General features: G+C 39.0%; 2 protein-coding genes across 3 annotated transcripts; one reads left to right on the plus strand and one right to left on the minus strand.

Annotated features, from left to right (window-relative positions):
• Nucleotides 1–18,172: 18,172 nt before the first annotated feature.
• LOC115620675 (sodium-independent sulfate anion transporter) lies at nt 18,173–30,514 on the minus strand. Of its 2 annotated transcripts, none has more exons than XM_030514040.1 (7): nt 30,335–30,514; nt 20,268–20,723; nt 20,006–20,208; nt 19,604–19,940; nt 19,277–19,539; nt 18,978–19,163; nt 18,173–18,919 (listed from the first exon to the last, which is right to left on the minus strand). In XM_030514040.1, exons 1-7 carry the CDS (start codon nt 30,363–30,365, stop codon nt 18,584–18,586), a joined length of 1,812 nt encoding a protein of 603 aa, XP_030369900.1. In that variant the 5' UTR covers nt 30,366–30,514; the 3' UTR covers nt 18,173–18,583. The 2 variants fall into 2 exon arrangements, with proteins under 2 accessions (XP_030369900.1, XP_030369899.1); XM_030514039.1 differs by lacking the exon at nt 30,335–30,514 and adding an exon at nt 20,795–20,964.
• Nucleotides 30,515–32,167: 1,653 nt separating this feature from the next.
• Nucleotides 32,168–43,590, plus strand: LOC115620508 (ataxin-2 homolog). Its single transcript, XM_030513767.1, has 6 exons — nt 32,168–33,166; nt 35,926–36,290; nt 36,552–37,695; nt 39,986–41,427; nt 42,606–42,751; nt 42,817–43,590. Exons 1-6 carry the CDS (start codon nt 33,078–33,080, stop codon nt 43,111–43,113), a joined length of 3,483 nt encoding a protein of 1,160 aa, XP_030369627.1. The 5' UTR covers nt 32,168–33,077; the 3' UTR covers nt 43,114–43,590.
• The last annotated feature ends 14,277 nt before the right edge of the window (nt 43,591–57,867 follow it).

Raw genomic sequence — 57,867 nt, forward strand, 5'->3', positions numbered from 1 at the left:
AAATTTCATTATGATAGGTCAATTGTGAAGAAAGTTATAGTCATAAATAAAATCGCTGCTCATGCGCTGCCTGCAGTTCTGCCGGCAGCGCTGCCTGCAGCTGTTGTTGTTGCTGCTGCTTGGGTTCAACTTTGTACTGCATACATACACGCATATAAATACGCGATTCTGATGTAAATGTATGCTGTTGAAACTGTACATGAACATGTCTTTAATTAAATTAAATAATTTAATTAATATACTTTTTTAAAAATTTTTTTTTTTCATTTTTTCCTTTTTTGTGGAAGGTACAGGATATTTAAGAGTCGAGCTTGCTCGACTTTAGCATTCTTTTCTTGTTATTCTTGCGTTGCCGTTCCAGCTGCTAAGAGAATGTGTTAAAGATTGGTGGTCGGTATATATTTTTACTTTGGCCCAAATTATTGCCAACATTTCCCTTTTGTTGGTGGCGTAATTCTCTTCTGTTTTAGAGAGTGTTCTAGAAAGAAAACAAATGGGTCTCTTGTTCTGGGATAAAACAGCGCCAACGGCAAAGTTGGATGCATCAGTTGTCAGATGAAATTCTTTGCTGAAGTCTGGATAGTGGAGGATTACTTCGTTCGAAACCAATGCGTTTTTAACTTTGTTAAATGCCTCAATTGCCTCTTCATTCAGGTTAATAAGTATTTTTGCCGATTGGTATTTGGACACACGTCCATCTTCCCCTCTTAAAAGAGAGGTAAGGGGCTTTGCCAACTTAGCGAAGTCTTTTATAAATCGTCTATAATAGCTGGCGAGTCCAATGAATCTTAGGCCTTTGAGCGTTTTCGGGTGTGGGTATTTTCCTATTGTCTCTATCTTGTTGGGATTGGTTTCTATACCCTTGTCTGAAATAACAAATCCCAAAAATTCTACTTTATTTTTGAAGAACTCGCATTTGTCCAACTGACATTTCATGTTGGCTTCTTGTAGAGTTCTGAATATTGCATCGAGGTGTCGTGCATGAGATTCATTATCTTTGCTAAAGATAATAATATCGTCGATGTAAATAAAGCATATTTTTCCGCTATGCTCACGGAGTATATCGTCAAGAGCCCTCTGAAAATTGACGGCGCATTCTTGAGACCGAAAGTGAGTCGTGTAAACTCATATTTTCCGTTGTTAACGAAGAAAGCTGTCTTCTCTATATCTGATTATACTCTGTACATGAAATGTACAAGAGTATATTAGGTTTGCGGGAGCTGAAAAATGTAACAGGCAGAAGGAGGCGTGGCAGACCCCACAAAGTATATATATTCTTGATCAGCATGACGAGACGAGTCGATCTAGCCCTGTCTGTCTGTCTGTCCGTCTGTCCGTCCGTATGAACACCTGGATCTCAGAGACTATAAGAGATAGAGACACCAAATTTTGCACAAAGATGCGTTATGTGTGTATTCTATACGAGTTTGTTTTATTTTTTTGATTTTCCCCCCCACTTCTCCCCTATGGGGGTTTTCCCGATTTTCCATTCGTATAATCGCCTATATCTCGGAGACTATAACACCTAGGCACACCAAATTTTAGTCCAAGATGCCTTGTGTGAATACGCAGAAAATGTATATTTTGGAATTCCCCTCCCTCCCCCCTCTACCAAGTAAATGCGATTTTCTCTAACTCCCGTAATTCTTGGAATTTCGAACTAAAATTTTGCAAATACCCCCAGTTAGTAATTATGTGTCCGTATGCCAATTTCACTATGATAGACCGATTTACCAAGAAGTTATAGCCATAAATATATTTGCTGCTGCAGCGCTGCTCAAGCGCTGCCCGCGGCTTTTGTTGATGTTGCTGTTTGGTTGACTGCGAAAATGCTTACACAGACACGAATAGATGCGCATAGGCATACATACACTCACACAGACGCAATTGCTATGTAAATGTGCAATTATAAACCCTTTACGTGAGTTCGAATACCAAGAGAGGTAAAATCGATCAAATTTTTTTTTTATTTTCTTAATTTTTTATACCCTGTACCCAAAGGGTACAAGGGTATATTAGTTTTGTGCGAGTGCACATGGAACACACAGAAGGAGGCTTGGTAGACCCCACAAAGTATATATATTTTTGATCAGCATGTCAAGCCGAATCGATATAGCCATGTCCGTCTGTCCGTCTGTCTGTCCGTCTGTCTGTCCGCCTGTCTGTCTGTATGAACGCAAGGATCTCCGAAAGTATAAGAGCTAGAATAACCAAACGAGGACGAGTTTGTTCATTTTTACTGATCCACCCCCGCAATCCCCCCCTATTCACGATTTTCTATAACTCCCATAATTCTTGGAATCTTAAACTAAAATTTGGTAGACACATCCAGTTAATTATATATCCGTATACCAAGTTTCATTATGGTAGGTTGATCAGAAAAAAAGTTATAGCCATATAACCAGGCTCAATGCACACATACATACATATGTACAAGTACACAAACACGCATAAGGCACGATTCTGATGTAAATGTATGTATGCATGCATGGAATATTTTGTATTTAAATTAGTTAATTAATTAAATTAATTTAGTTAATTAATTTAATTAATTAATTAATTAATTTAATTTCTTTTTTGTGGGGTGGTACAGGGTATTTGAGAGTTGAGCCTGCTCGACTTTAGCATTCCTTTCTTGTTTTATTTTCTATAATTATTGTAAACATATGTACAGAGTATTTCAAAGTCGGGACACCCGACTTTAGCTTTTTTATTTGTTTTTTTTTTATTTCCTTAATTTTTTTAAATTGTAAACATATGTACAGAGTATTTTAAAGTCGGGACACCCGACTTTAGCTTTTTTACTTGTTTTAGAGTGATTTGGTGAAGTCCACTTTTCAAATCTAAGCCAGAGAATACTTCGTTAATTTCGGGAATAGGATATTTGTCTGCAATTGTTTCTTGGTTTAATTTTCTGTAATCTATGACCATGCGATATTTCTTTTGCGCAGAAGAGTCTAATTTTTTTGGAACAATCCACACAGGTAAATTGTATGGAGATCGGGAGGGTCGGATTATTCCGTTCTCCAAAAGTTCCTTAATTTGTTTATGTACTTCGCCCTTTAATGACATTGGAAATTGGTAAAATTTGGAGTATATTGGAGAATCTGTCTTAGTTCGGATTTCTGCCCTTACGTTAGTCGTATATGTCAGTTTTTCATCGGGATTGGCAAAAAGACTGGGATATGATTTAACTAATTGACTTAATTTGTTTTTTTGTTCATTTGTCATGTGGTCTGTTCGTGGTATTACTGTATTGACTGCTTCTGTTTAATGGGTATGCGAATGTTGTCTTTCAATATTAATATATTCTTTCTGCTTTGAATTACAGCATCTAATTCTTTAAGACTATCGTTGCCTAATATGGCATCAAATGTTTTTAGCGTGGGTAAGAGAAAGAATTTTACTTTAATATCCTTTCTATTAAAAAGGTTAGCGAACTTGTGGTGTGTGATTTTAATATTTCCGCCGACTGTGACGGCTTCAAAACACTTTTCATTTGGAATAGGCTCGGACACAAATTTGGGTTGGACATAATTCCTATTCGATCCCGTATCTATCAATATTTTAAGTAATTTTCCGCTCCCCATCTTGCATTCTATATAAGGAAGAGAAGAGCTATTTATCCTAAAAAATTGATATCTGAATGTTCGTATTGGCCGTACAGTTCGTCATCTGCTTCTTCTATTTATTGGGCGAACTCATTCAGCGTCTGTTCGCATTCGATTTGTTATTCGGAATCTAAAATTGCCTGAGTGTAGTCTTCCATGGTCACGTAGTTTTCACTGTCTTTGGTCTCAGTGTGTTCTTCTATTGAATGTTAAAGTTCCTTTGTCTTTTGTCAGGAGCGTTCTCTAGTGGTGGAGGTCTTTTCCCTACTTCGAAATTGGGTCTACTCATGTAATTGACCATCCTTGTGCGGATGCTCGTGTCAACGTCCATTGGTTTAGGCCGTGGTTGGGGTTTTGGTGCCCAAGGGCGAGGAGGTACTTGCGTTTGTTGTGGTTGTGTCTGAAAAGTTCGTTGGTTGGGGTAGTGTGTAATCGGTCCCGTATTGTTGTATGTATTCGGTCGGTAGTTTTTAGTGTTCGGCCAAGGTGTTCGAACTGGTAATTGATGTCTGAAACCTATGGGTGGTGTTTTGTTAAAGCCTGCTGTACTTGAGGGTTGAGCCCTTCGAGGTGGCAATACTGGTGGTGGTATGTGCCTATTGGAATTTCTGAAGTTTGTCTGTTGGTTCTTGTTCCACGCTATGTTAGTCCGATAGTTTTGGTTCTCTAACTTCAGGCAGTAATGAAGAGCCGACTGGTTCCTTAATTCCTAGGATCCGTGGTAAATCTCCTCTCGATCCTCTAACGAATGTATCTAGTGCCTTGTCGCGATAAATTTTGGTCATAAGAGTTTCAGATTCCCTGTTTAGTTCCATACAGCCTACTTTGTTTAGGATCAAGGACATGTGGTTATAAACAACCTGATAAAATTCTTCTACTGATTGGTTGCTACTTTGTACCAACATTGTCAATTGATATTCCAATGTTCCTATGTCCCTTTTATCTGCGTAGTGCAGTGTAAGGCACTTGGAGATGGCACTCCAATTTAAAGGAACATTGTACGACTCGAGTGCCGTATCAGCATTACCTGTGATTTTGTTTCTCACGGTATGCAATATGCCAAAGTATTTTGGCGAACCAGCCTCGGCTGCGTAGACTGACAGTATACGATCTACACTCTTCTTCCATGAACTAAACTCTGCCGAGTTACCGGAAAATTCTCGGAGGCTTTTAACGATGTCGGGTACCCTGTCCAAATCGTTCAAATTCTGATTGGCAGCTATTCCTTGTTCTTCTACATCATTAAATTCACTGGAAGGGTTAACTAACTGCCTCACTAATGCTGGCAATTGTTGCGCTAAAATTTGGCTAACCGTGGCTGCTATTACCTGTTCCGCGTTATTTGCCATGCCTCTATTCTGTAAATGTTCGTTCTGTCTGTAAAGCTGTCTTTGTTGTTGTCTGTTTATGATGTGCCCGCCTACCTGTGGTTGATCTGCTATTATTGGGGGCCTAATCAAATTTTCTTCGCTTGTCATAAATTTCACTCCAACCAAATGATATTAGAAAGCAATTTTCAAATAAGTTTTATATATATGAGAGATGTTAGAATATAATTTTTGATAAGTTTTATGAATGTGAGAAATATTAAAATATAATTTTCAAATATGTTTTTATATGTGGGAAATATTCAAATATCTTTTGTATATGTGTGAAATAATAAAGTGTAGTTATCAAATGTGTTTTATATATGTGGGAAATATTCAAATATAATTTTCGAATTTCTTATTCTTATTTGATATAACTTGTTTTAAATCGAATGGTGCAAGCCAGAAATTATTATTATTATTTTTTTTTTTTTTTGGTCTTTCTGTAATTTTATAAATTTTATTTTATATATAAATATATATTTTTTTATTTATTTATTTCTTATTTACTTTTATTGAATTATATTCTTAAAACCAGTGGCTGGTTTTGCCCTTCTACCCTAGAGGGTCCCTTTTTAAAGATTCGCAGGATTGGGTTATATTATACTGCTCTAAGGAAATAAATTTCCTTTGTCAACGCAGCTTAGACGTAGTAATTTATCGTTTTATTGTTTTTTATACCGACACTTTTGGTTGCACCATTCACTTGTAACTTCTAAAGCAATTTTTGATATATTTCTTCTTTAAAATTTTCAATTCGATTTCCTTTTGTTTTTTTTTAAATTTTCTTTGCAATATATTTGATTTTAACTTTTGCTTTAATTTCAATTTAGTTTTCTTTGTTTCGATTTGTCACTTAATATTAACTTACATAGCTATCATTGTTGTGGCAACCTCTCCAGCTGGCCCGGATTTTGTCCTGTTTGAAATTCTGGTCACCGATGAGAGTATCCTGCGGACGGACCGTTCAGGATATGTTGTCCACCGATGGGCAATTAAACAATTTAGTTCTAACTGCCTTCAGCAAACTAAACCGATCGTTGAATTTTACTTCGACGAGAGTCGCGGTGGTTTTTGTTCACTATTAGCCGGTATGTTGCAAACTCGCGAAACTTAGAAGCGCGTTGTTCTGTCGATCCGCGTACCGGTTCCTGCTGAAAAAAACAAATCCAAAGAATACTTTAGAGTAGTAGTTCTTTATTTGGCTGTAAATTTGCGACTGACTTTACTTAAATCAAATCTATCCCTAACAAGCTGTGGCTTAGCGGCAGCGGCGTTGGCAGCGTCGTTCCTGGTAGTGTTGGCCGGCGCGTGCAGGAAATACGGCAGACGCAGAGTCAGCAGTTTGTTGCACTTGTTATGTTGTGTTGCAATGTTCTTCTGGTTTACTTTGGATAAATTATTTATAATAAATTTGCAAGTTTGTTTAATCTCGACATGCAAATTTATTTGGTGTTAACTTGTATGTTTCCTTTTCATTCTGTACATTTTTATTTAAAATACATACATACATATACACATGTTTCCGCATAATTGCAAACAACACATGCACGCACAAATACATAAATATGTACATATGTATGTACATGCATATTTTATACGGTCATACTCGGGTAAAACCCGAGCAATACTCGAAACATACTCGGTTAAGCCTGCGCAATACTCGAGTAATACCCGATTATAGCTCGCGCAATACCCAAACAATACTCGAGCAATAACGACACTATACTCGTTCGATCAAACGCTCATTCTGCAAAGTCTGGTTTGCTTCGATCAGGACCCAGTCATCTTAAACGAAGTGACCGAGCCTGAAGTGTTTAAAAGCAAACCAATCAAGGCTGGTACCCGTTCGCAACGAACAGAATACTCGAAGTGACCGAGCCTGAACTGTTTGAATGCAAACCAATGAAGACCGGTGCTTGTTCGTAAAAATAGAAAGATTGGTCATGCAAGTTCGATCATAAGAAAAATGCTGAGAGTACTCAACTCGTTCGAGCTCGTTTGCAGCCAAGCAAAGATCTGATTTGATTGAATTTTCATCAAGGCTGGTCGAACATACTTGTTGCAGTTCTCTGATACAGACAGACAGACTCGACTCGACTCGTCTTATCATCCTGATCAAAAATATATATACTTTGTAGGGTCACGCATCCTTCTGTGTATTACATAAAATAAAGTTATTATGCCGTCTATATTCTTACTTAATGCGCAGTTGACAACTATAAGGGATGATCGCTCAAGTGAACTAGTGACGATTAAGAAACTAATTGGTATTTTTAAGACTTAGCATATTCGTGACTTTAACACTTTCCCTTGTTAATCTTAAAAATAATACATAGTTGAATAATAGTGTAATGACCATATACTTGTATGAATAAATATTTGTGGAGAGTCCCATCTCACGGCAGAGTAACTAAAGGCGGGATATCGGCAGTAGCTTCGTCATCACATCGGTAACATGTTTTTCCGTCGCGATCTGCTGAACTTGAAGCATTCCTTCTGTTACCTTCTGTCGTATGAAGAAATGCATGTTCATCATATGTTTGGTGCGGCGATTAAACGCGGCGAGTGAGTCTCACTGCAGCTGAAGTGTTGCTCCAACTGTAAAGGATGCCTTTCCTGCGATGTATCGAAGTGCTCGTTTGAGCTGGATAACATTCTCTGGTGTTGAATTCTCTAGATTCCTTGGTAGAAATCCAACGGTGAATGCTAGATCCGGTCTGGTCCCCAACATAAGGTACATTAGGGCTCCAACTGCTTGGCAATATGGAAATCTGCTTTTTTGTGTGTCTTCTTTCTCTGATTCAAGCGCTTCTGTATGTTTTATGATCGGTGTTAAAACTGGCTTGTACTTAGCAAATCCAAAACGATCTAAAATATCTCTGGCGTATGCTGCTTGACCAATCTTGATGAACTTGCGTTGCTCGATATCTAATCCAAGGAAAAATGTGGCGTCATTTGAGATAATCTTGAACTTCTTTCTCAACTCGCCTGTCAAACTTTTTAGATCTTGTAAATTCGTTGCTGCAACCAAACCATCATCTACGTAGATTACAAGTATTATTTTCTTGCCGTTACGCTCTTTCATATATAAACATGAATCTGCTTCATTGACTTTGAATCCAAATTTTGTCAGAAAAACTCCGAAACGTTTATTCCAGCGTCTCTGTGCCCGCTTTAGCCCGTATAAACTGTTTTTCAATAGGCACACTCCGTTTGTGCCATCTTCGAATCCTTCTGGCTGGCTCACATTGTGACAGATGCATGCCTTCGCTTGCTGCAATGCTCAAAACTGAGCCAATCGTATTCATCCTTGCAACTGGACTAAAGTTTTGGGTGTAGTCGATGCCTGGCCTCTGTGCAAATCCTTTAATGACAAGTCTGCATCCGTCTGCATTCTCCTTTTTACGAAACACCCATCTGTAGAGCAATGCTTTCCCACCGAGCGGTAGAGAAACAAGCTTCCATTTTTTGATTTTCTAATGAATTTTCGCTACTCATAGACTTTTACCAATCAAGTTTTTCTGTGCTAATGACGACTTCTGCAACCGACTCTGGGTTGGTTTCTAAATTGTACTCTTGTGGTTCCATGACAAAAACATTGAACTGTTTTGGCTTAACAAGCATTGATCTATCTCGTAACGTTCTTAGAGCGTCGTCGCTTTAATCTTTTCCAGTATCGTAATGTTTCTTCGCTTTCAATCTCATCTGAGTTTTGTTCAAACTTCTTCTGACTTCTTGCTCTGGAGCTTCTCTTTGGGTGCGTCCTTAAATTGCAAACCCACTTTTTGCTCACAGTTACCAATCCTTTCAATAAAATTGACATCTCTAGATAATTCGACTCATTTCCACAACTGTTCTATTGTCTAGTTCTGTGCTGCCATTCTGCTGTGGCGTATGAGGATTTGTAAGTCTTTGAACAATGGCATGTTTCTGTAGAATCTCTCTCTCTCTTACCTCCATTGTCACTTAGCATCTCCTGAATCTTATGCCCGTATGTAGTACTATATGCGATCATGTTGCCTAACATGGCTTTCGCATCTGATTTCTGCTTTACTATAAAGCCGATCCGAAACTTGGTATAACTATCTTTGAACAGAATCAAATATCGTTTTTTCTGTAACGATTCGTGAAATGGACCACAAATATCCGTTGTAAACAACTCTCCAGGTCTTGTTGCTTTCTGTGTGGTTCCAAAGGGTAGGCGATGACTTTTACCATATATACAAGGCTCGCAGATACTACTCAAACTTAACTTTAATGCCGAAAATCCTATCAAGAATATTCTTACCGTGTCTTTTTTCTTGAATACCCCATCTTGCATGGTAAAGGTCGAACATTGAAGAGTGCTTCGTACTTCTGGATTCTTTTCAGGTAGTATTACTTCACCGCCTGCTTTAATCAACGATCCTCCTACTTGTCGCGTTCCCTTAAGCCAATCGGTTGCAGTCGATTCAAAACTGCTATTTTGATTTCTGTTTTGAGCCGCAAGCACTGAAAATAAATTTCTATTAATTTCTGGTACTAGCCATATATCTTTTAGTATAACTTCATTAAATGGTGACTTAATCTTGCTGGTCCGTTGACCAATCGCAGATAGAGTTTCTTTTCTTTATGCCTTAATACAACATGAACTCTTAAACTTGAGGAACTCTGTGAAATATTTTGCTGATCCTGTGACATGCTTAATTGCTCCATTGTCGATTCACCACTCTGTCAATTCCGGTTCTACTGCGTTAACTTCACTGCCAATTGTGACAAGACTAACCACAGGCTCCGCTGAATTGCCTTGTGTAACTTTCCACTTCTTGCAATGGCGAAGCCAGTGCCCTTTCTTCTTGCAGTCATTGCAGGTATCTTCCTTGTCTCTGCGATTACCATAATTTTTCTTTTCACCTTTAAGCATAAGTGCCTTCTCTCTCCCGATTCGCTGGTATCATTCTTACGTATATTTCTCTCAAACATACATATCTGCATTGTGAACTCATCAAAGTTTTCTCTGTATCCTTTGTCAACACTACTAACTGTGTCGGAAATTTTCAAACCGGGTTTCCGGCAGTGCCTCTGGGTTGACCAACTTGCCATCCAGTACGTCTAGAGCACCGTCATGATAATCTAGCATATCACGAATCTTCCTTTTCCACAGTGGCCAATCTGCTTCACAAGCCAAGAGCTTTATAGTACCTGTATGCTTAAAATGATCCATATATCTATCTTATGTGTTCCCATTGCCTATTAAAGTTCACAACTATAAGGGATGATCGCTCAAGAAACGAAGATGGACGATTAACGAACTAATCAATATTTTCAAGACTTAACATATTCGTGACTTTAACAACATACATTCGCACAAAACTAGTATAGCCTTCCACCCCTTGGGTACAGGCTATCAAAAGTACCGGAAGATTGGCTGGATACAAGGTATCCAGTCGGGCTTGTTCGACTGTAACGTTCAATTTCGTTTAGTTATTAAAGAAATCAAACTTATCGTGCATGGCTATACCGACTGGTCTCGTTATTCTTATCGAATAATATATCAATAATATAGCATACCCTTGTACCCTTTTGAGTATATAAGTTGTTGAACAATTTAAATTTCAAATAGTGCCACCTATGCATTCAATTTGAAGACTAACACTTTCAAAATATTTCCCAGCGCCATCACATACTTACTTATACGAACAAACTTCGCACTAAACTTACATACCCTTGTACCCATTTAGGTATACATATAAGTTTGTTGAACAATCTTTCCATAGCGCCACCTATGCATTTAATTTGAACACAAACACTTACAAAGGATTCCGTAGCGTCATCTATGCGTCCGTTCGGAAGTGACGCCACTTTGATTATAAAGATGTGCATTTGAAAACACCATAACGTATGCAACAAAAATGTGAAAGCACACCAAAAATTTCAAAAACATGTAGTAGTTATTGTAGTTTGTGAAATCCTTTTTATTGAAGTTAAAAGATATAATATCGGAAGCAGAGGACTGCTGTTGTTCTAGGCCCAATACCTAGATACTATTTGCCACATCTCAGAGACTTTAAGAGCTAGAGACACCAAATTATGCACAAAGATGCCTTATGTGTGTACGCTATACGATTTTTTTTTATTTTTGGGATTTTCCTCCCACTTTACCGATATTGGGATTTTTCCGTAACGCCGTTCGTATAATCGCCTGTATCTCGGATACTATAAGAACTAGGAACATCAAATTTGAAATCCAAGATGCCTTATGTGAATATGTAGAAAATGTGTATTTTGGAATATCCCTCCCTCCCCCCTCTCCAATGCAAATTGCGATTTCCCATAACTCCCGTAATTCTTGGAACTTTGAAATTTTGCAAATACCTCCAGTAGGTGATTATGTGTCCGTCTACTAAGTTTCATTATGTTAGACCGATTTATCAGGAAGTTATAGCCATATATATAATATTTAGCCAAGCGCTGCCCGCAGCTGTTGTTGTTGCTGCTTTGGCTCAACTCTGTGCTGCATGCATGCTCACACAGTCACGAATACAAGTAAATATGCATAGGCTTGCCTGCCCTCACATAGACACAATTCCTTTGTAAATGTTTAATTATACACCCTTAACGTGACTTCAAATACCAACGGTAGTATTTTTTTTTTTAATTTTCTTAATTTTTTTAATTTCTATAATTATTCTAAACATATATACAGAGTATTTCAAAGTAGGGAAACCACTTTAGCTTTTTTATTTTTATTCACAAAAGGCATCTTGAACTAAAATTTGGTGCTCCTAGGTCTTATAGTCTCCGAGATGATTATACGAACGGCGCACTGTGGGGCCTTAGGCCGAAACAGCTTGCGAAAATCAAAAATTTCATGAACGCTTTGGCGATTATGAGTACACGTATCTAAAAGTAAATTTCCCAGAGATTAAGAAAATCTTACTCTTAAAGAAACTACAGTTAATGAGATGTATGCATTCAAAGTTGACCCTTTTTAAGCTCGCAACAAAAATTAGAATTTTATGCAAATACTACATCTTTCAGGTATAATATTAGCTAAATTGTGACTAATCATTAATGTTTTGGTTTGCATTGCTAGGTGTATTAATTTTATGCATTATTTAATTAAAATTGTGCCTTTTGCAATGGTAGTTCCCTAGAAAATGATTTTTAGCAAACTACCTGTTTTTATGGTTTTTTTTTTAACTTTGGTGGAAAATAAAAAAAGTACCCTTTAGTACCTCTCCCATATTTTCAAAATATATTCCCGAGATATTCCTTTACCTTACCCTAAAAACTTTCATCCGCCCGGATCCGCCGGTGTGCACCAGAGCAAAAAAAAAAGTGCCGCAACTTCGGAAAAAAATCAACGAAAAAAGCGTTGCCTGTCTTAACCCGGCTCAATATAATGCTTCAAATTATATTTTTGTGTGTGTGTGCATGACCTACCCTTATATTTTCACCTTATTAATTACCAGTAGGAAGCATTTTAGGTATTTAAATGAACATTTTCTGTTCTTGACAAAATATTATTCAGTAGTCCGTTACATTTTGATTCTTGCCAAAATACTTCGTTAAACGTACACACACATGACCACTATAACTAATATTTTTAAGCTCGTTTTCCCCCCTTTGCGGATACTATGAAAGGATCCCAGATTTCAGCTTCCTAGCTTTTACCGTTTGGATTGTGCGTTGATCACCAATCAATCAGTCAGAACAAAATGTTTGATATATAGAGAGATAACGCAAAGTTTTAAGATAGACTATGTGCAGAAACGGGGCATATTTATAAGAGTATATCCTAATTTTAAATTCAAATTTGTGTCTTTTCGTGCCTTATTGAGTCAATACTATCACGCACGAACTCGGAATATGAAACATGGCGCTCGTGTCAATGCCGTGCAGCGATAAGCCACGATCAAAAAGCACTGACACTTCCCATCTCAATTTCCTAGAGTACAACTTTCGATAGCTGAATCCACCGATACTATCGATACATCGAAGCTTGAATGCAATAAACAGAATATCTAAATAATAACATTTTATAATTTATTGAGATTAATTTGAACAAATGATATACATATGTATGAGCATACATACATACATCTGCCCGCAATGCGAAGCAGAATATGCGTAGCTCCGTAATTCGGTTTGTGCTTTACTATCGCTTACTCAATCGTTGCCTAGCGACGGTAACTGTAAATTTTTGGTATTTTGCCTGTGCAATAAAATGGCGTAGATGATCAAAAAATGTGAACGAAAGAATAAGAGCGTACCAATGTACATATGTACATGTATGTACATATGCATCCATGGGTTTTGTTTTGTTTCTCTTTACTGTTTAAGCCGTACCGAGAGAACCGTGTATGTGTACTCCGCCAAGGGCGTGCGCAGGTTTTCCAAATGGGGTCCATAAAATTATAATGTTGATTAAATATAAATTAAATAATAAATAAATAATGCCTAATGTACTACATAAAACAAAATTACTTTTGAACATGTTAAATCGTTTTTAATCTCTATATATATAAAACAGTTTGTCCTGACTGACTGATTGGTGATCAACGTACAGCCCAAACGGTAAAAGCTAGGAAGCTGAAATTTGGACTTAAGTATCCTTTCATAGTGTAGGTGCCCACTAAGAAAGAATTTTGGAAAATTCGAGCTCCAAAGGGGGAAAACAGGCTCCAACGTTTGTATAAAAAATCTACAATTTTCATCTGATTAACTTCAAACTTAGTTTGTATATTCTCAGAAAAATTCCAAGAAAAACTGTATACTTGGTTTTTGAAATTTGAACTTGAATTATTGGGGTTTTAATATTTATTCACCTTTTCAAATGAAAAGTTTGTGTTATAAATTTTCTCCGATCGATTTCAAATTTGGGTAATGTAATCTACGTAACTAAATCTACAACTTTGCATTCAAGGATTTTCAAAATATGCATTTTACAAAAGCAGGCAGAACAAACAATACAAAATATCAAACAGTTGGGGACAACTAAGTATACATACACACACATACAAACAGCTGTTCGTGTAGTTGCGTGCAAACGATTGAAATAGCCAAAGCAAAATGTGAGACACTAATGTGTGAATGTACACACATACATATGTACACATCTATGTATGTTCATTCGTCTTGCACTGACAGAGCAAGAAATGTTAATTAATTAAAAATTATTTAACATTTTTAAAAGTAATTTTTTCTTTGTACATTTGGCATTGGGGTTTTCATTAGTAACTTTATGCAGCAACAACAAATTACAAAGAACGCAAATATCAAATAGTTGGGGACATCATATACACACACTCACACACAGAACACGTAACAGTTCGGGTCCATGTATGAAAATGTAAAGAGAAACATGCATGCATATGTTGTTTGATTGTAATAAATAATGTTCTATGGTTTTAAATCAAATTTTTAAAACAAAATACAACGACAACAACTGTAAGTCATTGGCTCGCTCTTCTTTCGTTTTGATCATTTACGCCTGTTAATTTCAAAGGCAAAATGCCAAAAGTTTACAGTTACCGTCGCTAGGCGATAGTAAAGCAGAAATGAAAGCGCACCTACGCATATTCTTCTTCACGTTGCGGGCAGATGTACATATGTATGTATATATATATATATATATATATATATATATATATATATTATATATATACATACATACCTTATATATATATATATATATATATATATATATATATATATATATATATATATATATATATATATATATATATATATGTATATATATTTGTGGTCATATCCTTATACTCGTATGTTTCGGTAAAAACGTGATATGATCAGAACATGTACATATACGTGTACTATACAAGTATAGCTGTGGTACAACCATTCTCTCTTCAGGACTAGATGAAGTACCAAACATAGTTTTGAAACACATACCAAGTAGCGATCTCTATAATATGTATCTGAAATCTACGTCCTATAAGCTTACTTTCGAATATAAGTAAAGTTTGTGTAAAGATATGTGTTAACATAAATATAAGTAATCACTGCACAGAAGCTGAGAATACATGCAATATATTGCTTGGTATCGGACCTAAATTGGAGTTGGAACCAGAAACAAGAGAGAACGCTACAGTCGAGCAAGCCCGACAGTAAAATAGCCTGTACTCTCCACAAAAAAGGAAAATTAAAAAAATTAAATTTTTAAAAAAAATTGAATCAATTAATTAAATTAAATTAGAAGACATGTTTATGTTCAGTTTTAACAGCATACATTTACATCATGTACCTATGCGTGTTTATATGCGTGTATGTATGCAGCACAAAGTTGAACCAAAGTAGCAACAACAACAACAGCTGCAGGCAGCGCATGAGCAGCGATTTTACTTATGGCTATAACTTTCATCAGAATTGGCCTACCGTGATGAAACTTGGCACACGGACACATAAGCACTAACTGGATGTAACTACCAAAATTGATTTCAAAATTCCAAGAATTACGGAAGTTATAAAAAAAACACTAATTGTGGGTGAGTGGGGGAGGGGGGGGGGGGGGGTGTATCAGAATAAAAAAAATAAACTTGACCTGCCTAGAGCTTAGGGGAACCTGGATACCAAGTTTGGTTATTCTAGCTCTTGTACTTCCTGAGATCCTTGCGCTCATACTTACCAAAAAAGTTTATCCTAATACGTAAACCCAATAAGAAATGTATGCTATACATGAATGCTTTTTGAATCGAATCATGAACATAACAAACTACAAGTAGTATGTGTATATGGTAGATATGTTACTAAAAGTGGCGAAAACTTTTATTTGGATGCAATTTTATAAACATTTTTAGTGACATAACTTTATACACTATATTTGAATTAAGTAAAATAACCGATGGCTTTTTGAGAATAGTCCGATTCAACAGACCGATCGGAATGTCCGATGTGAATGTGATACAAGGGTAACAAAAATGAATTGTTTAACTTTCTAATTGGCTTAAATTAAAGAGCATTCCATGCCCCTTGAGATATCCCCCCTAAATCACCAGGAGCTACGCCGGTTTAGGCAAGCTTCACTATGTGGGCGACCTTAGCTTGAGCCCTCTGTAATAGAGAAGTGCTTACACAACATTGTAGCAATGTTGCTAGAGTCGTCCAAAACGCAACAACAAAACGCCGCCGTCAGCTTCTTAGAGAATTAGATGAACTTATAAACAAATTGAATGAAGGAATATTCAGTTCTAACTTAGAGTTCAAAGCAACCATTTGTGTTTATACTCTGTACATGAAATGTACAAGAGTATATTAGGTTTGCGGGAGCTGAAAAATGTAACAAACAGAAGGAGGCGTGGCAGACCCCACAAAGTATATATATTCTTGATCAGCGTGACAAGACGAGTCGATCTAGCCCTGTCTGTCTGTCTGTCCGTCTGTCCGTCCGTATGAACACCTGGATCTCAGAGACTATAAGAGATAGAGACACCAAATTTTGCACAAAGATGCGTTATGTGTGTATTCTATACGAGTTTGTTTTATTTTTTTTGATTTCCCCCCCACTTCCACCCTATGGGGGTTTTCCCGATTTTCCATTCGTATAATCGCCTATATCTCGGAGACTATAACACCTAGGCACACCAAATTTTAGTCCAAGATGCCTTGTATGAATACGCAGAAAATTTATATTTTGGAATTTCCCTCCCTCCCCCCTCTCCCCCGCAAATGCGATTTTCTCTAACTCCCGTAATTCTTGGAATTTTTAACTAAAATTTTGCAAATACCCCCAGATAGTAATTATGTGTCCGTATGCCAATTTCACTATGATAGACCGATTTACCAAGAAGTTATAGCCATAAATATATTTGCTGATGCAGCGCTGCTGCAGCGCTGCTCAAGCGATGCCCGCGGCTGTTGTTGATGTTGCTGTTTGGTTGACTGCGAAAATGCTTACACAGACACGAATTGATGCGCATAGGCATACATACACTCACACAGACGCAATTGCTATGTAAATGTGCAATTATACACCATTTACGTGAGTTTGAATACCGAGAAAGGTAAAATCGATCATTGAATTTTTTTATTTTCTTAATTTTTTTTATTTTCTATAATTATTGTAAACATATGTACAGAGTATTTCAAAGTCGGGACACTCGACTTTAGCTTTTTTTACTTGTTTTATTTAGTTGATGTAAAGAAATATAAAACCTAGAAATCAAACGCAACTCTGGCATTGACTGGCACGCACTGACATCCACTGGCATCCACTGACATCGATTAACAACCCACTGGTGACCATAGACCAGTAACTGATGTCGGCCATGTCGGCAACTCTAGTGGTCCCCAGCATTTCAAGGTTTTTGGGTTAAGGAGAATGTTTGCCCAACTATTTGTGATGCTGCTATTCTTCAGGTAGTCTTGAGAGAAAAAAATAAATCTCATTACTGGGGATTATATTTAGCAAGGACTTATATTCAATAAAATATGTAATTTGTATGCCAACATTACAGACATATGTATATGTACTACATACTTGTATATACATGATAAAATAAACGTTAGACCCGTTTTACCAATTAATAAATAACAAATGTCTTTACAAATTATGCGTATGTTTTGGCCTAAATATCGTTTTCCGAATAGATGGCCAGAGACCTAAGCCTGCGTCAGAAAAATTTGTAAATATATGGAATCGTTTGACGATAAGGCTAATGTGTACACAGCTGCTGCGATTATACTTGTACATATAGTATATGAGCATTTCAAATAACCTAATGGCAAAAACAATTGATGAACACGCTTAAACAGATCTTCTCAACTTCATCTATACAATTCATTGTTAATGTTTATGCCTTTTGGGTGCCTATTACCAAGTATTTGTAAATTTTGTTTATGACTGACACTGCGTAGTACGTCTATGCTAATTAAATTTGTGAGTCACCTTGTTCCTCACTTTCATTTCTGGTATGGTATTCTCAACTGTCAAATATTTATTACCATACAATCATTTGAGCTATTCATGTAGACTTAGAGTTCTTCAAAATTTGGTTGTGACTCGGAAATTATGAGATATATAGTACATACATACTAGTGAATCATTTATTTAATGATTCATTAGATAGTCTGATAGGTTCGATTTTTATAGATAATTAAGAAGTGCAGACAAGCAACCTTATAAATCTACACTTACCCCCCGTGTTCCACGACGCACACAATTTCTTTGCCATAAAGTAAAGTCTAACATTTGATTAATACAAACAAATTGCTTAACGTATTTATTTACTTAATAACTAGTACGAGCACTTGCATCTCGTAATGCCTCTCACATATATATACTATATACAGCAGAGTGATTTCGTAACACTTTTTATCCCTCGGGTACAGGGCACAAAAATAAAGCTGAATCGTAAAACGATATATCTGATTCTTTGCAGCAGATGTTGGGAACTATATAAATAAAAAAAAAACCGAATGAGCTTTCAATAAAAACAGAACCAGATGTGGGGGACAAATAAGTTTTTACAGTAACGGGCCTGCTATATTCCTCTGTTGTGGCATCGTGCAAATATCAGTTCATATCTAAATCAATAATAACAATAACATCCGGTAAGTAATAGGAAAAACAAAAAAATATGATGTTTCTGCCAGTTCTTTCTACGGCTTTACATCCTGCAATTGGACTTCGCCGAAAGGCAACGCGGCTTCATTACAAAAACGAATGTTCTCTGCCACCGGCAGCTGTTCCTGCAACTTCAAGCTGATGTTCTGTAGGACGAGGAGGGCCTCATGCTCGTTAAGCTCCTTGGCCACGGCTATTAGCATCTCGACGAATGTGGCATCGAATTGCATGAAACGTGAGCAATCCACAACGACCGGAAAATCGTATCTGTAGAGTGCGCAGGCGGCACGCACCTCATTGCGTATTGTATCCACACCCGTATAGTAGACATCGGAATTGGACACAATGTGTATATAATGCGAGGACTCGTGCTGCGTTGAATTAATCAATTAAAATCTGGTTTTGGTCACCAATCCGTGGTTGACTTACCATCTTGAGTGACACCTCAATTTGAGGATTGCCCAAACGGAGGAGAATGCACAACATGCTGACAACAATTCCGAAGAGCAAACCCATCTCAACGCCGGCTATAAGGCAGATGATAAAGCTACCCACCCAGCAGAAGAAATCCTTTTTGTTTGATTTCCATAGATCCCTCACAGGAGTCAGATCAACCTGCAAATTTAAGTGATTACAACATATGCATAATGCTATGACTTAAGGGGTGTCAAATGGAAAGCTGTAAAAGTTATGAAGGTTTGTTAAGCGATGAGCGATGGGTTTATTACCATAAAGACCACCGCCGAGATCAGCACGGCGGACAGCGCAGACTTGGGTATATACTGGAAATATGGCGTCAGTATGCTCAAGGCCGAGAGCACAATTACACCAGTGTAGATGCCAGCCATGGGGGTCCTCACGCCACTGGCCTGACTGACAGCAGACCGGGTGAAGGCGCCACAAGTGGGCATGGCACTAAAGAAGGAGCCAGCCAAGTTGCACAGACCTAATGTCAGCATTTCCTGTGAAGCATCCAAATTGCCATCCTTTACTGAATAGCGAACGATAAATGCTTTTGCAAATAAGAGGAAAATGCAAATATTACGCATACGTACCGAAAGCCTTAGCAATTGCCACATTTGCCAGCACGGCAACAATAGGCAAAACAATAATGGCGCTGCCTAGTTCCTGTAGAATATCGGTGAATACATAAGTACGATTCTGATGCTCAAAAGCGAAGGGTGGCAATTTGAAGTTGATCTGTGCAGAATCGACTTTAGCTGTTAGGGCAAAGGGTATAGCAGCCAGCGAACTCTTGTGCACCCAAACGAATATCAGGAGACCACAGAAGAAAACAACCAGCGCATTTCGTGAGATGCTAATGTACCAGAGTAACTTCTTCAGACGCTGTGTCGCTGGAGTGTTCTGCTTAAACTTGACCTGAGCCAGCATCTGTTACGAAAACAACGAAATCTGTTGGTACTATTAGTCTTCTCAATGCAATATCAAAAACTTACACGCAATGAGAGCAGCACACACAGACAGACAATGCCTAGGCCCGTGTCAGTGGGAGTGATATGAGTAAAGAAGTCGCCAATGGATGGCCTGCCCTTCAGCCGAACACCCAATAGGCTTGGCAGCTGACTCAGCACCACAAGTACTGCAGTGCCCGAGGTAAAGGCCTTCGTTACCGGCGTGGGTATAAAACTCACAATAAAACCTGACCAAAACAGTTCAAATTGCAATCCGTCGAAAAGGGGGAGGGTGGTGAAAACTTACCCAGCTGAAAGACTCCCATTAGTAGCTCCACGAAACCAGCCAGAAACGTCAGCACAATGACTATCTGTATGGGCTTGTCGAAGCAATATTGCCGCACTAATATGGCCATCAAGCTGGTCGGACCGATAGACACCTGCGGTATCGTGCCAAAGAACACATATATTATGGAACCAACGAAGGCCGAGTACAGCCCATACTCGGACGAGAGACCCGCCAATGCTGCATAGGCAATACTCTGCGGTATTATAGTCAGTCCCAATGTGATCCCTGCGATAAGATCGGAAAAGGCCCGCTCTCTATCATAACCAAGTATCCATGTGAATATATAGATGCGTCGCAGCAGCCAGTGGGCCTCCTTTGGTTTACTGTATTTATTCTGCAGATCCAAATCCACAGCATGCGAGTGTTCGAGGTATCCGTCAGCATTTTTTGCCGTATACTTGTCATCACAGCTGGCTGGAATGGAAACAGCATATGGTGCATTATTGCAACTGTTTAAATAGTTTTAAGATGTTTCAGCTCATTACGATCGTAAATGGTAGATATTGTCGCCTGTGACTGGCCTTCATCGGCACTATCCCCGACCCTAGCACTAGCTGCACTGGGCTTTCGGTTCGTTTTCGTTTTCGCACAGGGTATGCTAAACGTGTGCTTTCGTGGCCAACGCATTTTGTACTGATGGCGAGTTTCGCCAATTAAGAGCTACGACCCGACTTCAGCTCCCTATGGAAGCGATCAACATTTATTTCATTGTTACTCGTACTTCTATGGGGGTTTTTTTGGAGTTTTTCTACGAACAATTGGGTTTGGCGTCAGTGACGAATCGAGCGGTTCCGAGCAGACTGCAGCAAAATCAAGTCTTAACAAAAAAAACAAACAACAACAACAAATGGGCACATTTAATTGTGTTCCATTGATTTTAGAAAGAGCACAATAATCTCGATCGTACTCAAATATACCTGGATTGCGGCTTCCATGAGTTACCCAAACAATTATTATCTGGAGAGTTCAGGTAGTTCTGGCATGCAAAAACCAGTTTTAAATACTTCCGTTTAATAATGCATGTATTATAACGAGCACTTATAGTACATATACTATATACTCATAGATACAGCGATAATGTTGTGTAAACGTGTTTGTTTCGAAACTCAATTGCGGGAGATCGAATTGTTTTTATAACCTTACGTAATTATCATTCATTTGATGATGATTTGCGATTTTTAAAGCAATTAGTATACACATAAGACATCAGACATAACCATTTATACAAGGTGTGTTCCAAAGTAAACAGCACTTTTAAAATAAAAAACAGACCAAATGGTTTTTTCGGCAAAATCAATTTCATTTATTCAAAATAGTCTCCTTCTGCTTCAATACAGCTTTTTGCACTTTTTTGCGGTATGGCCGCCAGTATGCCGGTGCAAGCCTTTTGAATGACCTCTACGTCTGCATAACGCTTTCCTTTCATGGGCAAATGCATTTTTCCGAAGACGTAGAAGTCGCACGGTGCCATATCAGGTGAATACGGCGAGTGGTTAATGGTTAAAATGTGATTTTTGGTCAAATAATCGTCGATCGATGAGAGCAATTTTTGGTTGTCAGTCAATTTGTGCGGAACAAATCGTGCACCGTTAACACAAACATACTGACACTTAAAACGCAATAAGTTCACTTCCAATCGATGAAATGTCATGAATAGCAGATTGTAATGCATTTAAAAAATAACTTATGCATATGATCAATGAAAAAACTTCAACAAATCCAACTCAGATCCATTTTAAGGCGAAATAATGCGTCATAATAATGAACGTGTGGTCGACTTTATATGGCAAAATTTTTTCTAAGGGGGAGCAACGGCAATACAAAGCAATTGCGTCTATGTGAGTGTATGAATGCCTATGCGCATCTATTCGTGTCTGTGTTAACATGTTTGCAGTCAACCAAAGCACCAGCATCAACAACAGCCGCGGGCAGCGCTTGACTAAAATTTTGTGTCCCTAGGTTTTATAGTGGAATGGAAAATCGGGAAAACCCCCATAGGGGGGAAGTGGGGAGAAAATCCAAAAAATAAAACAAACCCGTATAGCGTACACACATAAGGCATCTTTATGCAAAATTTGGTGTCTCTATCTGTTATAGTCTCTGAGGTCCAGGTGTTCATACGGACGGACGGACGGACAGACGGACAGACAGGGCTAAATCGACTCGTCTTGTCATGCTGATCAAGAATATATATACTTTGTGGGGTCTGCCACGCCTCCTTCTGCCTGTTACATTTTTCAGCTCGCGCAAACCTAATATACTCTTGTACATTTCATGTACAGAGTATAAAAATTTTAGTTCGAAATTCCAAGAATTACGGGAGTTAGAGAAAATCGCATTTGCGGGGGAGAGGCGGGAGGGAGGGAAATTCCAAAATATACATTTTCTGCGTATTCACACAAGGCATCTTGGACTAAAATTTGGTGTTCCTAGGTCTTATAGTCTCCGAGATATAGGCGATTATACGAATGGAAAATCGGGAAAACCCCCATAGGGGGGAAGTGGGGAGAAAATCCCAAAAATAAAACAAACTCGTATAGCGTACACACATAAGGCATCTTTGTGCAAAATTTGGTGTCTCTAGCTCTTATAGTCTCTGAGATCTAGGTGATCATACGGACGGACGGACAGACAGACAGACAGGGCTAGATCGACTCGTCTCGTCATGCTGATCAAGAATATATATACTTTGTGGGGCCACGCCTCCTTCTGCCTGTTACATTTTTCAGCTCGCGCAATCCTAATATACTCTTGTACATTTCATGTACAGAGTATAACAAGAGAGAACGCTACAGTCGAGCAAGCCCGACAGTAAAATACCCTGTACTCTCCACAAAAAGGAAAAATTAAAAAAAAAAGAATTAAAATTTAAATAAAATGAATGAATTAATTAATTAATTTAATTAAATTAGAATACATGTTTATGTTCAGTTTTAACAGCATACATTTACATCACGTACCTATGCGTGTTTATATGCGTGTATGTATGCAGCACAAAGTTGAACCAAAGCAGCAACAACAACAACAGCTGCGGGCAGCGCTGCCGACAGAGCTGCAGGCAGCGCATGAGCAGCGATTTTACTTATGGCTATAACTTTCTTCAGAATTGACCCATCATGATGAAATTTGGCACACGGACACATTAGTACTAACTGGATGTACCTACCAAAATTGAATTGCGGGGGAGTGGGGGGGTGTATCAGAAAAAATAAACAAACTCGATCTGCCTAGGGCTTATAGGAATCTTGATACCAATTTTGGTTATCCTAGCTCTTGTACTTACTGAGATCCTTGCGCTCATACAGACAGACGGACAGACGGACAGACAGACAGACGGACATGGCTATATCGACTCGTCTTGTCATCCTGATCAAAAATATATATACTTTGTGGGGTCTGCCACGCCTCTTTCTGCCTGTTACATACATTCAGGCTATAAAAATATAAATTTATAGTTTAGAATAATTTAATTTTTTATGTTTTGTACAGAAGTAGCTTAAACATATGTACATTCTATTCGCTTATTTCAAGAGTTTCACTGAAGCTTAAAATATAATTTTTACAGTAAAAATCGTTTATTTGTTCTAAGTTCTAAGTCATTCCAAGTACATAAATAATGAATTAGCACCTTCTGCTTTAGTCTCGTCTGTGTGTTGGTCAAACATTCATTGTTGTATTTAAGGGAAGTGCGAGTAAAGCAAACTTTGCGTCATAGATGTGGAAAAATCGACCGTAACCACTAATTTCGTAGACAAATAGGCTATTATTATCATTATAAACTTTCATCGAAACTTTATGACTATCTACGTGCAAATAAATTTTTGAAATTAAAAACACGCTCACATCTTGTGCTCGTAAGGTGTGAACTTTTGATTTGTTAATTGGCATCGAATTAAATTTTTTGCTGTTTTTCTCTGAAATCATTTGGATCAACCAGTTACTTGATACCGCCAAAAAAGGTACCCAATTATATGTAATTAGATCAATTAGTTAATTGTTAAAATAGTTAACAAGTATTCTGATTTTATGCAAAGGTTTTTGAATGAACGAATGGGAATTAAAGTTAATTTTCATGCTGTTTCCTTATGCTTATGGGTTGCTTTCAATTATATTATGACATAGCCTCGGATGCCACCAGATAGCAGTACGTTAGTGTAAATGAACAATACAGCCGATCAGAATGTATTCCAACTGCGAATTCAAAAATTTAGGGTGCGTGAGTAATGAATCAAAATGTGTCCTTTTATACTCTGTACATGAAATGTACAAGAGTGTATTAGGTTTGCGCGAGCTGAAAAATGTAACAGGCAGAATGACAAGACGAGTCGATCTATCCCTGTCTGTCTGTCTGTCCGTCCGTCCGTCCGTATGATCACCTAGATCTCAGAGACTATAAGAGCTAGAGACACCAAATTTTGCACAAAGATGCCTTATGTGTGTACGCTATACGAGTTTGTTTTATTTTTGGGATTTTCTCCCCACTTCCCCCCTATGGGGGTTTTCCCGATTTTCCATTCGTATAATCGCCTATATCTCGGAGACTATAAGACCTAGGAACACAAAATTTTAGTCCAAGATGCCTTGTGTGAATACGCAGAAAATGTATGTAATGTAAATGCGATTTTCTCTAACTCCCGTAATTCTTGGAATTTCGAACTAAAATTTTTATACTCTGTACATGAAATGTACAAGAGTATATTAGGTTTGCGCGAGCTGAAAAATGTAACAGGCAGAAGGAGGCGTGGCAGACCCCACAAAGTATATATATTCTTGATCAGCATGACAAGACGAGTCGATTTAGCCCTGTCTGTCCGTCTGTCCGTCCGTCCGTCCGTATGAACACCTGGACCTCAGAGACTATAACAGATAGAGACACCAAATTTTGCATAAAGATGCCTTATGTGTGTACGCTATACGGGTTTGTTTTATTTTTTGGATTTTCTCCCCACTTCCCCCCTATGGGGGTTTTCCCGATTTTCCATTCGTATAATCGCCTATATCGATCTATCCCTGTCTGTCTGTCCGTATGAACACCTAGATCTCAGAGACTATAAGAGCTAGAGACACAAAATTGTGCACAAAGATGGCTTATGTGTGTATGCTGTGCAAGTTTGTTTTATTATTTTTATTTTCCCCCCACTTTCCCCCTATGGGGGTTTTCCCGGGTTTTTCCGTTCGAATAATCACCTATATCTCGGAGATTATGAGACCTAGGGACACCAAATTTTAGTTCAATATACCTTATGTGAATACGTAGAAAATGTGCAATTTGGAATTTCCCTCCCTCCTCCCTCTTCAATGCAATTAGTGACCTCTCATAACTCCCGTAATTCTTGGAATTTCGAACTCAAATTTTCCAAATACCCCCAGTTAGTGATTATGTGCCCGTATGCCAAGTTTCATTATGTAGACTGTTGTTGATGGTGGTGCTTTGGTTGACTGCAAACATGTTCACACAGACACGAATAGACGCGCATAGACGTACATACATTCACATAGACGCAATTGCTTTGTATATGTGCAATTATACACCCTTTACGTGAGTTCGAATACCGAGAGAGGTAAAATCGATCAAAATTTTTTTTTAATTCTCTTAATTTTTTAATTTTTATAATTATTGTAAACATATGTACAGAGTACTTCAAAGTCGGAACAGCCGTCTTTAGCTTTTTATAGCCTGTACCCAAAGGGTGAAAGGCTATACTAGTTTTGTGCGCATGTATGTAACACACAGAAGGAGGCGTGGCAGACCCCACAAAGTATATATATTCTTGATCAGGATGAGAAGCCGAGTGGATATAGCCTTGTCCGTCCGTCCGTCTGTCCGTCTGACCGTCTGTCCGTCTGCCTGTCCGTATGAACGCAAGGATCTCAGAAAGTATAAGAGCTAGAATAACCAAACTTGGTTTCCATATTCTCCTCAGACCGAGAAAGTACGAGTTTGAGTTTTTTTCGATGCACCCCCCCACTCCCCCGCAATTCATGTTTTTTCTTATAACTTCCGTAATTCTCGGAATTTTGAAATAAATTTTGGTAGGTACATCCAGTTGGTACTAATGTGTCCGTGTACTAATGTTTCATCATGATAGGTCAATTCTGAATAAAGTTATAGCCATAAGTAAAATCGCTCCTCATGCGCTGCCTGCAGCTCTGTCGGCAGCGCTGCCCGCAGCTGTTGTTGTTGTTGCTGCTTTTGTTCAACTTTGTGCTGCATACATACACGCATATAAACACGCATAGGTACGTGATGTAAATGTATGCTGTTAAAACTGAACATAAACATGTTTTCTAATTTAATTTAATTAATTAATTCATTCATTCATTTTTTTTTTAATTTATTTTAAAAAAAAATTTTTTTTTAATTTTTTTTTTTTTGTGGAGAGTACAGGCTATTTTACTGTCGGGCTTGCTCGACTGTAGCGTTCTATCTTGTTTACTTGTTGGCACTTGCAATAATTTTGTTCGCCACAGCTATGATTGGACAATAGACGGTTAATCTATAGTATTTGATCGCTCGACTGAATCAAGAACACAGGGGTCGGTACATAGAATATATTTTTATGGAATTTATCATATTTTTATTCGTTTTTTCGATTGACCTACTCTTCTTTTTGATTACAGTTTAGCATGACCGACCAAAAACCCAAATATATTTTTAGCATAATTTAATCACTTAGTATGCAAGTCCCGTGGATAACGTTTTATGAAACATGAATATACTTTGCCAGTATTTAAATAAAAATTTGACTTAAGAGCGAATCTAAAAAAATAAAAACTATATTGTATTTTAACTTCTTTCTGATACTGAAATCTTATTCGTTGCCTAAATAAAATCTCCAACAATTTAATGTGCGCATATTTTTCGTGAATAAATGGTCTTAAAAAAAAACCCGTTCTGGTTTAAGACTTGATATCGGTGCTCTAACAACATCCACATTTATATTGAATAATATTCACAACGCGATGCTTTTAATAATAAATAAAAATATAATTATGTGCAAAATATTTTAATGATTTTAACATATACAATATGTATTGGAATCCCTGAAAATGCACAGATCTACAGCAGATATAGTCTTTAATGATAAAAAAAACTCCCGAATTGGCAAATAACGCATCACTTGAAACAACTAGTGCAAACATAAATCAAATCCACCATTTACATCAGCTCTTATATATTACCAGAGAGCCATTGTTTTTAAATATCCTTGATTTCCGGAACACAATAATGCAGCTTCTTTTGAAACTACTTTACACCCAAATCAAAATGTAACAAGTAAAAAAGCTAAAGTCGGGTGTCCCGACTTTGAAATACTCTGTACATATGTTTACAATAATTATACAAAATAAAAAAATTAAGAAAATAAAAAAAAATTTGATCGATTTTACCTCTCTCGGTATTCGAACTCACGTAAAGGGTTTATAATTGCACATTTACATAGCAATTACGTCTGTGTGAGTGTATGTATGCCTATGCGCATCTATTCGTGTCTGTGTAAGTATTTTCGCAGTCAACCAAACAGCAACATCAACAACAGCCGCGGGCAGCGCTTGAGCAGCGCTGCAGCTGCAAATATATTTATGGCTATAACTTCTTGTTAAATCGGTCTATCATAGTGAAACTTGGCATACGGACACATAATAACTAACTGGGGGTATTTGCAAAATTTTAGTTCGAAATTCCAAGAATTACGGGCGTTACGATTTGCGGGGTAGAGGGGGGAGGGAGGGAAATTCCAAAATATACATTTTCTGCGTATACATAAGGCATCTGGGACTAAAATTTTGTGTTCCTAGGTCTTATAGTCTCCGAGATATAGGCGATTATACGAATGGAAAATCGGGAAAACCCCCATAGGGGGGAAGTGGGGGTGAAAATCAAAAAAATAAAACAAACTCGTATAGAATACACACATAACGCATCTTTGTGCAAAATTTGGTGTCTCTATCTCTTATAGTCTCTGAGATCCAGGTGTTCATACGGACGGACAGACTGACAGACGGACAGACAAACAGACAGGGCTAGATCGACTCGTCTCGTCATGCTGATCAAGAATATATATACTTTGTGGGGTCTGCCACGCCTCCTTCTGCCTGTTACATTTTTCAGCTCCCGCAAACCTAATATACATATGTACATTTCATGTACAGAGTATAAAAATGTGCCATTCGACGATACAAACGCAAAAATATATTGAGACAGCGCTTTCTACGGCTTAAAATGCATAAAGCACAAGTAAGAATTATGATGAAAAAGTTCTCAATATATATTCGGAAAATTAAACTTGTAAGTATTCATCAAAAGTTATATTGTCACTCTCAAAGTACTCCCTATCAACTGCAACGCACTTATGCCAGCGTTTGATACGCTCTCGGAACATTTCAGAAACTCTTTTTCGGTGTGCCATCAGAGCTATCTTCGATTGTTCCATTTCCTAAAACAGAATGATGTTGATGTTTTCATCAGCTTTTGACGTCGACGAGTCAAACTTCTGGCACTGATTTATATGCGGCCATAGCAGGAGCAAGAAGAGAGAACGCTACAGTCGAGCGAGCCCGACAGTGAAATACCCTGCACCCAGAAAAACTTTCGGCAATGAGTTATGTATATACGCCCATAGCAAAAGCAAAAATAAGAAGAGCAACTTTTATGCTGCAGCTTGTGGGCGCAGTACCGGAGTGAAATTGTTTCGCTAATAACCTTTAATAGAATTGACCGTTTTGGATGTAATTTGAAGCTGAAAAGGACTGAACCGATTAGCAGACATGCATCGAGACTGAACACTACGTTCAACGACTTATGCAGAAGCTGCAGATACGAGGAGGAGGAGGAAAGTGTAGAGCACCTCCTCTGCCACTGCCCGGCGCTGAGCAGATGCAGGCTACGTACCCTAGGGAAACCTTTCTTAAACGACTTCTCGGAAATTTTTAAATACCACAGGGTGGCTGAAGGCTGATCAGCACAATTACGGATTACATGGTATCACAAAGGGCTTTCAAAGCCTAAGTGGGCGTGTGAATACAATCACCTCAGCCATTTCAACCTACCCTAACCTATATGTATGTAATTGGATGTGAACTATGAGTGCAAAGTTTGGTTTATGTAGCTTTCGAAATGTGTGCAGTATTGAAGGAATTATGTACATACCAAATTTGGTTTATGTAACTTTTGAAATGTGGACTGTATTAACGAAATTCGGATGATGCAGTTTGTGGGCATAGTACTGGAGTGAAATTTGTTCGCTAATAACTTTTCTTAGAATTAGCCATTTTCAATTAAATTTAAAACAAAACTGGATAACTATAGTATATAGAGATGACTTGTGCCAAGTTTGGTTAAAGTAACTTTTAAAATGTGGACAGTATTGACGAAATTCTGTGGCGGGGGAATATTCAATAAAATGAAACAAACTCGTCCTTTCTCGGACCTAGGAGAATCTGGATACCAACTTTGGTTATTCCAGCTTTTATAGTTTTTGAGATCTTTGCGTGATGGATAGGGTATAACAAGAACTTAAATCAGTTTACTTAAAGCATCACTGAGCGGTTGTTTCGGGAAGTTTGTGGTCAAGGTAGTATGTTTTTTAGTGCCCTAGCATGCTGAGAAAAGTCATGGCTTCATGGCGTTCACGGGCAGTTAATTTTCGAAAAAAAAGTCAAGAAGAGTTAGCAGTGAATAAGGGTTCAAAAAACTCTAGAAAATAAAAAATTAAATTTCAATTATTACAATTTTATTATTATTTCAATTATTATAATAGTATCATAGCGCCTGGCATAGCTCAATGAGCTAGCAGGAATGCCACAATTGTGATTTTGTTCCTTGAGGTACTCGGTTCGAATCACACCGCAACCATCAAAGTTATTGTAAAATTTTATAATTTTCCAACCTAATACAGGTTCTTAAAATAAGAATAAAGATATTAAAAAAAATTTATCAATCATCAGTGGTCGAGTTTTTAAAATAATTTTTTTTCGCACGTTGAAAATCAATAAATAAATTTTTGTTGTGGGCAGTAAAAACATACCATCAAAGGATAATTTCTTTACAAGTGACATTTCAGATATGTATGTATCTACATATAGCCGCGGGGTTACTTTAGAAATAGATGAAAAAACTTTAACGAAACACTTGTTTAGCTGAATCAACAGGATATTTTTGTATTTAAGGTCCTAATTCGGGATAGACAGTGGTCCCAACTGCACCGTTCCGCATTCTAATGAAAACTGCCACAAGACAATTTTGGAATGATAAATAAGAGTATCTGTCCAGATTTTTCAGATAAACAAGAAAAATGATAAAAGTCAAGAAAACGGTGACAGACAATTCGCTTCTTTATTTTCTTTCTGCTCGAGTTTAACTTAACAATGAGACACTTAACGCGCTTTCGGCAGGCAGATAGGCAAACAAACTGAGTACATGGGTGGGTGTCTGGGGCACGGCGAAATACTTATAATTTAACTGAAAATGTCAACGGCACTAGCGAAAAACCATACATACAAACATACATATGTATATACATAAGTATATATGCATCGGATTTATCTGTCTGAGGGCGAGGGCGCGTGTGGATCAAACGAAATCCGCATACGATAAGGCAGCAAATACAGGTGCAAGCCTGGCAGTGGAACGATTCGTGTTCAGGTATTTTTCCATTTTCGGCCATGCAGATCACTCCCAATTTATCATTCAGAAATACGATGATACCTTGAACTAACTGATCGACCTAATATTTGCTTTACAATAATAACATTAATGATAATCAACCTGTTATTTGCTAGATGGTGACAAGCTGTGACAGTTTTCAGCATCGGTGCTGATCAAAAATAGCAGTGAAACAGATTTAGTTGTGCACCCATTCCGGACCGTGTATCCGCTACTTCCGCACGACGTTCATTAATAACCCTTATCTCACAGATATAGCCAAAGTGCATGATTATTGTACTATGTACATTATGTTAATTGTAGCGCTCGACTTCGCAGGGAAGATAATGCTGAACGCTGCATTCGCACATTTATCTTATCGTGTGGTAACAGTATTTAATCGTGAAGTGTTGTGTATTTTTAATCCAATCTATTGCTAAAAATAAATGTGTTTCTACGAAAATAAAAGTATGAAGTTATCTCGCAAATGTATGCGCCATTTTAAGGTCGTTCAGTTGTAGTTAGACTTACAATGATGGACAGTTGCTCTATTTTGTTGATTGTCTGTCGTCTCGTATTCTAATCGTAACAAAAACAAGATGAGTTGATGAAAAAGATAAGAGTGGGTAATTTAAAAATAGAATCTTTTGCACCATTTTTAGGAGAGGTACTTAGGAGAGGTACTTACAAATTAAATACATAGACTAAATTCTGCAATAACGGGCGCGTCATATTAGACGACTGAATCGACATACATACATATTTAAAATAATTCACATGGCGCTGCCATATCAACGAAAAGAAAAAATCGGGCTACCACATTGTTCAAATTCAATTCTGTTACTCTTTTAATTTGTGAGTTTTTCGAGTTTCTTGTGTTTGGTGTATCAATGTGAAGCTTCGGTTGCAAATGGGAACCATTAAATACACAACCCCTATGGTACCCAATAATTAAACCACAAGACAAAAAAAACATCAAATTATGTTTGCGCAAGAATACATGTTTTCAGTAGGAACTTATCTGTAATTAATGGAATCAACATTTATCTTAAAACAAATATGGTATGAAAAGTTCATTTATGTTATAAAATGTTTCGCGCACAATTAGAAGAGAAAGATGGGCGATATGCGAAGGAATTTTGACTATGTCTGGCAACGCTACCCATTGGTGTCATCGATATTATTGTCGATAAGCTAGTGACAGTCACAGTCGACTCAGACACAGTGAATTCAGTCGAAATAAATTAAAGAACTATACATTTAATAACAAAATCGTAATTTAGCAAGCGTTAAACGTTTCCTTGCGCCTCCCAACCTGAGTTGCAGGAGAAGATTTGCACAGCAAAACGAGGCAATAGGCATTTAGCATGAATGCAAGCGAAAATTCGCACTGAAAAGCGAACCAAAAGGCGATTCGTAAAAGAGAGCAGAAGCAGAAATAGAGGCAAAAGCAGAAAGCGACCAGCCAGCCACAAAGCACGAAAGGCTAACCCCCAAACAAAAAGAAGTGCGTGAATATTTAGAAAAATTAACGCCAGACCGCCATTAGTGTTTTTGTTATCGTCGTCCTCGTTCTGTTGTTGTTGTTGGTGGTTGAAAATTGGTTAAAATTCACTGTTGCTGCATTGCAAAAACGACAAAAAAATACGCGTAGCAGCAGCACACAAAAAGAAAACTGCAATTGACAAGAAAATGTATTGTTGAAGTTGAATGCTGGAAGAGGCGAAAAAGAGCGAACGACACTTCATTAACCAACCATATTGTCGTGGTCCCAATCGAAGCGAAACAAACCGCTGCGAACAAGAGACAAATCTGAGAGCCGAAAGTAAAAATACATAAGAAGAAAAACAAAACGAAAATAAATACAATTTAAACCAGAAATAATAATAGGTACTAAAGCTAAAGAAAAAGCAAAGTTTCGTGCGTTCGTCGACTTCTGCTGGTTGCTGGTGTGCTGGTTCGACTACTGGCAAAAAACGGACGAGCATTGTGTGCGCTGCTACTCAGCCCCAACTGCAACACTGAAACGGGACAAGCTGCAACCGCAAGAGCAACGAAAATAGTTTCCACAGCAACAACAAGAACTGCAAAAGCAGCGGCAGCGGCAATTGGCTTGCCTATTTATTATGAACAACAATAGTAAGCGGAAAACTCGACCTAGTGGTGGTAGCGGAGGTGGAGGTGGTGGCGGCAATGCCAGTGGCGGCATCTCAAGGTAAGAAGAAGAACCGACGATTATAGGAAAGCACATAAAAAGAAAAACAAATATGCATGTAAGTAGATGAGAATGTGGGGCTGCCCTGACAAATTGAAAGACCCGTGGCCAGCTAAATAGTAGTGCTCTGTACGCTCGTAGAAGGTGAAAGCGCGGTCCCCATTTGTGACGTATGCATAGCTGTGTGTGTGTGCGTGCGAGTATGGTCAGTGAATTTTTGTTTTGGTGATTGCACTGTAAGTTAAGTTGGATCTTGCCAACTGCCTTTACGTCCATTGCCAAATAGCCAAATTTTTATTGTGTAGAATCTGAAGCACAGAGCGTAAATGGAAAGGACTTATATAATAATGCCCCATGTGCGCGCGTGTGTGTGTGTATGTATTTGAATTTTCTGCAGCAGCTCTGGCGACGTCAAGTATCATATTTTATGCTTTGTTTACATTTGCATTTTCACAATCACAAGTACGCAGGGCGACAGAAATGTAGATGTGGAAAAGAATATTGAAGAACAAAACATAATTTGTTTAAAGGTTTCCATTTGCGCAGCAGCTCGTGTTGCTAGCGCCCCCCCCCCCCCCCCCCCCCCCCCCAACAGCACAAATACGTGTGGCAAGCTTGCGTTTTGCCCCTTCCTCAAATCCTCGCTCGTGTTATCTCTCTCTTACACACACTCGCGCTGTGCCCTTTACAGTTTCAATTAAAATATGACATCCGTATTTATGTACCACACAACACCGTGGTGTGAGGGACTTGAAAAACGTGGAAAAATTTCATGGCGTGCATTAAATAATTTTAAATGACCACTTGTTTACGATCAAAGTTGTCGCACTCTCTCACACACTGACACACCTACTTGCGTGCATTTTCTCTTTGCTTCTTATATTATACACTGCATTAAAAAATGTAAGCTTAAAAATATGTATTGTCGTATATAACATACATTCCCATAAGGAACCATGAAATAAAACCATGACGGAAAGAACCCAGGTCGCATTGTTTCAATCCCTTATCTCAAAAGAATGTTAGTAGCGAAATTTCTTTGAAATATGTACATATGTTAGTATGTGTGCATGTATAGCGAAGGCGATCAAAGACTCGATTCGAAAAAAGTTTTGTTTCTTTATAAAAATACTGAAACTGCGTCCCATAACCAGTGAGGAATACAGTTTTTGTTATAAGCCACAGTGAAGGGTATATAGCTTCGGCGCAGACAATGAGAACTTCTTTTTCATGCATTGTCAGCATTGGCTGTGATGTTCGGCAGCTTCTTGCGATGTTTCGGCTCAAACCAAATCTATGGCACACTTCCACAACTTCTGCCACCCCTACCCGTCGGTTCATGAAATTTGGGTCACTATATTTTGCTGACCGAAACAACGATACGTTTGTTTCATTTCGTTCTTGTTATGTTGCTGCCCCTATTCTTCCTCACACACCATTTCCCCATTTATTCGGCATTCTGTCATGCATTTTGCGTTTACGTTTGCTTGTGCGTTCTACGTGCTTCAATTATAGCCCAGTTGTTGTACCACAAGCCGAAAATCAGCAGCAGCAACAACATCAACACGTTTGGTTGCATTCTCACTGCCCATTGCTTCCCCATTCCCCCTTTTCCATTCTTCGATGACCATGCATGATTCACTTTTTAACGCAATCAATTACATTTTTGTTTTCATTCACGAAAAAGCTCTTGAGGAGAGAACAACGGACATTTCGCCCACGCCCGCACCCGTGTCCGCGCCCACCTTATATGCATACATATGTACATCGCACAGCGTTCCACTCAGTTTATTGTTGCTGTGTGCGTCTTTATGAAATTATATGCATATGTACATGCGTAAATATTTATATATGTATGTGTGTATGTACATTGGTATCTCTCCGTTGAGTCGTTCCGTTGAGTTCATTGTGCGTTGCGAATTCACGGTCGTCGATCCTGCACGCAAATAATGAGAATCCGCAACCCCCAGAACGGGCATTGGATGTGTGCTTGCGTCGTTATAGACGCACATACACACACACACATGACACGCAACGGTATTATAGGGATGGGATGGGTGCACATGCATTGACAGGGCCTACTAAAATTCAATCGATATAACATCGACCCTGAGAGTGAGCGTGTGGCGCTCGCCTCTTGGGCTTTAACTGTTATACCTCTACAAAAAAGGTATATTAACAGGGCAAAGCAAGCATATCAAAGTCTGGGTAATGAAGTCGAGAGATAACGGCGAATAGTACGAACACCGATCTTCGGTTCAAAAAAGGTGTTTGGTTCTTGCGGGCGGTTTGAACCCAATTCATTAAGCAATTCTCATGCACCTATGGCTTCTTAAACAAAGAGTAGGATGATAAATGTAGTTACCAATAGTGCAATGCCCCAACTCCATTTTATTTTATAGTAAATAGTATTTCATCAAGACATGGCGAATTGATTTAGTTACAGAATGATGTATTTCGTATTTTAAAGCTGAAAGTGAAATTTTCGGTAAGCCTTATATTAAGAAGCATATTAATGATCGGTGCTAAAGAGAGGGTTTTCCATAACTCGAAATTTGCTAGCAAGAATTGTAAGGGTATAAGGGTGCTAGAGGTTCGGCTGAGCCGAATGTCGTGCTTTTCTTTCTTGTACTTGTGCTTTGTCTTTGCTCTGACACATTTTGAGCTATAGTCGCAAATTGGTGCACTGTCGCATTCTCACATGGTGGGGAATACTAACAATCTGACCGTGCTGACCGCTCTGTTTGTACAATTCACAGATTTAACGCAAACGATAACAACCTGAGACCAGCGAATAACAAAGCACGTCCGCTGGCGCAGGGCGTCTACAACAATACCTATTTTATGCACTCGGCCACCGCGCTGGTGGGCAGCGTCGTTGAGGTGCGTCTGCGTTCGGGCAACGTCTACGAGGGAATCTTTGGTACATTCTCGCCCAATTTTGACGTCGCTCTGGAGCTGCCGTCGTGCATTAAAGGCTCCAAAAATCTGCCGGACGAGGGCAAGAAACACATCATATTTCCGGCAGAAACTGTCGTCACTATAATGGCCAAGGATTTTGATGCGCAGTATGCGACTGCTGGTGCCTTTCAAACGGACGGCGCTATTTCAGAGAAATGCAATGGTATGTAATTTAATGTTTATGTATGTAATAAGAAGGACCAAAAATCGTTAGCATCTATCATCTAGCATAAATTTATCACTACAATACATGTCAATCTACATATTTTGATAGGCAATATAAAGAAATCCGCAAAACATATAGAATGAGGATGTGGATGAATATGCAATTTGACCTTCAAAAATCTACGCGTTGTTTCTCTTAATATAAAGATATATTTATGCCTTTTATATTTATAATATTTATTGTGTAACAATTTTGCAGGAACCCGTTTTGATGAAAAGGAACTCGAGCCATGGGATTCGGGTGCAAATGGTGACATTGACATAGAATTGGATGGCGCTGCCAACGGATGGGATCCAAATGAAATGTTTCGCAAAAATGAGAATCAGTTTGGCGTACAATCAACCTTTGATGATTCGTTGGCCTCTTACACAGTTCCACTGGATAAGGGCGATTCGCTGGAGTTCAAGGAGGCCGAGGCCAAGGCAGAGAAACTGGCTGCCGAAATAGAAAATAATCCCGCATGCCGCGAGCGCCTGGATCTGGAGAATGGTGATGAAGAGGCGCTCTTCGCTGCTGTTGAACGGCCTGCTCAGGAGCGTGAAGTTTGCGAGCGTGGTGTAGAAAGAGAGCGCAACGACCGTAATGATAGAGAGCGCGATGATCATCGCGATCGGGAAAGGGATCGCGATCGGGATCGCGGCAATAAGGTGCGCAGTGGCATCATAAACAACAATAGTGGTGGCGGCGCAGGCGGTGATTTTCAGCTGCGCGAGACCATGAGCAGCGATCGTTATATTACTAAGCAAACGCGCAGCATTACCGGGCCACCACCATCGCATGTTGGTATGTCCTCGCAGTCGCACTCACATCCATCGCAGACATCGTCGACGTCCTCGTCGACAACGGGGCAATTGTCGGCGGGTGGCGGCGGCGGAGGTGGCGGTGTAGCGCCTCGTGGCGAACGCGTCCACGAGCGCGAGCGGGAACGCGACAATCGCGAGAGCATAATGATAGGCACCACACACCCACAATCATCGATGGGTCCGGGCGGGGTTGGTCAGAGTGGGTCTACGCAGTCTGCTGCAGCTCTGATGCTGGCTGGCGGATTGAAGATCTCGGGACCATCCTCGACATCGGCTAATGTGGCAGGCGACAATGGCAGCAAGTATGGCGGCGGTACGATGATAAAGCGTAAACCTGTGCAGCAAGGCGGCAAGATAATACGCGGTAATTCATCGAATACTGTCGGCGCCGGAGGCAACACTGGAGGTGGTGTGCCCCAGGGAGGAAGCGGCGGCGCCGGAAACAATACTGTTGGTGGCAAGGGTGGTTATCAGCCATCCTTGAACATGGGGGGTCAGGGTCAGTCCTCATATCAGGGCTACTCCCAAATCATGCACGGGTAAGTCTAACCTACATTTTTATGGCAACCATGAGCTGTACTTAAACCGCGAAAGTAGCACCTTACATGTATGTGTATACCTTGTGTGTAGATTTCTGTCGATTCCCCGTGGGATGTTAATTGCTGCGCGCTTATTAATAGTTGGTCTAGGCGAAGGCCTAATCTCAATGCTTTTATTTTCTTGTTCTAATTGTGGGTCTATTTTTATACTCTGTACATGAAATGTACAAGAATATATTAGGTTTGCGGGAGCTGAAAATGTAACAGGCAGAAGGAGCCGTGGCAGACCCCACAAAGTATATATATTCTTGATCAGCATGACGAGAGGAGTCGATCTAGCCCTGTCTGTCCGTATGAACACCTGGATCTCAGAGATTATAAGAGGTAGAGACACCAAACTTTGCACAAAGATGCGTTATGTGTGTACGCTGTGCAAGTGTGTTTAATTTTTTTCATTTCCCCCCTATGGGGGTTTTCCCGATTTTCCATTCGTATAATCGCCTATATCTCGGGGACTATAAGACCTACGGACACCATATTTTAGTCCCAGATGCCTTATGTGAATACGCAGGAAATGTGTATTTTGGAGTTTCCCTCTCTCCCCCCTATCCCATGGAAATCGCGATTTCCTCAAACTCCCGTAATTCTTGGAATTTCGAACTAAAATTGCAAATACCCCCAGTTAGTAATTATGTGTCTGCATACCAAGTTTCATAATGATAGACCTATTTAAGGAGAAGTTATAGCCATAAATATATTTGCTGCTGCAGCGCTGTTCAAGGGCTGCCCGCGGCTGTTATTGATGCTGATGCTTTGGTTGACTGCGAACATGCTTACACAGACACTCACATAGACGCAATTGCTTTGTATATGTGCAATTATACACCCTTTACGTGAGTTCGAATACCAAAAGAGGTAAAATCGATCAAACATTTTTTTTTTAATTCTCTTACTTTTTTTAATTTCTATAATTATTCTAAACATATGTACAGAGTATTTCAAAGTCGGGACACCCGACTTTAGCTTTTTTACTTGTTGGAAATTTTCGATGGCATTCGAGCAGTTCATTCCTGGCTGCATTTAAGCAGTAGCCTAACTATTTTTTGAAACTCTTCTACATCATTTAGACTTAAAACTGTCTGCATATGTCTCGTGGGCCTGTGCAAAGTAGCAACAACAACAGCTGCGGGCAGTGCTTGTCCGCCCAAGGGGAGTGTCCGCTTAAGGGGATAAATAGTTAAATAGTTTATACACCGATCGAATGTTTTAGAAAAAGTGTCCGACGAAGAGATTGTCCAGATAAAATAAAACAAACTTGCACAGCGTTGTGCGAAATTTGGTGTATCTAGGTCTTACAGTCTCTGAGATCCAGGTGTTCATACGGACGGACGGACAGATGGACAGGGCTAGATCGACTCGACTTGTCATGCTCATCAAGAATATATATACTTTGTGTGGTCTGCCACGCCTCCTTCGGCCTGTTACACTTTTCACCTCCCGCAAACCTAATATATTCTTGTACATTTCATGTACAGAGTATAAAAACGTTCTTAGCATATGCATTTTCACCATGATTTATAAATTTTAATTTTTATTCATTCGCGTGATTACTTTTGAGTTTTACTTTAAAAATTAACCAATAATCATTATTGAGGAGCAAAGGGTATACTTCAATAAAAATTAAATGAAATGAAATGTACAAGAATATATTTGGTTTGCGGGAGGTGAAAAGTGTAACACACACACCACACAAAGTATATATGTATATTCTTGATCTGTCCGCTTGTGCAAAGTATGTAACATGCAGAAGGAAGCACCGCCGACCCCATGGCGAGATGAATCGATCTAGACATGTCCGTCCCTACGCCTGGATGAACGGAAGGATCTCAAAAGCTACAAAAGTTGGAATAACCAAAGTTGGTATCCAGATTCTCCTAGGTCCGAGAATTGAGGATTTATTTTATTTTTGGATTTCCCCCCTTTCCCGCTACAGAATTACGTCAATACAGTCCACACTTTAAAAGCTACATGAACCATTCGTAATCTATATACAATTATCTACTTTTGTTTTACATTTCATTTAAAGCGGTCAGTTCTAAGAAAATTTATTAGCGAAACAATTTGACTTTGGTACCCGGCCCACAAACTGCAGCATCAAGTTCGCTCTTCTTTTTGCGTTCCTGGGTATTTCACTGTAGGGCTTGCTCGATTGTAGCGTTCTCTCTTGCCTATTAATTTTGAGTGTTTTTAAGTAAGGAGCTTTATTAATATATTTCACTATGCCTTTTAGCTCTTCTCAGTACCGTAACCAATCCCACATGGGAGGTGGCGCCTCAAAACTGAATGGTGAGTCAAACAGCAAGTCCAGCAATCCGCTGCCTCAGCGCCAAATGCGTCAGTATCCCAACAACACGTTGAATTACGGTAGTGAGGCACCCCAGCTGGGCAAGGCAATGCACGGATCCCATGGAGGTGGGCACAACAGCAACTCGCCGCCATTGCAGGCTGGAGGTCAGCACCAACAAAGTGTCAACATGCAGTCGGGACAGAGTGGCCAGAATCAGGCACAGCAGCGTCCTATGCGCTCGCGCGATAATCAAATTCAGGATTTTCGACAGTTCGGACAGGAGTTTCAGCTGGCAGGTAGTAACACCTCCCCGCCGCAACAGCAGCAGCAGCCACAACAGCAACAGCAATCGCAGCCACCTCGTGGTGGCTTGCATCAGCCACAACAGTCTGTTTCGCCGCCGCAGCAGCAGCAGCATGTATCGATGCAGCATGTACATGTACAGCAGCAGCAGCACCACGGACATGCGCCGCCGCCGCAGCAACAACAACACTACGTGCCTCAACAACAGCAACAACACTTGCAGCAAAAAGCTCAGCAGCAGCAACAACAGCAACTTGTTGACAGCAGTGGCGGTGGAGGTGGTGGCAACATGCATCAACACATGCCTAAACAGCATCAGGGCCATGTGCCACCTCAGCAGCAGCAGCAACAGCAGCAGCAGCAGCAGTCACAGTTGCCGCCTGCACAGCAGCAGCAACAACAACAGCAGGTGCCACAACACGTGCAAGAGCAGCCACAACCCCTTTATCATGCCTTACCGCCGCCAGCTGCGGCACAACAGCCGCAAACATCCCCGGTGATGATCACATCTCCAGGTATATTGGAGAGCGCACCACATCAACAACAGCCACAGGTTCAGCAGCCACTGCAAGCGGTCACGCCAAAGCCGGATAGCTTGATTACGCCGCCTGCACTAAGTGGTAGCGGTGGCGCCAACACCAACAGCTCGGTGAATGTTGCCACCAACAGTGCTGCATCCACTGGCATAGCCAGTACTCCGACAACGGCTCCGACTGCCGCCGTTGCCAGCACTAGTGACAAATCAACGCCCGTGGGCACACCAGCAGCTGCAAATGCCCAGCTGCCCAATAACGTTGCTTCTAACAACAACTCTGCCAGCGGCACAACTCCCGTGGTAAAAAAGCCACATGTGCTCAATCCGTCGGCCAAGCCGTTCACCCCACGTGGCCCCAGCACACCTAATCCCTCGCGACCACACACGCCACAGACACCCGTGCCGATGACAAGTATCTACACCACGGGTGCTCATGTGCCTGTAGCTAACCCGGCGTCCATTTATGTAGTGCAGCCGCAACATCCATTCCAGCCACCCACGCACCCGCAAGCTGGTCAGGCGCCACGCATGCGCCGCGGCACCTTTGGTGAGTACACGAATTCATTTAAACCGTAATAGAAAAATGCCTATAATCGCTGTAAAATATCTAAATAAGCATGGTTAATGCATTTTTATAGCCTGTACCCAAAGGGTGAAAGGCTATACTAGTTTTGTGCGAATGTATGTAACACACAGAAGGAGGCGTGGCAGACCCCACAAAGTATATATATTCTTGATCAGGGTGACAAGCCGAGTCGATATAGCCATGTCCGTCTGTCCGTCTGTATGAGCGCAAGGATCTCAGAAGGTACAAGGGCTAGAATGACCAAACTTGGTATCCAGGTTCCCCTAAGCCCTAGACAGGCCAAGTTTATTTTTTTTTTCTGATACACCCCCCCCCCCCCCCCCACTCCCCCGCAATTAGTGTTTTTTTTTTATAACTTCCGTAATTCTTGGAATTTTGAAATCAATTTTGGTAGTTACATCCAGTTAGTGCTTATGTGTCCGTGTGCCAAGTTTCATCACGGTAGGCCAATTCTGATGAAAGTTATAGCCATAAGTAAAATCGCTGCTCATGCGCTGCCTGCAGCACTGCCGGCAGCGCTGCCCGCAGCTGTTGTTGTTGGTGCTACTTTGGTTCAACTTTGTGCTGCATACATATACGCATATAAACACGCTTGCTCAACTGTAGCGTTCTATCTTGTTATATTCTGTACATGAAATGTACAAGAATATATTAGGTTTGCGGGAGGTGAAAAGTGTAACAGGCCGAAGGAGGCGTGGCAAACCCCACAAAGTATATGTATTCTATGCATGGCAAGTAGAGTCGATCTAGCACTGTCTGTCCGTCCGTATGAACACCTGGATCTCAGAGACTATAAGAGCTAGATACACCAAATTTTGCAGAAAGATGCCTTATGTGTGTACGCTGTGCAAGTTTGTTTTATTTTTTTTTGATTTCCTCCCCCCACACTACACCCCCCACACCCCCCCCCCCCCCAAACTATCCCCCGCAGCTGCTGTGGTTTTTACTGCTTTGCACCGGCACACAGACACACACAAACACGCATACACACGCATAATTATTCAACACATATGTACAGAGTATTTCAAAGTCGGGACACCCGACTTTAGCTTCTCTACTTGTTTTAAGTATATACTGTAGATATAGGGTTTTAATGTTTGATAACTACACGTCAACTTATATCTATTGTACTTTTCTAGCTCCGATGACAGCACCGCCAATGCATGTATCGGCTACTACGGCCACCGGACAACCACTGATGGCTACTGGTCCCATTCAGCAGTTTATTCAATATCCGCATGGACCGCATCAACCACATTTCCCATCACAGCCTTATCAGTCCATGGTAAGTGAATGAGCGTGGCAATTCATCTTCTTGTAATACTTTGCTTTATAACAATTTTCCAATAGCATGTACGCATGTATCCGGAGCAGCCGCCGCCGATGCAGTTCCTGACGCAGACACCGCCATCAACAACACCATCGCCAGGACATCAAACGTTCCATCCGCAACCACAGCCCTCCCCTGCCGGCGGGGGACCACAACCTACGTTCACACCGCAGTCGCAACCTCAGGCATACCAGCTGATGTGTCCCGTGCTGCACCCACAACAAATCATGACCAGTCATTACTACCAGCCAACGCCACAGCATCCGCCACAGAACCAACCGTATCAAATTCTGATGCAGCAGCATCCAACGCAGTGAGTGGGTAGTGGCGGGGCAGCGCCGACAATGCCAGCAGCAGCCGCACCGTCAGTGGCAAAAGTGGCAACTGCAAGCTCCTCTTTTGCCCCAATGCCATGGTCATTGTCGTCGTAAGTCGTCGTGCGGCGCTTGTGATAGGAAGTTCAGTGTAGACAAGCCCGCAGTAGAAGTTATCACGATCCATCAGCATCCATCATTGCACACATCTCGCCCAGGATTAAACAACAACAGTCATACACAGAAACCACACACCCGAGCTCTACTATACGTGCACGCACACGCAACCCCCACATGACACACCCACGAAAACACACATATATATACAATCGCTGTTACACGGTTCCAGTACCGAATCAAAATAGTTGCATTGCATAAAACAAAAGCAAATAATTTCCCTTAAATCCGACGCGAGGTTGAATCATGTGCGAAAAGCTCACACCACAATAAATCACACCCGCATTTTTGAAACACCAACAACCAACCGTCTAGGAAATTATAAAATAAAATTAACAAAAAAAAAAAAAAAAAAATGGAAACTAGTAAAATTTTCAAATTGCAAGACTTCTACAGCGCACGGAAGCCAACAATCAACAATCACGGAGAAAAAATCAACTCAAAAATGAAAACAAAAAGCAATATCTATTTTCTTTTCCATTGGGCATGTTTGTGAGAAGCGTTTCCCTGCACCGCACAAGTCCTGTGAACACAGCAAAATTGCGAGACAATTCCAACTAATTATTAAATGAATTGCGTTGAAAGATCAAATCAAATTGGATGAAAAACTAAAAAACTAGAACACCCAATTAAGTCGAACTAGGAAACGAAATAACAAAAATTTTATAATTGTTTGAAGATTATATATATTAATATATAAATCAATTTTTTCTAATATTTGGTCCGTTTATACAAACACACACACATACACATATATATATATTTTTTAAAAACAAAAGAACCCCAGAAACACAGATACGCATTCAAATCGACGGCCAGCCACAAAAAAACCCAAAGTTATCATCATTCCAATTAAATACAAGTTCGGAATTTTCAAACAACTCAAGCAGAGTCGCGTCGCATGGAATAATTTGTATTTCGCTACGTCTTTGCTTGTTTTATTTTGAAAATTGTAATCAAAAGCGACCTCAAAGCAATGTTGTCATTGTAAATTGGTAAAAGCTAAAGGTTTTTTTTTTTGCAAAATTCAATTCTGTTTCCATTTGTTCGTTTAGTATTTATATTTAACACAAATGTGTTTCAAAAATTCGGTTTTTATTGTTTCGTTATTTTTGAACAATTCTCTTTGTTACAATTACAAGTTTTTGGGTTTTGAGTGCCTCAGTTGTCTACCGAAAGCGTTTTAAACTTAAATACTTTGCCGCCATTCAGTTTGATTGTATTTGGTACTAAACCTACAAGCATTATAAGAAGAAAGGAGCATCTGTTGTGGTCTGTTTTGTTTTGTAAACCTTCAAGTTTCCTTAAATGAAAAAAGATAAATATAAAAATAATAATTATTATAAAATTAAATAAAAACACAAAAACTACAAAAAAAAAACGACAAAAACAAAACATCTAAGCCAAAATGCGTTTTATTTTAATGGTGAACAACAATAAAACAATATTTACCAATAGCATTGTTATTATTTCTTGACTGAACAAGAAGTGAAGTAGGAGTTTATAGATCTAAGTCTACTATCAGATATGCCAATAGTTTGTAATCCAATTCGTCAATTTTTATACCCTGTACCCGTAGGGTAAAAATGGTATATTAGGTTTGTGCAAAGTATGTAACATGTAGAAGGAAGCATCTCCGACCCCATAAAGTATATATATTCTGAATCAGCATGACAAGAGAAATCGATCTAGACATGTCCGTCCGTTTGTCCATCTGGATGAACGCAAGGATCTCAGAAACTATAAAAGCTGATATCCAGATTCTCCTAGGTCCGAGAAAGGACGAGTTTATTTTATTTTTTGGAATTTTCCCCCTTCCAACAGAAACTATAAAAGCTGATATCCAGATTCTCCTAGGTTCGAGAAAGGACGAGTTTATTTTATTTTTTGGAATTTTCCCCCTTCCAACAGAATTTTGTCAATAATTTATATATATTTATCAACTGTTGTTTAAAATTCGGTCAATTCTAAGAAAAGTTATTAGCGAAACAAATTCTCCCCAGTACAACCCCCCCCCCCCCCCCCCCAAACTGCAGCATCAAGTTCGCTCTTCTTCTTTTTGCTTCTGCTATGGGTGCATATAGCTCAGTGTCGGAGTTTACCTGGGTACAGGGTATTTCACTGTAGGGCTTGCTTTTTTTTTTATTAAGAAGTAAATCTGTAGTGATAGAAAAGCCTTCTTTCAGTATAGCTTTTTACTAGTTCTGAACTGAATATAAACTCTGTGACAAACTCACGAAATCAAGCGTGTGTGCAAATTATAGAGGGTTTTAATTCATTTTTTAAGTTACATGATTTCAATGTTATTTTAATTTATTAAAACAAGTAGAGAAGCTAAAGTCGGGTGTCCCGACTTCGAAATACTCTGAACATATGTGTAGAATAATTATGCGTGCATGTGTGTGTATGTCTCGTGTGCCTGTGCAAAGCAGTAACAACAGCTGCGAGCACTGCTTGGTTATACATACATATATGGATATAACTTCCTGTTAAATCGGCCTATCTCGATGAAACTTAGCATACCGAATTTCAATGAAAAATTCCAAGAAACCCCTTTACGAGAGTTCGAATACCAAGCGAGGTAAAATCGATCAACATTTTTTTCTAAATTTTCTTAATTTTTATAGCCTGTACCCAAAGGGTGAAAGGCTATACTAGTTTTGTGCGAATGTATGTAACAGACGAAAGGAGGCGTGGCAACCTCACAAAGTATATATATTCTTGATCAGGGTGACAAGCCGAGTCAATATCGCCATGTTCGTCTGTCCGTCTGTATGAGCGCAAGGATCTCAGAAGGTACAAGAGCTAGAATAACCAAACTTGGTATCCAGGATCCCCTGAGCCCTAGGCATTTAGTTAATTAATTCAATTTTTTTAAAAGAATTATTTTTTTCTTTAATATTTTTTTGTGGAGAGTACAGGCTATTTTACTGTCGGGCTTGCTCGACTGTAGCGTTCTGTCTTGTTTTTAATAATTATACTCTGTACATGAAATGTACAAGAGTATATTAGGTTTGCGGGAAGTGAAAAATGTAACAGGCAGAAGGAGGCGTGGCAGACCCCACAAAGTATATATATTCTTGATCAGCATGACGAGACGAGTCGATCTAGCCCTGTCTGTCTGTCCGTTCGTATGAACACCTGGATCTCAGAGACTATAAGAGATAGAGGCACAAAATTTTGCACAAAGATGCCTTATGTGTTTACGCTATACGAGTTTATTTTTTTTATTTCCCCCCCCCCCCCCCCCACTTCCCCCCTATGGGGGGGAATCCCGATTTTCCATTCGTATACTCGCCTATATCTCGGAGACTATAAGACCTACGGACACCAAGTCCCAGATGCCTTATGCGAATACGCAGAAAATGTATATTTTGGAATTTCCCTCCCTCCCCCGTTTCCCCCTTCTCCACCAAAAATCGTAACTCCCGTAATTCTTGGAATTTCGAACTAAAATTTTTCAAATACCCCCAGTTAGTTATTATGTGTCCGTATGCCAAGTTTCACTATTATAGACCGATTCAACAAGAAGTTATAGCTTAATATATATATATAATATAGCTAAATATATTTGCTGCTGCAGCGCTGCCCGCGGCTATTGTTGATGTTGCTGTTTAGTTGACTGCGAACATGCTTGCACAGACACGAATATACGAGCATAAACATACATACACTCACACAGACGCAATTGCTATGTAAATGTGCAATTATACACCCTTTACGTGAGTTCGAATACCAAAAGAGGTAAAAACGATCAAAAATTTTTTTTTTTAATTTTCTTAATTTTTTTTATTTTTTATAATTATTGTCTACATATGTACAAGGTATTTCAAAGTCGGGACACCCGACCCGTACAGGCTATTTTACTGCCGGCCTTGCTCGACTGTAGCGTTATCTCTTGTTTTATCCTTACTCTAAGTATTTAGCACAAAGATTCTAAGCTTTTTACAAAAGAAAGGAGGAAAGATTGAGAGATCATGCCAAGCAGTTTTTGCGCTTAATAACAACATACAAGTATTTATAAACGTTCTAGAAAATAATCAGGTAGGTCCCCGTTTCCGGATTCGCTTAAATTGTGCGGAATCGAAATTGGTACACAAATGTGTTCAATTCCGATTTGAACATTTTTTTATTAAATATAGTATTGCTTTGGGTTTTTACTTGTCACTTTCCAAACTTAATAACTCATAACTATGGAAACATTACGCGAATCTCTTATCTAAGTACCTGATTTTTTTTTATCAGTTGCCTAATCATACCCAAATCAAAATCTCTTGGACTGAGAAAATTGAACGCGTTTTATTTACAACCTTAAAAGTTAACTTCAATCGGCGATAATATAGAATTCGGAAACGGGTATAAGTGTCAGAATCAGTTGATTCATTTATTATACTTTTATATAAAATTTACATTTACAAATACAATGAAAGAATATATTTTTATACCCTGTAGCCAAAGGGTGAAAGGATATACTAGTTTTGTGCGAATGTATGTAACAGACAGAAGGAGGCGTGGCAGACCCCACAAAGTATCTATATATATAAAACAGTTTGTCCTGACTGACTGACTGATTGGTGATCAACGCACAGCCCAAACGGTAAAGGCTAGGAAGCTGAAATTTGGACTCAAGTATCCTTTCATAGTCTAGGTGCCCACTAAGAAGGGATTTTGGAAAACTCTAGCTCCAAAGGAGGGAAAACAGGCTCCAACGTTTGTATGAAAAATCTACAGTTTTCATCTGATTAACTTCAAACTTAGTTTGTATACTCTCAGAACAATTCCAAAAAACTGTATACTTGGTTTTTTGATATTTTTTTGGAGCCTAAAATATGGGTTGTCCTGTAAAAAAACAAAAGCAAACCGCGTCAACAGCCCACAGCCCACACGGTAAAAGCTAGGATGCTGAAATTTGGGCTCAAGTATCCTATCATGGTGTAAATGAGCACTAAGAAGGGATTTTGGAAAATTCGAGCTCCAAAGGGGGGAAAACGAGCTCCAAAGTTTGTTTGAAAAATCCGCATTTTTCAACCGATCGACTTAAAACTTAGTTTCTAAAATCAATTAAAGAATACAAACAAAACTGCATACTTAGATTTGCATACGAAATTTTTTATTGGAGCTTGAATTTCTGGGGTTTTAATATTTATTCACTATTTCAAATGAAAAATTTGTGTTATAAATTTAGTCCGATCGATTTAAAATTTGGGTAATGTAATCTACGTAACTAAATCTACAACTTTGCATTCAAGGATTTTCAAAATATGCATTTTACAAAAGCAGGCAGAACAAACAATACAAAATATCAAACAGTTGGGGACAACTAAGTATACATACACACACATACAAACAGCTGTTCGTGTAGTTGCGTGCAAACGATGGAAATAGCCAAAGCAAAATGTGAAACACTAATGTGTGAATGTCCATACATACATACATATATGCACATCTATGTATGTACATATGTATGTATCTACATATGTATGTATGTACATTCGTCTTGCACTGACAGAGCAAGAAATGTTAATTAATTGAAAATTATATAACATTTTTAAAAGTAATTTTTTCTTTGTTTAGTGCATTTGGCATTAGGGTTTTCATTAATAACTTTATGCAGCAACAACAAATATCAAATAGTTGGGGACATCACATACACACACTCACACACACAACAAGCAACAGTTCGTGTATATGTGTGCGGTTCTCTACGTACGGTTGAAAAAGTAAAGAGAAACATACATATGTATGCCTGTGTATGAATATAGCATGTATGTATGTACATTCGTATTAATGTATACATTGGGCAATCGAACACAGTTGTTTGATTGTAAAAAAAATAATGCTCTAAAAACAACAACTGCAAGTCATTGGCTCGCTCTTCTTCTTTCGTTTTGACCATTTAATGTTAATTGCAAAGGCAAAACGCTAAAAGTTTACAGTTACCGTCGCTAGGCAACGACTGAGTAAGCGATAGTAAAGCAGAAACCGAATAACGGAGCTACGCATATTCTGCTTCGCATTGCGGGCAGATGTATGTATGTATACGAGTTGTTCTTATTGATCTCAATAAATAATTAGATGTTATTATTTAAATATTCTGCTTATTCCATTCAAACTTCGATATTTTGATGGTATCGGTGCCAGTGGTTTTTGATCGTGGCTCATCGCTGCACGGCATTGACACGAATGCCGTGTTTCATATTCCGAGTTTGTGCGTGGCCGTATTGACTCAATATGACACGAAAAGACTCAAATGTGAATTTAAATTTGGACTCAAGTATCCTTTCATAGTATCCATCATAGTGTAGGAGCACACTAAGAAAGGCTTTTGGAAAATTCTAGCTCCAAAGGGGGGAAAACGAGCTTTAAAAAATATTAGTTATAGTGGTCATGTTCGTTTAACGAAATAGTTTGGCAAGAACAAAAATGTAACGGACTATTGAACAATTTTTCACAAATTTTTTTTGAACAGAAAATGTTCATTTAAATACCTGAAATGCCTTCCTACTGGTAACGTATAAGGTGAAAACATATGGGTAGGTTATGCACACACAAAATAAATACAATTGGAAACATTATATTGAGCCGGGTTAAGACGGGCAATACCTGCTAGTATACATATATTATCCGTCCGTCTGTCTGTATGTATGAACGCAACGATCTCAGAAAGTACAAGAGCTAGAATAACCAAACCTGGTATCCAGATTCACCTACGACCAGTTAGTGATGCCGTATGCCAAGTTTCATTACGACAGGTTAATTATGAAGAAAGTTATAGCCATTAATATTCACTCTGCCGACGCTCTGCCGGCAGCTGTTGTTGCTCATTTATTCCTGTACTGCATACACACATGCATATAAACACGCATAGACACGAAGATGTAAATGTATGCTGTTAAAACTGTACTTTGTATGTATGTATCTATGTATGTACATGCATATGTGTTGAATATTTTAAATTAATTAATTTAATGTTTTTTAAATAATATTTTCCTTTTTTGTAGAGAGTACATGGTATTTTACTGTTGGGCTTGCTCGAATGTAGCGTTCTCTCCTGTTATAAATCACGATTTCAAATGTGTTTCGAAGCATTTGAAAAAGTCAAGCCAAACAAGAGAATTATTTAATTGGATTGGAAAACTATATCGTATGTTTTGTGTAATGTTGAGATTTCTTTACCCAAACTCGTCAAAATGGCTGTGATATGATATAAAGTACATAAGGTCACAAACATTTTAACGACATGGTATAAGAAAGGTGCACTCGTAGAGCTCGTTCGTAGAGCATGTGTTGGGGTCGGTGGGCGGACTCGTGGGGGCAGTGTCAGTGCCACCTACGCATTGACGACATTTTCAGCGATCCATACAAAACTCATCAAAATGGCTGTGATATGAGTTGATAAAAGCAACATTTCACAACCCCTTGAAGAGTTACGCAAGAATCCACAGTCGCAGCCAGGCGTTGGAAGAACAGTTACAGGATATAATTAATTTGCATATTGAGTGTATAATTTATCACTTTTTGAGGGGCACAAGACACTTGTTGGTATCGGCGAATTCCGGTCAAATGTGAATGCATGATTTGAGACATTTGTCAGCCATCCGATAGCTTCCCTGTATAAACTAGCTCTATATCAGCATCAGTAATTCTTTAAGAGCTATATTAATAACTATTTTTATTGTACTTTACATTTAAAACAACGATGATATTTGCAATGCCCATCAAAGCTGGCTGTGATACGCTTCGAATGCAAAATATCTGCAGCCCTTTTTGATGACATTGAAAGTAAGATACAGTGTAGCGTATACACACACACACACACAAACACACACACACAGACGTACATATATACGTATATATACACACACAAACATGTGAGCACGCATTCGGCGAAGCGAACTCATAATGTAAACGAACTTCAAACCAATTCACGTAACATCGACGGCGACGTTAGCAGCGGCAGCGTCGCAACGTTAACGTTTAGGGCGTAATAACGTCATTTACATACAATACGCGTAACGTAAAGTAAATAACGTAAACATAAGCGGCTTTTGCCTGCCAGTGTGTACACGCACATGTATATATGTATGTATGTACATATGTGTATGCATTACACTGCGTATGCTAAAGTGTGTGTGTGCTTTGTATCCTGTATTTCCTATTTCCGGCATTTGCAATAGTTGTGCTGAGGATTTAGTGGCATTAGTTGGTGCGCGCGCGTGTCTGTGCCGACTTGGATACAATGCGAATATAAATACATTTACAGTCCTGCATACCTACCTACATACATATATATGTATGTACATACGTACTTACATTACATATGAATGTATGTATGCAGGGTGTCTGAACTGGGACGAGAGCGCTCACATTCGATTCACCCGCCTTGATGCTTCGCATTTTCTGTATCCTTTGGTGTTCTGTAGGTTAAGTAGCCGAAAAATACAAACGCTGCATGTTGCTTGCATATTTATGTACATACTTGTACATATGTACATACATACATATGTATATGTATAAGTCCATGTATGTAGACGGCGACTGCGACCACCGCCCTCAGCTGCTGCATAAATGTCTGCCAGCCAGTCTAACCATGCGTCTCGCCGTCACTCCTTCTGTCTGCGGATCCGTCTCTTCGTTTGGCTGCCAGTCGAAGTGTATGAATGTGTATGTGTATGCTCTCATACACCCTCAATGCGCCCTTCCCAGCACAACAACAAAAATATAGCATCTACAACTACCACCACCATTCATATGCGCTGCTGCGTGTGCCTAGACTGCAGCGTGAAAATTGACGAACTTCTTAAATTCGAATTGTAGAGCATCAGTATTTGTATATCAATTTTGAGACGGCCACCAATGTACAATTACCGAATCGTTTGCAAAAAGGGGCCTATATATTATATATAGTAGATATATGTAAATTCGGTATTTAAATTTGAATAACAAGACCATATTTCCTTGCAAAAATCTACACATGCCGCCTACACCCTTGCCGTCTATTTATGATTTCTATAATCAATGGAATGAACTTTTCTACATTGATAAAATGGCAAAACTATTAATTTTAGAAGGAACTCTAACAAGGGCGTAGGCAGGGGGGGGGGGGGGGGGGCGTTGCCCCCTACAAACAATTTTTCCATACAAACTCGACCACACGTTCATCACGTCTTAGAATGGAACTGAGTTGGATTTGTTGAAGTTTTTTCATTGGTCATATGCATAAATTATTTTTTAAATGCATCGTGCACTATTTAACCAACATTTTAATTTTTTGGGCCCTCCCTTTGGTAAAAGCTGCCTACGCCCTTGAACTCTAATAAGATCAAATGAACTAACTAGTACATTTGTTTTGCTTCACTATAAATTTTATGAGGTTTTCTAAAACTTGTAATAATTCTCTTTTATAATTTGGATGCTGTACGTAGGGTCTTACGAAGTCGACCCCGCCAATTGATTTGTGTCCTGCCAGTTGTTGTTGTATTTCCTGCTGCTTGACAATAGTGAGTACCACACATATACATAATAAGTGTATAAAAGTAAAGCAAATGACAGACCGACAAAGTTACCATCCCTTATGCGACACTCTCTCTCTCTTAGTCTCTTTTCCTGTTTTACTCTTTCTCTACACGTTATTTGCTTATGTCGTATGCGTGTATGCATGTGTCTGTGTGTATTACTACAGTCGCGACGTACTTTGGCAGCCACCCACCCTTTTTCCAGCAGCAGCTACAACAACCTTATTATGGCCTTTGCTATCGTCATCATCTTCAGCATCATTATGAACGTTGTTGCGACTTTGCCGACGTCGTCATCGTCTGCCGCTGACTCTCCTGCTTTGCAATCGTTATCCTTGTCGGCGTTTGTCGTGTGTATACCGAAATACGTAAAATTCATTACTGGCTGTTTCGCTTTGTTGTTGTTGTTGGTGCTGCTGCTTCTACTGGTGCTTCCACGACTGCCGCTTTTGTTCCTGTTTCGGGGCGACGGCCGCAGACGTTGCATTTTTTCTTTTCGCTCTGTTCAATGCCGTCTTTCCGCCTTACCGCCGCCAGCTTTATGAATTTGTTATATGCATCAAATTTATTTAGTTTTTGATTTTAACTATGAAAATCGTTTTCCATGACACATGCGTTTGCGTATTTATTCCTTTTGGCTATAAAAACTGTCTATATTGGAAGCAGGCTTCAGCACAGAGGGTGCTCCGACAGACATCAAGCGTCGTCGCTACTGGCGCGGGCGCTGGCCGTGTCCGCGTTGCAAGCATTGTGCGTATGAATGTATGTTTGTGTGTGTGTATGTGTGCGTTTGTAGTATACTGTGTATCTGCTGTATCCTGCGGGCGCCGCATATTGATGATCAAATTGAAATTTTCCATTTAATTTTCATCATCTAACTAACTTTTCGTTTACTTAGAAATAAATTCCCTCATGTCCGTCGACTAATTTTAAGGTCAGCTTTCATAAATTTTCTTTTGCGCAGTATAGAAATGGCCGCAAACAATGGAAAAAAAAGTTAGATTGACTTCAGCGTTTCCGTAAAATTTTCACCATTTGCTTTCACTCGAATTTGGTAAAGAGGTTGTTGTGGTCTTTCTCACTTTCTATGCACTTGTATTTAGTTTTTTTAGTTTATTTGAATTTTTCAATATTTATTTTGACCATAAACACACTGAATTGGCAATAATTTATTAACCGGTTTTTCTCGTGACGTTTTCGCCTTTTTACAACCACACACAGAGAACAGAACGACTACTGCCGCGGCCGCTGCTGCCTTCCGTTCTTTTCGCTATAGTTTTCTTCCCGTGCGTGTGTGTGTGCGCGCGTTTGTGTGACACTGCATGTGTGTATGTGCGTGCGTGTGCCGTTTGGGCAGGACTCTTTTTCCTTCGTGCTGGCTTCGGCTCGGCTTGCTTCGTTGCGGTGTAGTTTTCAATTACAACGGCCGCGCGCTGGTGGTGGTGTCGATGTCGATGATGTGTATGGTGGTGGTGATGGCGATGGCGGCGACGAGGACGACGATGCGAAAAAGGGCAAAAAAAAGGCGTACAAACATGCGCCCCCACCACTAATAGTAGAGAATGTATTCTGTACTTTTATTCCATCCACAACACAACACGCCGGCGCCCCAGTGACAGTGAGACTAACATTGCGAGAGCAAAGGCAGCGGGCCTAAAGAGAGTAATAGAGCGAGAGAGACGGTACTCCCAATGCTCTCATGCTTTACCTTGAAATTGATTAACATTTGTAAAATATAAAATGGGAATTGAATTTTTATTTTGAAGCACATGTTTACAATCAATTCAATTATTTATGCAAGTACATAATACATTTATTATTGTTTGCATAAACTAGCTGTAAAAATATTTCGTTTTGCATGTAACGGCCATTTTAATTGGTCTCAATAACATTATGTTAAGTCCTTTTCAGTGTGTACACATTTAATATAAATTTAACAGTTGGTGTACACACTGCCTATAACATAATCCTTAGTATTTACATACATTTTCAACAATCGAATATTGAGAAAATAGGACATGTGCATAATTTCTCCAGTTTTTGATATTATTCTAGTATTTGGTCGTTTATCTCTTGACATTTAATTGTGGATTTTTTCAATCCATTGGTAATATCTAATGAGCGGTTTGGTTTAGAGGTGTACCCGTTTTATTGCAAAATGTTTTACCATTGAGTTAATATTGGGATATTTTCTGTTAATATTATGACCATTTATACTGCACACTTTTTTAAATCACCCCCTTGTTATTTTATCACCTATCTATGGTGATATGCAGTATGCATTATTTTGTCTAAGAAGTACATGCCTTCAAATGTATACTCCTGACTTTTCATCGCATTATTGCACCTTTTTTGCATATTAGTGGACTAGCAAGCCTTTCCCGTCTTTGCTGGGCTAAGTAAAATGTGCTTACAATTATGAGTTTATTTACTATATGATTTTTCTCTTCCGACACTCTCTAAAGTTTTTAAACAGTTAATTTTCATTTCATTACCAAATAGCAAATTACTTTGGTGCTAGGACATAAAATACAATAAATACTATGTATAGTTATACGTACATACATACATATGTATATTTATGTATAGGCAAGTAATTTCTAGAATTAAAAGCTGTGCAATTTGGCAAAGTTATTTGGTCCACTTATACAACTGCACAGCATTTAAATGAGCATACACACACATGGCCGTAGCGACGGGGGTGCAAAGCGGGCAGCTTTCTGAACGGAACAAAAATTTTGCAGACAAATTTGAATTTGTGCCGCATTGTACAAAATTCACGAAAAAAAGACATCCAATTTATGGCTACGGTTCATTTATCAGCTAGATTGCTGTGAAGATATAATGTTGAGAATATATACCTATGTATATATATATATATATATATATATATATATATATATATATATATATATATATATATATATATATATATATATATATATATGGGCACGAAAACATTGTGTTAGTATGCTCAACATATAACTCTTAATTAGCCCTATATTTGGTGCTAAGGTTGATTTTGGGCAACGGGACAAACGGGGCAAATAAGTTGTTTTTGCGGCCACCAGTTCGCTAATTTTATCGAAACCTGAGGCAATATATATTAATGCGACTAATTTAAGAATGTTGTGCATTATTATCTCTTAAAAATAGTTTTGGTTTAACAGTTCAGAAAATGCAGTTTCAGTTCTGAACTGTCGAAACAAAATAAGTTGAGATTTCTTTATCTGCCATAACTTTCTTTTGATAACTGCCCCGACCAGATACGGATCCAATCCATGTTAGCTTGTAAAAAAAATCTGTTCAACTGAGAAGCATACGAATTATTTTTAGAAAATTAACTAGACTTGATACTATAAATTGATTCACAAACTGAGAGCAGCACTCTTTAGAAAAATTACATATTTATACTCTGTACATAAAATGTACAAGAGTATATTAGGTTTGCGGGAGCTGAAAATGTAACAGGCAGAAGGAGGCGTGGCAGACCCCACAAAGTATATATATTCTTGATCAGCATGACGGGACGAGTCGATCTAGCCCTGTCTGCCTGTCTGTCTGTCCGTATGAACACCTGGATCTCAGAAACTATAAGAGCTAGAGACACCAAATTTTGCACAAAGATGCCTTATGTGTGTACGCTGTGCAAGTTTGTTTATTTTTTTGATTCCCCCCCCCCCCCCCACTTCCACTTCTATGGGGGTTTCCCGAATTTCCATTCGTATAATCGCCTATATCTCGGAGACTATAAGACCTGGGGACACCAAATTTTAGTCCAAGATGCCTTATGTGAATATGCAGACAGGGCTAGATCGACTCGTCTCGTCATGCTGATCAAGAATATATATACTTCGTGGGGTCTGCCACGCCTCCTTCTGCCTGTTACATTTTCAGCTCCCGCAAACCTAATATACTCTTGTACATTTTATGTACAGAGTATACAAATCAGCCAAAAAAATCTTGCCCCCCTGGACTAAATCCTGGCTACGCCCATGTACACACATATACAAGGAGTGTTCCAAAGTAAACAGGACTTTTTGAATCTAGCGCCCCCTGGTGGGGCAATCTATACGTCGACTGGTGCGTTAGAATCAGCTATCTTTATCGATTGTCCAGTGAGAATTTCATGACATTTCATCGATTGGAAGTAAAGTTATTGCGTTTTAAGTGTCAGTATGTTTGTGTTATCGGTGCGAAAATGAGCCAACATTAAATTTGGTTTTAAAATTGGTAAAACTTTTACCGAAACGTTTCAAGTGATGGAACAAGTTTATGGCGATAAATGCCTATCCCGTAGCAGACTGCACGAGTGGTTTCAACGTTTTCAAAGTGGTCGTGACGACATAAATGACGATCAACATGTGGGCCAATCAAAATTCGTGATCACCAAAAATTCTATCGAATCGTGAATTCATCAAAAATCAGAACATCTCCAAAACATCGATTTATCGCATTTTCCGAACATTTGGGCTTACGAAAGGTGTGTGCACGGTTTGTTCCGCACAAATTGACTGACGACCAAAAATTGCTCTCATCGATCGACGATTATTTGACCAAAAATCGCATTTTAACCATTAACCACTCGCCGTATTCACCTGATATGGCACCGTGCGACTTCTACCTTTGCATTTGCCCATGAAAGGAAAGCGTTATGCAGACGTAGAGGCCATTCAAAAGGCTTGCACCGGCATACTGGGGGCCATACCGGCCAACGAGCTAAAACACTCGTTCGACATGCTTTTGGATCGTGCAAAAAGCTGTATTGAAGCAGAAGTAGACTATTTTGAATAAAATAAATTGATTTTGCCGAAAAAACCAATTGTTCTGTTTTTTTTTTTTTTAAAGTCCTGTTTACTTTGGAACACACCTTGTATGTTTATTATAATTGCTATAAGATATATACACATGTAATTGAACACACGTCTTGATTGAAAATGCAATTGAATGTGTCCGTTTCTTTATTTCATTCATACTTTTACAAAAAAAAGTTTTATGTATGTATGTTCAACAGCAAAAATATTACACAAGAAATTGTAAACAGATTTAATAAATATTGTAAGAA

Source organism: Scaptodrosophila lebanonensis, unplaced genomic scaffold, assembly GCF_003285725.1.
Source record: "Scaptodrosophila lebanonensis strain 11010-0011.00,11010-0021.00 unplaced genomic scaffold, SlebRS2 tig00000024-arrow-pilon, whole genome shotgun sequence".
Taxonomy (NCBI): domain Eukaryota; kingdom Metazoa; phylum Arthropoda; class Insecta; order Diptera; family Drosophilidae; genus Scaptodrosophila; species Scaptodrosophila lebanonensis.

Bases quoted from the DNA above. Each gene is read 5' to 3' on its own strand.
- LOC115620675 (XM_030514039.1), bottom strand. From the start codon at position 20,936: ATGCGTTGGCCACGAAAGCACACGTTTAGCATACCCTGTGCGAAAACG. The intron at 20,209-20,267 runs GTAAGTTTTCAC...TGTTTTGGTCAG, and splicing joins AATGGGAGTCTTTCAGCTGG to GTTTTATTGTGAGTTTTATA. The intron at 19,164-19,276 runs GTAATAAACCCA...TTAAATTTGCAG, and splicing joins TCTCGGCGGTGGTCTTTATG to GTTGATCTGACTCCTGTGAG.
- LOC115620508 (XM_030513767.1), top strand. From the start codon at position 33,078: ATGAACAACAATAGTAAGCGGAAAACTCGACCTAGTGGTGGTAGCGGA. The intron at 33,167-35,925 runs GTAAGAAGAAGA...TACAATTCACAG, and splicing joins GCCAGTGGCGGCATCTCAAG to ATTTAACGCAAACGATAACA. The intron at 41,428-42,605 runs GTGAGTACACGA...GTACTTTTCTAG, and splicing joins CATGCGCCGCGGCACCTTTG to CTCCGATGACAGCACCGCCA.